We start from the raw sequence: 60,834 nt of genomic DNA, 5'->3' as shown, positions 1-60,834 counted from the left end.
ACATATAACCTTTTTATGTTTAACATATATCATACAAAAAATGTGTAACAACCATAAGTATTCATTTCAATGAATTTTCCACACTGAAAAGACCCTTGTAAGCACCACCAACATCAAGACAGAGAACATTTCTGGTACTCAGAGCGCTCCCCTCCACTCGCTCATCCTTCATTCTATTCACTACATCCTCAAGTGTAAACTGTATCCGTGCTTCTAATACTGTAGATTGCTTTTGACTGTTTTAAACTTTACAAAAATGGAATCATCCAGTATGTATTCTTTTGTCTTACTTCAGTTGTCCAATATTAAGTCTGTGAATACCATCCATACTATTTTATGTAGTTTAGATGTTTCATGCTCATTGGCACATATGTAGTAATTCATTGTATGAATGTACCACAATTTATCCATTCAACTATTGATGATGTGACTAGTTTCCAGTTTGGGGCTATTATGAATAATATTGCTGTGAACATTCTAGTAAGAGTCTTTTGGTAAACTTTTTTTTTTTTTTGAGGCAGGGTATTGCTTTGCCACCCAGGCTGGAGTGCAGTGGCACAATCACAGCTCATTACAACCTTGACTTTCTGTATTCAAGCGATCCTCCCACCTCAGCCTCTGGAGTAGCTGGAACCACAGGGGCATGACATCATGCCTGGCTAATTTTTTTAATGTTTTGTAGATATGGGGCCCTGCTATGTTGCCCAGACTGTTCTCAAGCTCCTGGGCTCAAGCAATCCTCTTGCCTCGGCCTCCCAAAGTGTTGGTATTACAGGTGTGAGCCCCTGAGCCTGGCCTGTATGTATCTTTACTGGGGACATTTTTACTTATACGTTTTTTTTTAAATGACTTTTGGGGTACAAGTAGTTTTTGGTTACAAGGATGAACTGTATACTGGTGAAGTCTGAGATTTTAGTGCACCAATCACCTGAGTAGTGCACGTCGTACCCAATATTTAGCTTTTTTTTTTTTTTTTGTCATTCAAAAACTTTAATGCTCAGTTTTCACAAACATAATCAAGTCTATCAAATTTCCAGATTTACAGCAAAATGTAGGAGCTAAAATTTAAAAAGTATGCATTCTTCATTCTTCAGTTTCTCCTGTACTTTTTTTGGTTTTGGCCTATCCTTCAAAACTGAGCACTGGGTATTTTTAACATAAGCCATTTCATATGTACAGTTTATGTTTCAGGAATAAACAAAATCCATGATTTTTCAGTAACTAATAGTGTATTTATAAAATGAAATGCTCTCTATCAAAATACACTCTTCACTGGGAAAAATAAATAAAATAGACATGGATCTACACAAAGTAAACATTAACTTTGGTAGATTTCAGTGTAGTTCATAACAAGCATATTTGCCCTTATTCCCCTAGAGCTGTTCAACTACCACGAATTTTTAAAATATTTAACTAAGATTTTATTATGTTGATATTTATTTCTCATTCCACGTCATCAGCCAAGCGCTGAGCACTTACAATTCTCTGACTAATCGTTGGGAGCTTAGTCAGAAGCATCTGGAACACTGGTGGTGGAAGAGTTTGCTGTAAGTAACTGCTGTGGCTGTCCACACACAGCAGTTGCATTCGTCGGATGGTGTACTTCCTTCTCATATTCATCTTGAGCTAGTAATTCTTCACCAAGTTGTATTTCTTCAAGGAAGAATTTCTGAACAGCTTCAGCATCTTTAAGGTCAGGTAACCTGGAAAGCCCAGCTGCCTCCTTGGCAAGCTTCTGTTTCTTTCTTTGTTCTCGAAGCCTGTTCTTAAAGTTGGGGTCACTTCGTCTTTTGCGTCGAAGTAGATGCAGTACCCGATAAAAAGGGTCCCACATACACCGGCGGCGATGGCACTGTTCCGACCCACCATCTTTGCAACGCGGAGCGTGAGCGATGGCTGCAGGGACAGCGAAGGAGCAGTGGGCCACAAACCCTCAGAGCGGAGGGCGCAGCTCACACCTGAAGCCCGCGGGCCAGAGACTCGGAAAGCCCAATCCGTAGTAATCCCTCACCCCCTCCCACCCTACCCCTTCTACGTCTCCAAAGTCCATGCCTTTTCATACCCATAGCTTAACTCTTATTTATAAGTAAGAACAAACAGTATTTGATTTTCCTTTCCTGAGTTACTTCACTTAGAATAATGGCCTCAAGCTTTATCCAAATTGCTGCAAAACACATTATTTCATTCTTTTCATGGCTGAGTAGTCTTCTATGGTGTATATACCACATTTTCTTTATCTGCTCATTGGTTGGTTGGCACTTAGGTTGGGTCCATATCTTTGCAATTGTGAATTGTGCTGCAATAAACATATGTATGAAGGTGTTTTTTGATATAATTACTTATTTTCCTTTGGGGAGATACCGAGTAGTGCGATTGCTGGATCAAATGGAGATACCCAGTAGTGTGATTGCTGGCAGATTTAGATTTAGATTTACTTTTATATTTTAGATTTAGAAATCTCCATTCTGTTTTCTGTACAGGTTGTACTAATTTACATTCCCACCAGCAGTGTATAAATGTTCCCTTTTCACCACATTCATGCTATCTGCTGTTTTTTGGCTTTTTCAAAATGACTATTCTGGCTGGGGTGAGGTGGTATCTCACTGTGGTTTTAATTGCATTTTTGTGATGATTAGTGATGTTGAGCATTTTTACACGTGTTTGTTGGCCATTCGTGTGTCTTCTTTTGAGAAATACGTCTTCATATCATTTACCTACTTTTTCATAAAGACCTTTGTTTCTAATTTGTTTGAGTTCCTTGTAATTAGTTCTTTGTTAGATGCATGGTTTGCAAATATTTCTCCCATTCTGTGGGTTGTCTGTTTGCCCTGATGATTATTTTTTCTGCTGTACACAAGCCTTTCAGTTTAATGAGGTCCCATTTATTTACTTTTGTTTGTGTTGCATTTGTTTTGGGGGTCTTAGTCATAAATTCTTTACCTAAGTCAATGTCCAGAAGAGTTTTTCCTGTATTTTCTTCTAGATTTTTTGTGGTTTCAGGTCTTAGATTTAAATCTTCAATCCATATTGAGTTGATTTTTGTGTAAGGTAAAAGATAGGGATCCAGTTTTTTTCTCCCACATGTGGCTATTCAGTTTTCTCAGCAACATTTATTAAATAGGATGTGATTTCCCCAATTTATGTTTTTGTATGCTTTGTTGAAGATCAGTGAGTTGTTAGTTAAAAAGAAAGAATAAAATGTAGGAGTCTTTTGAAGGAATCTTTAGAGTTTTCTGTATATGATCATATCATCATCAAACAGTGATAGTTTGACTTCCCCTTTTCCAATTTAGATGCCATTTATGTCTTCCTCTTGCCTGATTGCTCTGGTTAGGACTTCCAGTACTATGTTGAATAGAAGTGATGAAAGTGGGCATTCTTGTCTTGTTCCAGTTCTCAGGGGGAATGCTTTCAACTTTACCTCATTCTGTATGATGTTGGCTTTGGGTTTGTGATATATGGCTTTTATTGTTTTGAGGTATGTTCCTTCTATGCCTAGTTGGTTGTCAATGTTTTTGTTGTAAGACAATGCTGGATTTTGTCATGACATTGTTTTTGTCATGCTGGGTTTTACTGAATGCTCTTTCTACATCTATTAAGATAATCGTATGGTTTTGTTTTTAATTCTGCTTATGTGATTTATCATATTTATTGACTTGCATTTGTTAAACCATCACTGTATCTCTGGGACAAAACCCATTTGACATAATGTATTATCTTTTTGATTTGCTATTGGATTCTGTTTGCTAGTATTTTGTTGACTTTTGCATCTAGTTCATCAGGAATATTGATCTGTAGTTTTCTACAAGTATTACAGAGATTTCCTGAAGAGGCTCATTCTGAGGCTCACCTTGAAAGATCATCAGGGGTTAATGACAAGTATATTAAACCATTCTTGCAATTATAAAGAAATGTCTGAAATTGTGTAATTTTTTTTTCCAAGATGGAGCCTTGCTTTGTTATTCAGGCTGGAGTGCAGTGGCACTACCTAGGCTCATAGCAACCTCCGCCTTCTCTGGGTTCAAGCAATTTTCCTGCCTCAGCCTCCCAAGTAGCTGGGATTACAGGCACCCATGATGGCACCTGGCTAATTTTTGTATTTTTAGCAGAGATTGAGTTTCATCATGTTGGCCAGGCTGGTCTTGAACTCCTGACCTTGTGATCCACTCGCCTCAGCCTCCCGAAGTTCTGGGATTACAGGCATGAGCCACTGTGCCTGGCTGAAATTGAGTAATTTGTAAGAAAACAAGGTTTTGTTAGCTCATGGTTCTGCAGGTTGTACAGGAAGCATGGTGGCATCTACTTCTTCAGACGCCACAGAAAGTTCCAATCATGGTGGAAGGTGGAAGGTGGAAGGCACATGTACTTTGAAAGCAGGAGCAAGAGTTGGGGGAGGATGCCACAAGATCTGGTCACTTTCAAAGGACCAGATCTCATGTGAACTCAGAACGAGAGCTCACTTATTACTAAGGAGATGGCCCAAGCCTTCATGAGACATCAGCCCCCATGATCCAAACACCTCCCACCAGACTCCTCCTCCAACATTGGGGATTACATTTTAATGAGATTTGGGTGGGGACAAATATACAAACTATATCGATGAGTAAAGAACAAGAGTAAAGAATGGGGAAGGAGTGATGGAGAGAATGATCCAGGTACAGGAAAGCTTTCAGGCATGAATGTTCAGCACCTTTTCAGGGAACAACAAAAAGTTCTGTAATGGTTGGATTAAAGGGTGCATGGGGCTTTAAGGGTGGTGGACAGGAATGATGGACAGTGAGGCTGATGAGATGGGCAGGGTCTCATCAAGAGATACTCTCTAGGCTTAGCAAAGGACCTCTAACTTTATCTGGATACTTTTTTGGGGAGGCAGGATGTGGCATCAAAACCTGTGTGTAGACGACTTGCACTGATCCAAGGGAAGGGCACTGATGCTGAGCTCAAGCATTGCTTTGTTGTTCCCTGATGAGCTCTGTGGGCTTGGGAACAGCCACTTGACCTCTGTGTCTAGTAAAGGAAAGGAGCAGATCCAGGTCCTCTCCAGCTCTATCTATTCTCCTGTGAATTCTGGCATATCCTTTGACTTTTTTTCCTTCCAGAAAAGGTGGCCATTAAGATCCTGGACAAGACTAAGTTAGACCAGAAAACCCAGAGGCTGCTATCCCGTGAAATCTCCAGTATGGAAAAGCTGCACCATCCCAACATCATCCGCCTTTACGAAGTCGTGGAGACCCTATCCAAGCTGCACTTGGTGATGGAGTATGCAGGGGGTGGGGAGCTCTTCGGGAAAATTAGCACTGAGGGGAAGCTCTCTGAACCAGAAAGCAAGCTCATCTTCTCCCAGATTGTGTCTGCCGTGAAGCACATGGTGAGCAGGGGTAACAAGTAAGAACCTTGCTCCCATTCCACCCACACTGGGAGCACAGGGCTTTCGGTTACCAACCACTAGGTGTCCCAGAGGGCTTTTGTCCCGCAAAGCAGATAGTAGTCCCTCTGGAGAGCCAGAAGTCTGGCTGGGATACTCCTTGCCTGTGAAGCAACATCCAGGGATGTCCAGTTACATGGCAACCTCCTAGCTTCTAGCTTCTGCAGACATTGGCGGGAATCACTGGGAGCAGCTGATGAACATCACCCACTCCCTGGCATATCCATTTCTCCAACCTCATCTTCCACTATCTGGATAGCTGGCTCCTCACTGCTTCTTGGCTTTGCTTTCCTACTTTTGTCTAGGATGCCCTCGTATGACATCTCACTCACATTCTAAATCCTATCCATACTTCATGTCCAGCTCGGTTCTCTCTCTCTCTCTCTTTCTTTCTCTGTGTATGTGTGTGTGTTTGTATGTGTGTGAGAGAGAGGAAGAAAGAGAGAGGGGAAGGAGGGAGGGAGGGAGGGAGGGAGGGAGAGACAGGGAGAAATCAGTTACACTGATCTTTTGCCTTCAATAAGACCCCCTAGCTCTTACTACCTCTGTGCCCAGTAGATTAACACTTGGTCATGCCATTCTTTCTTTCTGTCTTTTTCTTTTTTTTTTTTCTTGAGACAGAATCTTGCTCTGTCATCCAGGATGGAGTGCAGTGGTGTGATATTGGCTCACTGCAACATCTACCTCCCTGGTTCAAGTGATTCTCCTGCCTCAGCCTCCCAAGTAGCTGGGATTAAAGGCATGCACCACCACACCTGGCTAATTTCATATTTTTAATGGAGATGGGGTTTCACCATGTTGGCCAGGCTGGTCTTGAACTCCTGATCTCAGGTGATCCACCCGCCTCAGCCTCCTGAAATGCTGCAATTACAGGTGTGAGCCACTGCACCCAGCCAGTTGTCTCATTCTTATTTTAGTTCTTTGTTTATTTCTTCAGATAAATCTGGACTCCTAAATCACACTCCATAGTTCCCCCAAGCACTGGCTGTTTTGCTGCCTCCCTATTTTGGGCCATATTCTTGGGCACACAGGAGGAACTTGACTTGCAGACCTGACCACCAAAACTTTTGGTCAACCACTCTTCTTACTCGGATCCCAGGGTCTGTCAGAAAAAAAACTTAGTTGAATGAGTCTGTCAGAAAAAAGACACTTGTCTGTTAGTTGAGAGGCTGTTTCTAATTCACTTCTCAGCTTTCATGGTTGTGGGAGCAAGAGTTGGGATCGGTGAGCCACAGTAAATCCCATTACATGCCAGACACTGAAAAAGTCAAAGAAAATAGCCCATGATGGGAATATGGCAAAAGAGGGAGATAAGGGAGTCAAAGAATTTGCTACGGAATTTGTGACCAGAGGACTCAACACAGGAGTAGGGAAGGAGAGAAAGAAGAAAAGGAAGTGAGCCAGAGAGAAGAACTTGACTGTAGTGGTAGTGGGTGTTTCAGACCTGTGGTTTATGACCAGTCATCATTTAAGTGGCTCTGGGCTGTGGTGAGCTTTCCCAGGGCCAGAGAATAAGCCAGACCCATACTAAGTAATAAAGCAGATGGGCGAAGAGTCGTCCACATTCTACTTGGAAAATAAGCTGGTGGGAGAACAGAAGAGAATCTAGCAATAGAGGGACAGACATTAGTCTTCAGCAGCTCTATGCCCTGCCATTTCTCCAACTCTCTGGTTTCTGCAGGCAGGAAGTGTGTTTCATAGCCATAGACCCACATCTTATTGAGTTTGTTTATATGCCAAGACAGTGCTGAGCACTGATCTCATCATATATAGTTGGCATCTTGTATAGTTCTCACCATAGCCTTATTTTACTAAGAAGGAAACTGACACAGGACCCAACTGGTATAGTTGAACCTAGAATTGACCAGACTGTCCGGTCCAAAGCCTGGATTCTTACCTAGGAGGGCCGTCAGGAAAGATGACAAACACAAAGCCATTTTCCAAGAGCCCTTGGGACTGAACAGGTGAAGGGTCCTCTGAAGATTGTATGGATTCAGAATGCAAGGATGGAGCATCTGCGCACAATCCACAGTGTGATCTGTGGCTAGATCTTTGCCAAATGCAACCGCCTCCCCTCTGCTGAATTCTATAAAGATAAAGGAGTCCACCCCAAAAAGCATAGCTGGAAAGTCAGGGGAGGGCTCCAGGCCTTCCCAGTCTTGACCCCAATCAAACCATCCATCAGCCAGAAAAACCCATATATTACCTCAACAACTAAGGATTACTGCTTCATCTTATTTCAGAATGTGTAGTTTCACAAGATCTGGGTCTCATTTCTGGTGTTAATTTCTGAGTCCACATGTGTGGAACAGATTCCAACCCTTACCACATAGAATAGGAACTTTGGCCTATTTGGCGAGGTGCGGGCATTACATTGGGCTGAAGGTTATGGCAGGGTTTACCATCATGACTTCAGTTGATCCTCACTGAATTTCTGATGTTCTACCATCATTATCTCACTGTTTCAGAGCAACTGATACATTTTTAATTTGGCAATTTACTGTAAAAATGACTTTTCTCTGTCTTCTTCCACAGCATGAAAACCAAATTATTCATAGAGATCTGAAGGCAGAAAATGTATTCTATACCAGTAATACTTGTGTGAAGGTGGGCGATTTTGGATTCAGCACAGTAAGTAAAAAAGGTGAAATGCTCAACACTTTCTGTGGGTCTCCTCCCTACGCTGCGCCTGAACTCTTCCGGGACGAGCACTACATTGGCGTTTACGTGGATATCTGGGCCTTGGGGGTGCTTTTGTACTTCATGGTGACTGGCACCATGCCATTTCGGGCAGAAACTGTGGCCAAACTAAAAAAGAGCATCCTGGAAGGCGCATACGGTGTACCGCCGCACGTGTCAGAGCCCTGCCACCGACTCATCCGAGGAGTCCTTCAGCAGATCCCCACGGAGAGGTACGGGATTGACTGCATAATGAATGATGAATGGATGCAAGGGGTGCCATACCCTACACCTTTGGAACCTTTCCAACTGGATCCCAAACATTTGTCGGAAACCAGCACTCTCAAGGAAGAAGAAAATGAGGTCAAAAGCACTTTAGAACATTTGGGCATTACAGAAGAGCACATTCGAAATAACCAAGGGAGAGACGCTCGCAGCTCAATCACAGGGGTCTACAGAATCATTTTGCATAGAGTCCAAAGGAAGAAGGCTTTGGAAAGTGTCCCTGTCATGATGCTACCAGACCCTAAAGAAAGAGACCTCAAAAAAGGGTCCCGTGTCTACAGAGGGATAAGACATACATCCAAATTTTGCTCGATTTTATAAATTACACCAGACTACTGGTAATTAACCGAGACCATTGTTGCTGCTTTTAAATTTTTTTCAAGGACAACTTGAGTGGAGACATTTTTGTAACTTTTAAATAAATTTAAATTTGAGATATGCATTTTTTTTTCCTCCAAAAAGTCTATTAGCTCAGATTCTGGCTTGATTTGGGATCTTGTTTTATTATCAAATTTCAGCATTCATTCATTTAATCAAGAAATATTTATCCAGTGCCTTCTGTGTGCCAGGCACTGTTTAAGGTGCTAGGGAAACAGCAAGGCCTGAAATAGGCAAGGTCCCTCCTCTCATATGCAGGACATTCTAGTCCAGGACAAAGGTACTAACAACTACATTTTTTAAAAAAGAAAAAGATCAGTGATAAATGCTATGTATATAATTCAAAAAGGGTGATCTGATATTAGAGGCTTGCTACTTTGGATTAGTCATTAAGGAAGGCCACTTTGAGTACATATCAGTTTGAGATCTGAATGAAAAGCAGGAGTGACTCTTGCAAAATACCAGAGCATTCCAGGTAGTTGGGGGTTTCAGACTCAGTTCCCCGCAAAACAGAGCCTAAGACAAAGGCTTCCATGTAGAGTAGCTTATTTGGGAAGTGATCCCAGAGCACAGGAGTGAAGGACTGGGGAAACATGGAAAGCTAATATGCAGACACATTAGCAAGTTGGACAGTGCTACAGTTTCCGGTGCTCAGTTTTGCAGGATCCTCAATGAAGCCTGATGAAACACATCTCAGGTGTCTGCCCTGGGTATGAAAGGGGAAAGCATTTGACCATAAGCGCTTGCTCACTACTGATCAAGGGTAGCCCTGAGTGTCATCTACCCTGCAGGTCCGGATTGGGCTGTGTGAGTGCCAAGTGCTTCCCTTGCCTTTGTGTCGGAGAAGTCTTGGAGCAGGAGGGAGGAGGTACACCACCAGTATGATGCCTCCTTTTTTCGCCTGGTTGTCCACTGGCATGGGGAGCCCAAAGTGACCATGTGACACTTGTAGATTCCAGTTCACTGGAACCCTTATCAAGTCCCCTGATAAAAGCATTTCTGATCCCCTGGGAACCAAAAGTTTTAGCCTAGACTGTAGAAAAAAATAATAGCCATTAATCAAGTGAGCCACTGATTGCGATGGTGACAGAAGTCAATCTACTTCCACTTCGTGGTTTCCAGACCTGTGTGTTTTAATGATAGGGACATATATCAGTCCTTATTAAAGCACATTACCAAATCCTGGAGGACAGCACCCCAACCCTGCAGGCTGCTGTCTCATCTCTAGTGTCTTAGCTGAGCTATTCTATTGTTCTGCTTATGCTGGCTGCTTCTGGTGTTGAGGTATATGGTAAGATGAGGGGATCTTGTGGTCATGTGCTCATTGCACCACCTCCTTTATCAAAAAAGTCGTCCTTGAGGCAATGCTTGAGATATCGTGACAGTGAATCAGGTATTCTCTATGTCTTAGTGTGCTTGTATAGAAAGACACATTGCAGGCAGAAAAGGCAAACCCATACCCTGAGATGTCAATTCCAATAAGGATAAATCACTCCTGGGCCCATCCGAATTCATGACTCCATGGATCTGGTAATGCCTAGCTCATCCATTAACAGCTCTGTTTGCTTAGTCCTCAGTATCTCGTAATCAGATTCTCAGCCTCCACTGGGGCCCAGTACACATCAGGCATCTGAATGGTTTTCTGTTGCAAGAAGCATGGCGTTACTCCAGGATCCTACAGAGCTGTGCTGTTACCTCCTATTGGGACTTGCCAGAGGCTCCACACAATATTTTTATTTTATTGATTGATTGATTTATTGAGACAGAGTCTCACTCTGTTGCCAGGCTAGAGTGCAATGGTATGATCGCGGCTCACTGCAACTTCTGCCTCCTGGGTTCAAGCAATTCTCCTGCCTCAGCCTCCCGAGTAGCTGGAACTACAGGCATACACCACCATGCCCAGCTAGTTTTTGTATTTTTAGTAGGATGGGGTTTCACCATGTTGGCCAGGATGGTCTCAATCTCTTGACCTCATGACCTGCCCGCCTTGGACTCCCAAAGTGCTGGGATTACAGGTGTGAGCCACCACGCCTGGCCCCCACATGATATTTTTAACTGCCGCATACACGGCCTGAGTAGCAACTTGCTCAAAAGCCTAAAATTACTGTAATCTTTCTTTTATGGGATCCACTTGAAACTGGCAGCCCTGATAAATGGTTTGGAGAAATACACCAAATACAACAGTCCAAAGTCCAGAGGGACCTACTAAATCCTATGCCTCCATCTTAGCATTAAGAGGTGGACGGTGCAAGAAATTGTTCCTTACTATAGAAGAAACATCTAAGCATGTCCCCACTATTTGGTCTTCTAAACTCTTCATTAATGTGGCATGCCCTTGATTCTTCACGGAGTCTATCATTCACACTCTGGCACATGTAAGTCTTACTAGGGCATTTGTAATACTTGCCACTTCCTGATAGCCAATCCACCTAGCATGCTGTCACAGTATAGTAGGACAGCATGATGTCCTATAGATTGTCGAAATGATCAAGGTCCTTTTGGATTATACTGTGATATAGAGAAGGAGATTTAAGATTGTTTTGGGGCAATAGAATAAGTGAGAATTGCTGTCCATCCCAGAAGAATGTGAACTGCTTTTGGTCCTCCTTTCTGATGGAAATTGAGAAGAATGAAGTTGCCAAATCAACAGTTGCATATCAAATACCAGGGGCTTCCAATAAAGATACCGCATCCAACATGGCAGCTCCAAGTGAGACTAGCAGTAGTCCACCATCATTCTCCATTATCCATCTGCTCTTCTTCAGGAGTCTGATGGTAACTTAAACAAGATTATAATGGAGCCCATTACCCTTGCATCCCTAAAATTTTTTGATGGTGACACTGATGGCTGCCATTCCACATGTGGATTACTCATGATTTATTAACATGGCCAGGGAGAGGTTTCCATGTGGCTCTTCCTCCTATAATGGCTGTTACTTCACAGGTCTAAGACCTCCACAGGCGTCGAAGTATATTGATCCCAAATATATTCTTAGCAATTGGGAAAATAATTCCAAGGTGGGACCTATTATGTGATAGACTTTGGCCAGAACTCCCCATCTACATACAAATCCATAATGGCATCCAGTTCTGAAAAGTTCTGGGTATGTACATCATATATGCATGTGAAAGCAAGGCCTCTCCTCAAGACCCGTCCTCCTTTTCATCATGCACTAGGTCTGTAAATTGACTTAGATCTGGAAGCTGATGAAGAGACCGTGATTTTCCCATTGTGACAGGCTACCTTAGCTTTATGCTCACCAGTTTTCCTTGTTTTTCCTTTTTTTTTTTTTTTTGGTCATACAAGTCAAGTAACACACTAGTCAGCTGTCTCCCAAAACACCATGATTTATTAATCATTGTCACAAAGCCCTGCAGATCAAGGGAGCCTGACTGATTTCCACCCCAGCCTTACTGTCTATTATACTGTGTCCACCTTGTCTCTGACATTTAAGTAATAATACATGATCTCTACCGTTCTAGTCTCATCATCCCCACTAATGATATCATGCTCAATTCCATGGCAGCATTTCCTACCACCAACCCCTGCCTGTAGTGGGCAGCCACCACTGAGCTTTTCTTAGGTGCTGCTACAACCCTAACCAGTGCATTCCTTTAAAAAAATTTCTTTTTTCTATTGATACACAATTGTACATATTTGTGGGGTACATGTAATTTTTGATACATGTATAAAAGGTATGATTATCAAATCAGAGTATTTAAGATACCACATAACCTCAAGCATTTATCATTTTTTGGCATTAGGAACACAACTTTTCCAGCTATTTTGAAATATACAGTAAGTTATTGTTAACTATAGTCACCTGCTGTGCTATCAAACAGTATAACCGATTTCTTCTAACTGTATGTTTATACCCATTAACCAATCTGTGGTGTTTTTTTGTTTTGTTTTGTTTGTTTTTTTGAGATGGAGTTTCAGTCTTGTTGCCCAGGCTGCAGTGCAATGGCGTGATCTTGGCTCACTGCAACCTCCGCCTCCTGGGTTCAAGTGGTTCTCCTGTCTCAGCCTCCTGAGTAGCTGGGATTACAGGTGCCCACCACCACGCCCAGCTAATTTTTGTATTTTTAGTAGAGACGAGGTTTCACCATGTTGGCCAGGCTGGTCTTGGACTTCTGACCTCAGGTGATCCACCTGCCTCGGCCTCCCAAAGTGGTGGGATTACAGGCGTGAGCCACCGTGCCCAGACACCAACCTGTCTTCGTCCTCCACCCGACACCGTTCTCAGCTTACTAAGCACTATTCTACTCTCTACCACCATGAGATCAACTTTTTAGCTTTGTCCTTCTATGCCTGATTTCACTTAGTCTAATGGCCTCCAGTCCCATCCATGATGCTGCAAATGACATGATTTCATTCTTTTTTATGGCTGAATATTCCACTGTGTTTATATGTTTTCTTTATCCATCCATCTGTCGATGGACACTTAATGTTGGTCCCATCTGCTATGTGAATAGTGCTGCAACACACATGGGAGTACAGGTATTGCTTGGATATACTGACTTTCTTTCCTTTGTATAAATACTAGTAGGTGGATTGCTGAATCCTAAGGTGGTTGTATTTTTAGTTTTTTGAGAAATTTCTATACTTTTCTCCCATAATGGCTGTACTAATTTGCATTCCCACCAACTGTATATAAGAATTCCCTTTTCTCCAGAAAAATACAAAAAGAAAACAAAAAAATTCCCTTTTCTCTGCATTCTCACCAGCATTTATTTTTTGATAACAGTCATTCTAACTTGGGGTAAGAGGATATCTCATTGTGGTTTTGATTTGCATTTCCCTGATAAATTAGTGATGTTGAACATTTTTCCACTTGGCTATTTGTATGTCTTCCTTTGAGAAATGTCTTTTCAGATCCTTTTCCCACTTTTTAATGGGATTTTTTTTTTTTCTGTTGAGTTCCCTGTGTATTCTGGATATTAGTCTCTTGGTGGATGAACAGTTTGCAAACCAGTGCATCTTATATTCCGTTAGTGAAGGCAATGTCTTCCTGAGGAATGTCGTCAGACGGTTGTTCAGTCACACTTAATGAATCCATTCTAACATTCATACCTCCTGGAACTTTCCAACCCTTTCTTCAATACTCTACCAAAGCAGTTCCACCATCTTCACCTCATTTACTGTGTGCCATAATCACATACAAGCCTCGGCAGCCATCCCGACAGAATATTATGACCAAATTTAGGTGGTGTTCACTTCTACGTCATGGGTAAATGTTCCTATAGCAATCTTTCTTATCCCTCCTTATATTCTTCCCTCAACTTCCACCTCTGGCCTAACACCCTCAAGATCATTCACACACATTTTTCCCTGGTTCCTGACAGTATATATCAGGTTCTGCATCCACACTATTTTCCCCCAGACAGGAGGTTGTATTTCTCTACTCAGGCTCTATTGAGAAGTCACCTTGGTTCTTGGTTTGGAGAATAATAAGGGTTTTGGAAGAGAATGTGGAGATGAAAATCTGCCTCACCAGAAGCCTTTGCAGGGCCTTCAGGCAAGGAAGCATGAGCTGCTTCTGCCAGCCCCACATCAGGAAAATCCAGATTTGTAATATTTTCAGCCTCATCCACTGTATTACTAACTTAGGTCTCAGTGTCTCATTCTCTTCTTATCAAACCTAAACTTTCATAAAAATTGTCAAGACTTAGTATTTTCCAACCTTACAACTAGATCCTGGGCCTATTTCAGGTAGTTTCCTCTCCACTGCAGGAGATAAGGTTCTCCGTCAACCTTGCTTTAAATTGACAGTTGGCTGACTTGAGTCTTATTTTTTTGTTTTCCAGGCTTCCAAAGCAGTAATAAAAGTTAACCAAGTCCACAATCATTATCACTGTCCCTATACTGTGCCACAGGTACTACAGAATCCAATGCTTCGTCTTCTACCTGCACCTACAGATGAGTGTCAGTAGTGACTGTGCTGCTCCTGCATGCTACAGGCTATCACCACTCTGCTTACCAACACTGCACCAGGGTTCTCCTGATGTCATCACAAATTATCACAAACTTAGTGGCTTAAAACAATACAAATGTATTATCTCACAGCTCTGTGAGATAGAAGTCTGACATGAGTCTCCATGGAGTAAAATCAAAGTGTTTCCAGGACTGTGCTCCTTTCAGGAGGCTCCAGGGGAAGAATCCATTTCCTTGCCTTGTTCACTTTCTAGAGACTGCCTGCATTCCTTAGCTCATGGTCATTTTCCTTCATCTTCAAAGCCAGCAACATTGCATTTCTTTGACCAACCTTCTGTAGTCACTCTCCCTTGACCACCAGCCAAGAAAGTTTCTATACTTTTAAAGACCCACATAAGGTTGGGCCTACATAGACAATCCAGGATAATCTCCCCATCTTGAGATTCTTAACCTTAATCACATCTGCTTCTGACATTTAAGGTAACATATTCAAATTTCAGGAACGGAAAAATTTAGTATAGATTTGGAGGGGGGGGCTTCATTCTGCAATGAGGTTTTTGTCATTTGGTGAGTGAACCAGCTCCAATCTCCCATTCTGAGTGTCTGCTTTCTAGGGCCATTCTGGATACGAATGGTTTTAGTTTGGATTCCCCAAAAAACAGGGCCTGAGAAAAAGCTTAAATAAAGTAATTTATTTAGGAAATGATCCCAGGATGCAAAAGAGATGCATAGGAGTGAAACAAAAGAGGAAAGCCAATATAAGGATGTTATTGCCAAACCCACCACAGAAATCTCCTCCTCTTTTGAGGAGACTTACGAAATGCATTTCAGAACTGTCTGCCCAGGGAATGAAAGGAGTAATCAGTTACCTACCAGCAACTTTCCACCTAGGTTAAGGATGGCCCCATGGGCACCTAACTCCCCTGGACTTCTGGGTTGTGAAATTGTGAGTACCAAGCAAGTTCTGCAGACATTCCACAGAAGGGAGGATGAAGTGAAAGGTATATAGCTAGAATCCAAAGAGAGGTACTATCATATTCTCTGAGAACCTGGTCAAAGAATTCATGGAATTAGTTGCCACAGCAGTGACTAGAGTAGAAGGCAGGACAGAGAAGATCTGAAGTGGGGCCCAAAGTTTATGATGCATAGATCAAAGGCTTTAAGGCCACAATAAACTTAGCATGCTTGAAGAATGCAAGAGAAGGGAGGGTGAGTGAAGATATATTAAGCCTTGGTGAGTATGGTACTGAGTTGAAGCAGCAGAGATCAGATCCCATAGGAGTCTGCAAGGCTGAATAAGGAATATGACACAGAGTGAAAAGTGTTTACTACTGAATAAAGTAGTCCAGGAAAGGCATTCTTTTTATTATTAAAAGATAAAGCACCCATATATAAACCATCTGAGGATTTCTAGTCATAATCTTCGGCATCAAATTATTGCCTTTATAAGAGATAATTTGGGGAGATTAAAAAAAAAAAATCACAGATCAACTATTTTCTCCCACCACCAGTAAAGAAAAAAACGAGAAACCTATGACTTAAGAGCAGTTGCTAGAAATTTTAAAGAAAGAGTTTTTTTTTTTTTTTTTTGAGACAGTTTCACTCTTGTCACCCAGGCTGCAGTGCAATGGCTCGATCTCAGCTCACTGTAACCTTCGCCTCACAGGTTCAAGTGATTCTCCTACCTCAGCCTCCTAAGTAGCTGGGATTGCAGGCGCGCGCCACCATGCCCAGCTAATGTTTGTATTTTTAGTAGAGATGGGGTTTCACCATGTTGGGCAGGCTGGTGTTGAACTCCTGACCTCAGGTGATCCACCTGCCTCGGCCGCCCAAAGCGCTGGGATTATAGGCATGAGCCACTGTGCCCAGCCAGTGTTAACTTTCGTGTCAAGATTACACAGCTTTAAATTATTTAAAGATCTTGTTACCCTTGCTCTACTGACTTCCACTGCAGTGTTTCTTTCAGGACACTCCAAGGAGCAGACAAGATAAAGTGTTTCAACGGTGTCACAAGAGGACAGAAAGTAGCTGTTTGCCTCTGTTTGAGTCAAGCGTCAATCTCACACTTACTCATTAGTATCCATAAAAACTTAGGACAAAAAGTTAAGTACACAAAGAGAGGAAACATACATTCCATAGAGGGAGAAGGACTGAACTCTTAAAGTCATACTAAATAGTATCCTAGAATTTGCAGGCAGAAGTGACCTTAGAAAACACTAGCCTGTAAATGACCCAGACTAAGTTTCAAAGCCAGACAAGACATGATGATAAAATATGAGCTGATCAGTATCAGAAAATATATATATTTGGCTTATTTCCTAATTCATAGAACCCTAAGAGTTGATCGTGCTCTTAGAGATCATCTAATCTAAAATTACTGCCAATTCTCTCTATAAAACCCCTGGGGATCACCAGCAACATGGGACTTTCAGGCTGGAGGCTTTAGCTGGTACTGGGCAGTTCTATGTTCACCATAAAATTTGCTTTTCTTTGATTGTGAGCCCTTAGTCTTTGTTTTTGTTTTTAAAGGTAAACAGTAACTTATTTCATAAATATTTATAGCAAAGCTTATACATGCTTGGCACCCAATTTGAGAGTTAATTTCTTTGTTTCAAGTGTAAGAATAATTATCAGTGTAAATTCCTCCATTCTAGATGAACAGCCCCTTAAAGACAAGACCATATATCTTGTGCATTTTTAAATTTCTGGCTTAAACAGAGTGCCTTGCCTATATTAGGATTTCAAATGTTTATGAAATGAGAAATGAATGGAATGAGTGAATGAACTGAAATTAATGCCCATATTTTAAAATAGAATATTAGCTGATTTCTTGCCTAAGTTGTTAGTTTAAGAGTGAAAAAGAATACTCAAGTATCTGAAATATTTCTCTAAAACTTTATTTCAAAGTTATTCACCTCACCGTTAATAAGGTGTATGATTAATGCTCTGTGCCAGTATTGGCGGGCCTGCCCATTGCCGGCAATGGACTTTGAGAAAACCCATTTCCTGGCACCCAAAAGTTAAATTACTCTTTTCAAAACATACTGATCTCCCCAACACTTGCAAAAGTATTGCATGCACCATTTCCCCACCATTCTTTAAATCAGAACTTACATTATTAATCTACATCAGTGAATGTTAAAATGAAGTCATTTTAACAAATTATGACTGTACAAATCAAAATACTACTAGTTCATATTAGACAAGAGTATCTTACAAACACTACATTACATATTACCTTGCAATTGGAAACATTACTTTTCATATTTGTGTATGTTTATTTTAGATAACTGAAACTTCACAGAATTTAACAGCAAATAAAGTTTTAAAAATTTAGTTCTGTACATTAGCTCCAACTATCTCTATTTTACAATCTATAAGGCTCATGTCATAGTTCAGCACCAAAAATCTACACAAAACTGTTTATCCAATCTTCTTATCCATCCTGTGTGATAGTTTTTGTTTGTTGTTTTTTTTTTTAAGGTAAAAGTCCTACTTTCAGACCTTGAAGTGGAATCCCTCTAGTCAGACTACAAAACTTGAGTTGTACCTTCTTATTTTTATTGAACAAACAAAAAAAAAAAAAAAAAAAAAGAACTGTGTCACACCATTAATTTAGGTTGTCAGTCTATATGTTGAATTTATAACACTGAAGCATCAGAAGTAACCTAACAATGCCCTGCCCCTATTCTTCCCCTTCATTTAAAATTTTTAAAAAGGCAACTAGAAAAATGTTTCATTTATTCTTTAAAGTAAGGTGCAAAGAAGGATTACAACAACAAACTTCCTCATCCACACCTCCAATTACATCTCACTGTTTAGCATAATCTACCATGAACTGATTCAGGGGCACACCTAAAGCTATATTCACAGCTCCTTCATGTACCATGTTTGCTATACCAGAGGCCTGTTCAATGGCAGTGTCTCTCTGTTCAGAGGTCATTACAATAACTTTTGTCACTGCTGGCCTGGACTTAAACAACATTCCAGATTCCAGAGCCAGTGTTTTATTGTCCCAACTCTTTTCTTCTTCTTCAGGATTTATCAATTTTAGAAAAAGGGCAGGTTTGTCTTGCTATTTTCAAAGGGCTTGTGTATATCACATTTGAAGACCCCATTCCCCCAAGCTAGAAATGTTTTTCAAAAACCACAGGTACTTTCTGTAATCTTGTTGTTCAAAGTACAAAATTCTTACATGTTAAAAAAATTTTAATTGGAGATTAGTACCTCTGCTTTCTTCTGACAGAAGTACACGATTCATTATACCATGTTTAAAAATCAAACATCATGCATATGAATGGCCAGAGAGGTATGAAGTTTTACAGAGCCCTTAACATCATTCGAGTACATTTGGCATTGGCCAGACCACAACAGGAAGCATGTCAGCAAACTGAGCAAAGAGACTTTCCAAAGTACACGATAGTCATCCAGGCTCCGTGTCAGTCACATAAAAATTTACGTAACATGTAATCCTTTAAAATTATGCCCAGATATTCCATTCCTCTAACCGTTCCCATACTCCCACCCCATCCCCACCCCCACCCTGAAGTCTTGCGCCTCACAGAATATCTTAATGTTCTCCATTACTAATGACAGCTACTTCAGGTTCTGCTGCTGTGGCAGGGAGTCTTGGCACTTTCTTGGCAGGGCTTGGAATATGCTAAAATGAAAGGAAAAAAGGTGTTGGCTCTTAGGATTCTTCGCCCCCTGCCCTGAGAATCATGGTACCAATTAAAGTTTCTGTAAAAAAAACTTAATAAAGGACAATTCTGGAGAAGTTTATACTAAATATATATTCTATATAACTTCTCATGAAGGGAACCAAGGAGAGAGGAAGCCTGCCACAGAAACCCACCACATATAGTATTTTACTTGTTACATCTTATATTTGCAACTCAAACGCTGGTGGTTTGACTTGCTACCTAATTTGTATAATAGCAAAAAGCAAGATTATGCATTTATCAAACTTGTAATAAGCAGATAAATAAGTAGTTTCAAGGCTATAAAGTCCTTAGTATATAACCTGGCTTCAACACTTACTAGCTATTATAATCCTGGACAAGTAATATAACTTCTTGGAGGCTCATCTCTAAAGGGAGGACAATATCATTTATAAACTTCAAGGAGGTTGTTGTAAGGATTAAATAAGAAAATGTAAGTAAAGTGCCTAGCATGTAATAGGAATTCAAATCATAGCTATGACTGTCACTCCTTGACAATGTGAGGACAGATTTTGATGAAGATCTGGGATGAGATGTGAAAGGATCCTTGTCTCTCTACTCCATCTCTCAACAAGACACATACTACAAATGAACCTTCTCTCTACATCAGTCTTCCTTTAAACCCTGGTATCATTAATAAAACCTTGTATTTACTGTATATTCTTAAAATACTAACAATTCAAATGCAAAGCATTTATACGATTGGAAATAGCACAGCCAGAATCTACTCCTAGAGCCCTTACTATGAATTACTCTGCTTTATTGACATTTAAGTTGCTAAATCCCAGTAGGTCTCCTAAACCCTAAGATACAGAGATGGGAACTCTTTTATTTACCTCAGTTGCTGTGTTTGAATGCACAAGTCCTACTCCTTCATCCAAAGTGTCATCATTTGGAGTGGGACGCCGAGCGTAAGTTCTTCTGTGCTTTTCATCCACCCTAACTAAGTACCACGTTCCTTCAAAGAGTGAATCTATTGAACCCTGGGGAATATAGTTGACTAAAGGAAAGGGAGAATATCTATAATTAGTTATAATATGCAACTCTTCTGGTAATAAAACTAAAGATAAGTTTCATATATTCCTACAATTTTCACTGACATCAGATTAGTACTCAGTAAAGTCTTGATATCCTTAACTTATATGTAGCATCCTTAATAATATCAGCCCACCAAATAAGCTTCTGGGTTAACTTAAAGACCATTTAATATTTTTACCCAAATGATGGGTGTCCTCTCTGAGCTTCATGTTGTCAGCAAAGACATCTGGTGCCACACAAGTTCTTGAATCAAGCCTTGATTTAAGATCACATAAACTTGCCGTTATTTTATCAAGAACAGACCCTAAAATAGGAAATAATTCCAATATTAAAAGATTTTTTTTAAAAAAAAAAGCATGTCCAAAAGAAGCCTAAGTAAAATGTTGCCAAATGAGACAAAACAACTTTTCATTTTTGTTAAAACTACTGGTACTGATTAGTTAAAAGATAAGATGGTACCTATTTGACAAACATCCTATGATCTCAGACTAGAGATCTATTATTGAGTATCTGCCAGTAGACAAGTTAAGAAACAGGGAGAATTTGAAACTGTAAATAACTTGTCTACAATTAATCCATAGTATAATTATTTTATTATTTGTTATAGAGTTGGGGTCTCACTACGTTGTCCAGGCTGGTCTTGAACATCTGGCCTCAAGCAATCCTCCTATCTAAGCCTCCTGAAGTGTTGAGATTATAGGTGTGAGCCATTGTACCTGGCCCATGGTATAATTTTAAAAAGTAATGTCAAGTTTTTATCAGTTTTTCTCTATATTTTTGCTCTTTCCTGCTCAGGGAAAGCACAAAAGCAGCCTTAAATATAGCCAAGACCATAAGCCTATAAAAATTAGATAACTTAGTCCTATCCTTTATTCAGATAAGGTAGATTTTTTTTTTTGGATAAGGTAGATTTTTAGGGTAGAAAGTAAAAACCTATCTAAAGAAGTAATGAAGACCAAAATATTGTAATGATCTATGGGACAGATCCAGGTGCTCACTTGAGAAGTCCGCTAAATCAACTTCCCCACAGTAGTTCTAAATACATTCTTTTTTTTTTTTTTTTTTTTTTTTTTTTAAAGACAGAGTCTTGCTCTGTTGCCTAGGCTGGAGTACAGTGGCATGATCTTGGTTCACCACAACCTCCCTCTCCCGGGTTCAAGTGATTCTCCTGCTTCCGCCTCCCAAGGAGCTGGGACTACAGGCCTGCACCACCTCATCCGACTAATTTTTTGTATTTTCAGTAGAGACGGGGTTTCACCATGTTGGCCAAACTGGTCTTGAACTCCTGACCTCTGGTGATCTGCCTGTGTTGGCCTCCTAAAGTGCTGGGATTATAGGTGTGAGCCACTGTGCCTGGCCTCAGTTCTCAATACATTCTTGTTGAAAGATTCAGCACCTACCTGGTGTAGCATCTTGTGTAACTTTAAGAGAGTAGAGAGTGGCAGCCAAACCAGAACCATAAGAAAACACTCCAATTCTCTTCCCTGCTAATTGCTGAGGTGAGTACCTATGTGGGGCGTAAAAATAGTTAAGAAGTTTAATTGATCCAAAGCTACAATGTGTGGCAAGCTATGCTAGTAGGAATAAAAATTCAGGCTGTAGGTTAAAGTAGAATCTAACTTAAAGATCTTAAGGATCTAACTCAAAGTGTTAATATTACAGTAGGGAATCTAACGTAGTTTTAATATTATAGCATGTGAGTTTTCATCCTGGGAATGACAGAGCTTGTGAAAGTTATGCCACAAAACAAGTTACTTTGTCAACCAGGGATTTATGGTTTAAGAATTAAAAAGAACATCAAAACAGAACCTGGGAAAGCCAGTATGAAATTAACATATACTTCTGGAAGAACTGTACATCTTTCAAGTCAATGGACAACAGCAGATTTGAGAGCCTCAAGATAAAATTTTCTGTGATCTACCACCAACATGCTTGACACCAGATTTGGTCTTAGAAATCTAACATCTCCCAAACAAGGGGAGTTAAGTAGCAGGCAAAATTTATACTTACTGTGCTAGAACAGATGCAAGGGAACCATATACTGAAGATGTGTACATATTTCCATTTTGATTTGATACAAGCAAAGATGCCTTTGTTTTCTGATTGAAGAGTTCAGAACTAGCCTTCATAAATGCCTTCTCCACATCTCTATCAAAGTAGGTGTCTTCTAATTTAACATCCCTGAAAGATTTATTTTACAGTTTTACGGTGTTCAAAGCCTATGTTTTTATAATACTAAACAGCAGGCCTAATTAGTATTCAAAGCTGTAAGTGTATATAATTGTTTTCCCATTTATTAAAGCCAAGTAGCAGCATTTTAATTGCTATGGAATTCATAACAGTTGTACATATATGGTTCTTTTTCTCAAATGTTTCAGAATTAAGACTACTTGATTTGAATAGGTTAATAGACCCACTTTAGTGGGTAGCTTTGTCACTGAATAGAATACTATTTCAATTCCATAATAATGTCTATTTAATTAGAAAAGTCATGGTATTATAAGAGCCAAGTCTTAAAAGTAAAGTATAATTTTATCAGATAGAGAAGGGACACACGAGACACAGGTAGAAACAGAATAAATTGAACATGCATAGCATGCTAGGGAGCCTAAAGTGAGAAAAACACAGGTGGAGTACAAAAGCCGACTTCAGCTGTGGCAGTGTGCAGGATGGAAAAGGGTATGGGGGCAGGGGCGCTGAGAGAGGCAAGGAGAGCAGTTAAGGGGCTGCTGTAGTGAATGTAGGCCCTTGTGCAGTTGTTTTATCGTGACAACATGAATGGAGCTGAAAGAAAGAAATCAGAACATATGAGTTGAAATGATTAAAGGTAATTAAAATCTGTGCAGGTAAGCTACCACCTGTCTGGACTCAAGAGTCTTCACTGATGAGACATATAGATTACACCAGACAATGTCTAAGATTCTTTTGACTCTCAATTTCTCAGGTCTGTACAAATAATAGCTTAACAGATATTAAAAATACTCTAGTATAGAAGGGAAAAACTCATAATAGCTCTTCTTACCCAAAGGCTTCCAGGCCACTATAGATAGTATTCTTATCTCTATTTTGGTCATTAAGGAAGTCATTCAGCAACATCCGAGCTAGAGATTTCTGAACCAGCTTACAATATGGTGAGTGAAAGATCATGAAGCCAAAATCATTCAAGGTAAAATCTTTATCATTTCCCTCTGAAAGATAAGTCCAAGGAAACTATGAAATTCATATAAGCCATGAAATTTTAAAGTTTGACTTCAGAATAAGGTGAGGAAATTAGAAAAGGAAATTAGAAAATTTGACTTTAGAATATGGCTAGTTTAAACAGCAACCACAAATACACTATATAATGAAATCTCTCTATACCTTAAAATGCACATTTAAAAAGACATTCAAAGATGAAACAATATATACTACTATGTCACTAATTTTCAAATTTAAGTCATACACATTAGCAGATTATGTAATCAATTTAGTGGGTCAGGACTAGTATTTCTTTTTTTAAAAAGAGTATTTAAAAAAAACGAAACAGAGTAGAAAAACATCAAACTGCATAGCCTGCAGCATGGGTAAGTAATATCATGCCATTTTTGTTTCAGTCTGGCATACATATACAATGTTAACATGTACTTCTTTACTGTGGGTCCTAATAAAAAAGTTAGAAAATCCCTGTTCTGATAACACATACTGCAAGAATGCTTCTTATCCAGAGTCACTAAATTCACTGACATTTCTTATTGAATATGATTTTTAACCCTTTCTCACAACCTCTAAAAAGCAAAGTTGGGCTATAGAAAAAGTGTGCTTTATGTAATAATGTGTTATGATAGCATTAACTCAAATACTGTACTTTCAGTGCCTCATCAACATTTCCAGATTAATGATGACAGTAAAAAAGCAAATACAAATTCACTGGTCAAGTGCAAAGAGATTATGGTTGGGGAAGATCACTTCAGTAATTTATTTTCATTAGTTTTCCCTAAATCACAGCTGTACACCAAAGCCTTGTTAAAATATCTCTCTCAAAAGATGAACAAAATTCAAGTTACCTGCTTTCACTACACTTTGATTTTCTTACAATGGGTAAATTGACTTAGGTATTTTTGCAGAGATATACCTCATTTCCAAAGTTTACCTCTTTAAGTAAACTACACTTTCCCAGAAACTACGGGAAAATGCTGTTTCGTGAATGAGGAATTAATGGTAAAAGGACACTAAATGAAGAATGCCCACAAAGTAGCTGCTCACCAAAGATAACTAGTACATTACACTGCTCTCAACAGATACCAAAACCAAGGAAAATGGGCAAAACTCACCTTTCTGCCATTGGGCACGGATCTTTTTGCAGTAGACAGAATAGCAACGGTCTAGTGCACTGAGGTAGCACTGTATGGAGAGCTTTCCATCTACTATAGGATATTCAGATAGCATATCAGGCTTGTAAAAATCATAGGCATGTTGCATATGTGTCCCACGAAGTCCTATTAGAACCAAAAAGGAAGATATCTATATATTTCTGCCTATTGATGTCTGTATGTTAGTAAGTATACTGCATTATCTAAGGACCTTCCTTAATTATCTGATCAATTCTCACCACTTACAGAAAAGAAATCACAAAATGAAACCAATATGTGAAATGATATATAACAGTATTCATGGACAGCCCTAAGACTCCTTTGTATACAACTTTCTATGCCAGTTTCATAAGTCTAACTAACAAAGATCACAGTTACTCTACTACACTGAAGACAAATTAAACTTGCCAGTAATTATGAACAAGTTACTATTTATCACTTAAACCCTACATTAACCCTCTTTCCTGTGAAGTGGGGATGACACCATCTACCTCATACAATTGCTGTAAAGATTAAATATGGGCCAGGCGCAGTAGCTCACACCAGTAATTCCAGCACTTTGGGAGGCTGAGGTGGGTGGATCATCTGATGTCAGGAGTTCAAGACCAGCCTGGCTAACATGGTGAAACCCCATTTCTACTAAAAATACAAATAACTACCCAGGCATGGTGGCACGCGCCTGTAATCCCAGCTACTTGGGAGGCTGAGGATGTAGAGCTGAGATTGCACCATTGCACTCCAGCTTGGGCAACAAGAGCGAAATTCCATCTCAAGAAGAGAAGAAGATTAAATATGATAACATACACAAAGCTCTTAGCAGGCGGTAGTACCTGCATTTAATGAACACTCAGTAAGTGACAGCTCCTATTTCTATTTTCAAATTTCTTAGCATATTGTGCTAATAATTTTTTAAAAACCCCACTTTTTCCAAGCACTTACCTCGTTCAAAAATTAAAGGTGCATTTGGCCCAATTAGCAGAGCTACTGCTCCAACTCCACCTGTAGGTCTAGCATTTCCTGTGGCGTATACAGCAATATCTCCCGCAACTACCAGGGCATACCGTCCTGAAAAATATTTTTTGTTATTTCACAAGAAGGTAGTCAACACTATAATCATACATGGAAATTGATATGTTATATTTTCCCCAGAATATGCTTTTCTCATCTTTGATAAGGAAAGAAAATGCTCTAAATTTTTAAAAAATTCATCTGCCAAGGCTCCGTCATCCATCTGACTACATCTGACTACATTTTGAATAGACTATACATTTGTCCTACAAGATAACCAATTCACAATTCAGATAATGACAGACAGGTATAATATCTTTCTCAATTTATCCGACAAGTATAAGTAACAAAAGTTCACATATTGCATTAATTAAAGTGTCATTTGGGTCTATTCAACCTCAGAAAAAAAATTTGGAGGCAGGGGGAATAGGCGTGTAACATACCATCCCAAGAGCTGGACTCTATCCAGTTAACGGCATTGAAGACAGCAGCTGTGCCTCCATAGCATGCATTAGTTGTATCGATTCCTTCTATATCTGTATTCCCAGACTCTTCAAACAGCTGCATCAAATTAGTCTTCACTGACTTTGATTTGTCGATGATTGTCTCTGTTCCAACTTCTAGCCGCCCAATGCAATCATAGGAAAGGTTATTTCTCTCCATAAGATTCTGAACCACAGTCATGCAAAGAGAGTTGATATCTTCTCTATCTGTGCAGAAGCCCATCTTGGCCTGGCCCAAGCCAATGGTATACTTGCCAGCATCTACACCATCATATTTTTCCAACTCTGCTTGATCAACATATTGAGAAGGAAAATAGATCTCAAGGGCAACAATTCCCACGTCTTTTGGCCAGCAAGCTTCTGCATTCAAAGGAAGCGACCCAGGCATGGTGAAAGAGCTTTAGAAAGGAAAAACAGAATGACATTGTTTTAGGTTATAAGTTGCTGGTTTTCAAGTTTGAAATTGAGAAATAAATATTAAGAGTTTAGCAATCATTTGAAATATCAGTTTAGTTTAAGTTTAGTATTTAGGGCAGTCAACTGTATATATGTGAAGTAGCATTTATTGTATGAATGGAATATTATCATTTAAAATTATAGCCTTTTAGAAAGGCTTCCATTTTATTCAAAATTGGGCATCTCTAGATTTAAAACATGATTATTAGAAGTAAACAACACTCAAATAAGATTTTCTATATTGTAAAGAACTATAAAATAAAATACAATGACATTTTGAAATATGGCTGACAAATCAGAATTACCTGACCAGCCAAAAGTTTAAATAAATCTGTCATTTATTCATCATAAACCAGCCCCTCTTTTTAAAAAACTGACTAAAAAGTTGTATCTAGACTTACTTAGCAATAGTAACGAAAATACTCAAGACCATTGCTGGGCACTTAACCTATCAGAGCTTCAGCTTCTTTAACAGGTTGTATCAGTCAGGAAAAGAAAAATTACTCTAGATATTTCAAACAAAGGGGAGTTCAATACAGGGAAATGGTTAACAAACTTGTTGGCTGGCCTGGAAGAACCAAGGGGGAAAGGTGGTTATTCAGATCCCATGAGCCTACACTCCTGCTAAAGCTGCTACAGTACTAGCATTTCTTGCTGCTGAGCTGGAATCCAGAGACCCAAAGTCCCACTGCTGCTGCCGCCACTGACAAGAACAAGAGATACCTTCTTCCCACCTTCTAATCTTTCTTGAGTACTTCCATCAGCCTTCTAACCAGAACCCAGATAGCATAAGAACCAACGAACTGTAGTTGCCAGGCTTTGAAGAGTCGCACAGTTCCTCAGTTTTAGAGAAAGAATCCCAAAACCTAAAAGTCTACAACTCAATTTCCTTTTTAGGTATCACATAATTGGATGGTGCTACTTAGGTGGCAGAATTTCATTGACCCAAAGGTCTTGGTTTATGAGTTACCTGGGCCAAACTGATTTATGAACATTCTGTATCACTTGTCAACCCACCACATTTAATTTGATACCTAAAAATGAAAGTCAATTCCTATATTTATGTCATTTGTCCTCCGCCACTCTGCAACTAAAGGTCTTAATGGGCCAGGTGCAGTGGACACACCTGTAATCCTAGCACTTTTGGAGGTCAGGCAGGAGGATCACTTGGGCCCAGGAGTTCAAGACCTGCGTAGGCAACATAGAAAGACCCCACCTCTTAAAAGAAAAAAAAAAATTTTTTTTTTTTTTTTAAGATAGAGTTTCACCCTTGTTGCCCTGTCTGGAGTGCAATGGCGCAATCTCAGCTCACAGCAACTTCTGCCTCCTGGATTCAAGCAATTCTCCTGACTCAGCCTTCAGAGTACTGTAGTTGGGATTACAGGCATGTGCCACCATACCCAGCTCATTTTGTATTTTTAGTAGAGACAAGATTGGTCAGGGTGGTCTTGAACTCCCAACCTCAGCTGATCCGCCCGCCTCGGCCTCCCAAAGTGCTGAGATTACAGGCATGAGCCACTGCACCCAGCCAAAAATTTTTTTAAAAAATGAGCTGAGCATAGTGGTTCATGCCTGTAGTCCCAGCTACCAGGGAGTCTGAGGCAGGAGGATCACTTGAGCCCAGGAGTACAAGGCTGTAGTGAGCTGTGATTGCACCACTGCACTCCAGCCTGGGTGATAGTGAGACTGTGTCTGTAGAAAAGAAAAAAGCCTTAAGGGATACTAGCTGTATCTTCCTTCTAAACAGAAGAATCTTTTTTTTTTTTTTTTTCATTCATCCAAACAATGCCAAAGTTATATGCTAAACATTTGGGATGTTTAATGGGAGACACTTCCTTATCCTCTCAAATACTCACTATTTTATGGGATGAGAGAAAAAACACATGATAATAAACAAGTAACAACACTGAGAGCCACATTATATTACCACCTAACCCAGCCTGGTGGTAGGGCAAGGAGTGTAAAGGAAAGCATCCCGGTTACCGGGGCCTGACTTGAGCCCCACAAATGGATAGGAGTAACCAGTAAAGCACTGAAGAAACAGAGGGTAGTAGATTTTCAACGGAGTGAACAGCATGAAGAAAGACAGATTACAAGGAATGGTAAAAAGCTTTACTTGTTTATTGGAATGAAAAATGAGCCCGTGAGTGGGGCAAATAATAGGTTAGGAGAAGCAGGTAAGGGTTAGGTCATGAAGGTTTTGGTATGCCGATGCAGGAGGCTTCAAATTTATCACGAAGATGGTAAGAAGCCATCCGAGAGTTTAAAAAAGGAATAATATGGTGATACTAGTTGTCAGGTCAGTGTTTTTCCAACTCCAGAATCAAATTAGTGGATGGCAAGCACACATTTTAAAAAATGAAACAGAAAAGAATACACGATATAAGATTGCACGGCACAGGGTAAATGTAAGGATTTTTCTTGAATCAACCTTTTGTTTTAATTATTCATACATATATAAAGTATACCTAAGTTGTAATACCAAGCATATTTTTTACTGGGGGCCACAGTCAAAAAGTTTGACAGCCACTGTTTCATTATCACTAATGCTGTTTTACAGTCACTGGTACTGTGAATGGATGAATTAGGTAGCTGACATGGCAGTCCAGATAAGACATGGGTCATGAACTACAGCAATTACTTCCTACATGTGGAATGAAGAGGAAGAGCTTCCAAAAACATGGAAGAAGCAAAAGAACTGGCAGAGACTGTAATTGACTAGGTGTTAGGGAAAGAAGGAAACACATAGAATGACTTCCAGATTTTTATCCTCAAGTGTTTTATGACTTGACAAGCACACTGTCAGATACAATAAGTGAACAGAGACCGTCTCTACTTTGCTCTACCCCTACTTCTTCCACACAAACCCTGTTTCCTTTATGTCATTTTCCCTGGTAAGTGGAGTTCAGCCAAACCAGCACTCAGAACCACCACCGAGGAAGTGAAGAGATCAGGCCCAGACAAGCTGCCTTTGTTCCTGTCATTTTACCAATACCTACATACGTTTTTCCAGTTAGGTCCACCTATCTACTTCCTTCCTATATGGGATTTAAGACATGATTCTTAACTTTTGTGTGTACAATCTATAGCAGAAAACAAAGAGAACTACACCAAAGTCAACAATCAAGGATAAATGCTAAATACTACCCATCTTTCTCCATCTCACAACTACTTACCTACATAACCTCTCCTCTACTCTTTACTCTCAAATTATTATGTTCTTTATCCAAAAACATTAAGTGCTTTCTTCAGCAATCCACTTTGTGCTTCTGTTTATTGAAATCCTTTATAGCACTACATCATATAGGTCACATATTACCCATGAAAACTTTCTAAATTTCCTTTTGCGTTTCTTGCCTATCTTTCTACATCATCATACTTTGTCAATGAAAAGTCACTTTTTTGGGTAACATTTCAGAAATTGGGATTCCTCTTACACTTGCTGTCAGACAGAAGCCAATTATGATGCTGTCACTGCTTACACATGGGAAAATAACAAAAATTGCCAGCATCAACATTTGCAGATGACAGTCAACATCCTGAAAAAAAATTCCCAGAAATACTACTGGAGCACTCTTTTAACCTCCTAGGAACCAAATGGACTGGGAAGGGAATAGACGGTGGTGAATCCCTAAGCAGGAGTCAAAGTAGGTTGGCTTTGCATAGTTGCAAAGCTGAAGGCCAGCACCAAAACCTTCCCATTCTTATTTGGACTCTTGAAAGGAATGCTACATCATCAATTCTCTTGGTGGTACGGAGGATGTTTTATGGAAAATTACAAGTATTACAAACAATTCAGAAGGTAGACTCTAAGTATGTGGAATTTAGCAATTCCTTATGTGTTTTTTCCACTTGTATTTTCCATCTTATTGAATGTGCAAGTGACACATGACAAAAATCTATGTCTAACTCTAAAAGAGCTCTTTAAAAAATTCTAAGTAATCAAAAAAGCACTGTATCTTAATTTAACTGACAATGAAGCATCTTAAATTTATTACATCCTAGATTCTTTAGAAAGTATGAATTACAGCATTCAGTGTTTCAACTATGTTACTTCCCAAATATCTGCCTGTGTTATGGACTGAATGTCTGTGTCCTCCGACCAAATTCATGTTGAAGCCCTAACTCTCAATGTGATGGCATTTGGAGATGGGGTCTTTGGAAAATAATTAGGTTTAGTCATGAGGGTGGGGCCCTCATGATGGGATTAGTGCCCTTAGAAGAAGATACCACAAGAGCTTGCTCACATTCTCGCACTTTCTCTGTGTCATGTGAGGACATAGCCACCTGCAATCCAGAAGAGACTTCATCAGGAACCAACCATGCTGGTACCCTGACTTCCAGACTCAAGACCTATGAGAACATAAATGTTTGTTGTTTAAACCACCCAGTCTATGGTATTTTGATGTGGCACCTAAGCAGATTAGTCTGGTCAGCTCAACTAAGTGCAAGTTCCATAAGGTCTCCTCATGTCTTAGACTACTGTATGACCCATTTTACCAGGCACAGTATATATACCGCTGCTAGTCAGTTCCACAACGGAGAGAAAAGCCCCTAAACACAACAATCTACTTCCCGATTATATCCTCTTAACTCCTAAATTACTGGCCATATTTCTGTACTCAATACAGGAAAAACAATGTCATCACCAACATTCAGGGACAGGAGCATAAAGAAAGACTAAGGGAGGCTCATTTTTGTTAAAACCTAAAGCTGGGAAGGATAAAGATAAGGCTCTCTTGCATTCCTACTCCCCTCATCTTCAACCCCTTTCCTGTATCTCCAACTCAAATGGAAGACTACTGCTTTTCTGGATATGAGGCACTTGAAATGCTCTACTAATCCATCCTCACTCTGAGCCTCAACAAACTCTCCCCATCAATTTTTTTATAAAGTTGGTGCCCACTTTGCTGAAGTTGAAATGAAAATATAAAAGGGCTGTCCAATATACCACTAGGCATGGATTCTAAGTTTATAGTAAAATAAGATACTAGATAGTCCACAAGAGATCTACAACTACTGTTAACAGAAAAAGGCTAGTCCATAGGCTTATCAGCTCCTACATATGATCTCTCAAGTCACCAAAGTAGGAGTAACCACCTTCCCAGACTTTCCCACAAGGCTACCCTTCAGATTCTTTTTAACTCTTCAAACTGTTCTAAGCATGCTGAAGACAATATGGTCTTCCTTGCCTAGTTCAGGGGCTTTTAACACTATTGGAAATAAAATGAACAGGTATATGTCTTTCTGAAGGTATAAATCAGTTTGCAATATACTTGTGCTCACTAATAAATTTAGTTTAGTAGCAACTAAATTTAAGAGCATCACGTAGCAACACTGGCAACATATTTAATCATCTTTATAATGCTTGTACAATTCTCTATATAAAGCCATAATGCAAGGCTTCAATTTCAGAATTAATCCGTATTTGTCACTCTGACCAGCTCCGATAAACTTTTTTTATAGCACTTCTAAAATAAGGTACAACTCTATCACTCCTAAATATCCTATGTTAAATACATGACTTGTTCCATTTGAAAACAAACAAAAAATGTAGGTTAACTAAAATCCACATACATCAAATAGAAAGCAAATTCCAATTCTGACCTTGGTGGAGGAAAAAAAAAAACATTTTTACATTGTCCAACTCAATATTACTCATCCTCTGAGGGTTTCTGACAGCCAATTTGTTTTCCATTATGTTCTTTGTAAAAAGCCATCTAATCTTAAATATTGAGCCTTTGGTTCAAATTGAGAAACAGAGTGATTAAGTAGACAGGAAAATTAATACAGAGAAGTAATTGCTTTCATGACATTTAGAAGAACACAAAGTTAATAGAGTTTCTGGTCTCAAATGTTACTTTTTTTTTCTTTTTTTGAGTTGGAGGTTTGTTCTTGTTGCCCAGGCTGGAATGCAATGGTGGGAGCTCGGATCATTGCTACCTCTGTCACTGGGTTCAAGCGATTCTCCTGCCTCAGACTCCCAAGTAGCTGGGATTACAGGTGTGTGCCACCATGCCCAGCTGATTTTGTATTTTTAATAGAGATGGGGTTTCACCATGTCGGTTAGGCTGGTCTCGAACTCCTGACCTCAAGTGATCCCAAAGCACTGGTATTACAAGTGTGAGCCACTGCGCCTGGCAATGTTACCTTTGACTCTCCTATTAAGCATGTGCTCTTACATTGTCCTTTAAAATGCTCTCTGAAATAGGCTAGATATAAGAAAAAAAGACTAAAGGTCTGAGGTGTTCACATTATGGTATTCATTCTTTATCCTGTCAGAGAACAGAATATTCTGGTTAATTCACTATTTTAAGAATAAAGAGATAAATAAATCACCAAAACTTTCTAAGTAGAATACAATTTAAAAAACCTGATGATTAAAAAAATTACATGTGTTTTTAATTTTTTACAGATAATGCATTTTATTATTTTTCAGAGTACTCTATGCAAAATAAGTCTAAGGAGAATAATGAAGATTCTGTATATAATAAAATATATACATTTTATTTTTAAATTCCATCCTTAAAAAAGGAGAGAAAAGGCAACTTTTACCAGAGAACTTTGTAAACCTTTCAAGTCTTCCAACAAAGTAGTACTAACAGAGGACTCAAGTCTTAAATAAATCTCACTAAAGTGAGGATCACGCCCTCTGGTGGACAAAAGAAACTCCATACCCTACTTCGAGAGTCAGTAAAGCAAGGTAAGGAAGCCTTGTTAATGTTCTTTGAATGCTTCCTGCCTAGAACACAAAAAGGACCAATATAATTAATCTGAGAATAAATCTGGAAATGAAAGAGAATTAGAAAGGGGAAAAATGGGGAGGGAAACTAGGTGAGGATACTGGTGCAAGGGAAATCCTAACCTAGCTCCTCAATGGCTATGTTGGGGAAGGACTTCAGCATCACTCCCTCCTAATTGAGCTCTGCCTCTGCTCTCCTCTGTCATAGGCCAACAGTTATCTTTCCAAACTGCATGTCTAACCATTGTCAAGATGCTGCAGGTTGAGCATTCCTAATGCAAAAATGCAAAATCTGAAATGCTCCAAAATCTGAAACTCTCTGAACACCACACCAACATGATGCTCAAAGGAAATGCTCTTTGGAGCATTTTGGATTTTGGATTTTCAGATTAAGGGTGGTCAACTGGTATGTTTTCTTAAATATTTCAAGATTCGGAAAAATCCAAAATCTTTAACACTGCTGGTCCCAAGCATTTCAGATAAGAGAAACTCAATTTATATTTCATATTCTGCCAAGCTTCCCCTCTACTGTTTAGGCTTAGCCTCTCTCTATTAAACAAGGAGTTTGCAGAGCAGGAATCGTGCTTTGTTCATTTTGTGTCCGTGGTACCCAGCCCACTAATTGGCATATGGTAGATGCTAATGTTGAATAAATGAAATTGCATTAGACTTCTAATCTAAATCATAATCTTGAAATATAAAAAAAAAAAAAGCAGTATCATTAAGAGAAGCACTCGCTGGCAATATGAGAAAGCAATGGCTGCAAATAATTAGATTACTAGTTGAAACACATTTGCAATTACTGTCCATTCTCACATAATTTTCAGTGGTGCAATCTCGGCTCACTGCAACCTCTGACTCCTGGGTTCAAGTGATTCTCTTGCCTCAGCCTCGGGAGCAGCTGGGATTACAGGCACCAGCTACCACGTCTGGCTACTTTTTTTGTATTTTTAGTAGAGATGTGGTTTTGCCATGTTGGCCAGGCTGGTCTCAAACTCCTGACCTCAGGTGATCTGCTCGCCCTGGCCTCCCAAAGTGCTGGGATTACAGGCATGAGCCACTGTGCCCGGCCCATTCTCATGCAATTTTAAACATTCATCCACAGCCCAGATAAATATCTTTTGAGGCTGTAATTTTAAAAGCACTATTGGCAGACATGCTTACTGGTGATTGTTTCTGATTAAGTAGTTCATAGTTACATTTTATTACATGTACTTTTTCTCTTATGAGTGAACACTAATTTCTAAAATTCATTTCTAGATTTTAAACATTCGTCTAATAAACACAAAATTAGTCTCCTGAAGCATATGGCATTAACAAAATTTTAAAGATAAGGTAGAACCCTAAAAGGGCCTTTAAGAATATAGGGCACAAACAAACAGTTATTGCTCTAGGATAACAAATTTCCTCCTTCCATTAGAGAGGAACACTTTCCTTAAGCAGCATGACAGGATGCCATACCTGTGTGAAGGACAGAGAACTGCAGTCTCCAGGTCTGTCACTGTTTCCTCCTTCGGGCACTAGGAATTTCAAATAAGACTTCTTTTAAAGTTATAAATCATTACCCAAATTCAAATACTAATGAGTCCAATTCAAAGTGAGTTAAAATAAGCAATTCCTTATCCAATTACATTATGCAGAACAGAATTTGACATTTGCTTAGAAAAAAAATCATACCTGAAGCTTATAGGACATTTCCCCCCTTACTTTATTAGCCCTAATAGTGGTAGGTTCAGTCCTGGTAATAAACGAATATAAGAAGCCCACTATTGTATGAAAAGAAACCAAAAAAACCTCAAGGAAATAAGAAGCCCATGTCACCAATTCAGGTTTTAAACCAAAGTTTTCAAGAATTGGGGGAAAGGAATATAAACAAGTTGTAATGAGTTAGCAAATTTCTAGAGTAAAGAGATCTATGCATTCAAGAGTCGGCATTGCACTTAAGAGATTGTGGCTTTGGCAGCAATTTTGGGCCTCAGTTTCCTCATCTATAAAATGAAGCTAATATATTTGCCCTCCCCAGATCATTGTGAAGGATTGCTGAGATGATAAAATATGTGAAAGCACTTTGTAACATAAAGCACCAATACATTGACTATTACCTTAGTTCTTATAAGTGTTTTTCAAAGAAAATAAAGGTATTTTTTCCAGCAAGACCTAATCATTTTCACTTATTTTCAACACTGCCACTTTCACCCTCCCAACCTTTTAGAAAGTTATTTCCCCCTTAGTGCTTATGTCAAAAAAATCAAGCATTTAGACAAAGGAGCATTAAACATTATCATGTAAATTAAGTAGAAATAATTTGCAAAGGTGACTGGAACATATTCTTCAGTCCATCTGTTTTCAAAGACTGATTGTTACTTGAGACAATAGCTTCTATGTTTAACACAGCATATACCATTTCCTCTGCTCTCTAATTATTGGCAAATTTAGCATCTGTCCTTAACGGATTCACGGGGGACTACATTCAGATGTTATTAATATTTAGTAAAGCTTTACTATTTTATTTACATAATTTCATAATTTAAGAGCTCTTCACAGCCCTGGCACCTCTTACTTCATTAACTAAGTTTACTACCCACCTATCCCTCCCAAAAAGAAATAAATCTTGGGCCCGGCACAGTGGCTCACGCCTGTAATCCCAGCACTTTGGGAGGCCGAGGTGGGCGGATCATGAGGTCAAGAGATTGAGACCATCCTGGCCAACAGGGTGAAACCCCGTCTCTACTAAAAATACAAAAATTAGCCGGGCACGGTGGCACACGCCTGTAGTCCCAGCTACTCGGGAGGCTGAGGCAGGAGAATTGCTTGAACCCCAGAGGCGGAGGCTGCAGTGAGCCTAGATCGTGCCACTGTACTCCAGCCTAGCACCTGGCGACTGAGCAAGGCTGTTTAAAAAAAAAAAAATAATCTTGAGTTTTATAGGCAAAGATGACTATAATATTCCAAAAAGCTCTCTAATTATAGCACAATACATATTTTGAGAAAATAACCTATATTTTGTTGTTCATTATCTCAAATTATGCTTCTGTCCTCTGCAAATTATGCAGACCACAGAGACCAGTTCTTATTGGTGGAAAAACATGATTCCTTCTCCATGTTAAGACTATTTAAATAACAATATTTCTTCTTGATGTTCATGTATGTATATGCATTTGACACTACCCGTGTCAAAGAAATTTCCCTTGAACTGCCTATATTCTCTCAATTTTTTTTTTTTTTTTTCTTTTTGAGACAGGGTCTCCCTCTGTTACCCAGGCTGGAATGCAGTGGCATGGTCACTGCTCACTGTAACCTCGACCTTCCAGGCTCAAGTGATCCTCCTGCCTCAGTGCCCCCAAGTAGCTGGGACTACAGGCACATGCCATTATACACAGCTGATTTTTTATTTTTTGTAGAGATGGGGTTTTTGCCATGTTGCCCAGGCTGGTCTCCAACTCCTGGGCTAAAGCAATCCATCCACTTTGGCCTCCCAAAGTGCTGGGATTATAGGCATGAGCCATCTTGTCTGAGCCCCTCTTTTTATTTTGATTACTTGAATTGGAAAGGGAGGTTGGTTAGGAGAGACACAGAAAGCAAAGAAGAAATAAATAGAAGGTTCAGAAAGGACTGCTGTGTCACTTAAAGATAACATGATCCGAGTCCATATTATCACTTGTGAAAGAGACTCTCAGGAGAAAGAAGTCTGGAGACCAGGAAAAGAAATGAAGGCAGTAAATGGCAATTTGAGGAGGAACCAATCAGAGTGGGTTTAGGTTTTCTGCAGTCTTCTGCAGTTCTAGGGGATTGGGGGTGAGGCGGGTTTCTCTATTCTGACTAAACCAGTATTGCCAAAGTCTCAACCATATCACAAGCTTATTTCTAACAGGTCTTTTCAAAATAAGTGATAGAAGGAATCAACAAGGGTCGGGAAGCAGTTAATGAATGGTAAGTAGCTGGGCAGGTTACCACAAAGCAGGTTTGCAGACTCCTAGGATGCAATATAGGCATTTTAAGTTTGGCAAAGACTAAAACACAAGAATGATAAGACTGCCTAGGGCAAATCAGGTTTATGCAATGATGGTTTCTTCCGGAGTTAACTCAGAGCTCTGAATACTTTCTTCTGGCTCCCTCCTTAGCCTTGATTCAAACAAGTGGCTGGAGAAGTTCATTAAATATAAGCAGTTACCTGTTAGTCTTTCTCACTATTACAGGAGATAAATCTAGGAAATTAAGAATAAGTTGGCAACCTTTCTTCCTTAGGAGTAAGCAAGTAAAAACTATTGTTAAGAAAGACTTGCCCAAACCTGTATACTCTGGTATAGTTCTCCAAGTAAAATGCATGGACATCCCTGCCTCCTCCCAGAGTTACTGGTCTATCAGATATTCTACTCATCTTCAAGGCCCTGTTCTAAGTCACCTCTTTCTGGAAGGTTTCCAAGATAATTCACACAGAAAATAAGTTTTCTAATCAGGGACCTGCCTGTCTATACAAGTAGGTCATTCACATCCAAGTCTACATAGCCTACTCTCTATGGAAAACTAGTTATGGGCAGTCTTCTTATCCATACAGGATTCCTACACTTCTATTGGGAGAGGGGCTATATTTTGATTTTTTGAAATCCCTTTAAGACCTTGAAGTAAAGGGTACTCAATTGCCATATTTTTCAGTGGCTGAATTTAGAGTTATAACTACTAGAGGACAAATCTTTTAGATTTAATACTTGTAGCAGCCCTCAATAGTAAGTGCTTTCTGCTATTACTTTTTATATTTATTTTTTAAATTTAGCTACCCTATAGGCAGTGTGTCCAGGGTAGCCTGCTATCACTTTTGAGATGAGCTGCAGCACCACAGTGGCCAGGAGTTTAAAGAAATTGGCTCTCTACTGCTACTGTTCAAGGCAAATGGTAGGTTCCAAATGTTCCCAGATCCCAAGCTGAAAAATGTAAGAAGGCCAAACAGAATCAGAAGAAATAAATTTGTTGGTCTTACAATCATTTCCATATGCACCCACACACAACCACAAACTCTGCAAAGATGAAGACAAGACTTCAAGCTTTGAAAGATTAGCCTCTCCTCTACTGATACAACTACACTCAGTTGACAGAAATTATGAACATCAACACACACCATGCATTAGGGTGAAGAGATTAAGAATCGAGACCTAGCCAGGTGAGGTGGCTCACACCTGTAATCCCAGCACTTTGGGAGGCCAAATCAGACGGATCATTTGAGGTCAGGAGATGGAGACCAGTCTGACCAACATGGTGATACCCCATCTATACTAAAAACACAAAAAAATTAGTTGGGCATGGTGTCACATGCCTGTAGTGCCACCTACTGGGGAGGTTGAGGCAGGAGAATCACTTGAACCTGGCAGGCGGAGGTTGTAGTGAGCTGAGATCACGCTGCTACACTCCAGCCTGAGCAACAGGGCGAGACTGTCAAAAAAAAAAAAAAAAAAAAAAAAAAGAATCTAGTCCTATTATTAAGACTGAGGACATGTGTCTCAGCCTTTTAAATCTATACCACCTTCTTGAAAAAGATAAAAATATCACATATCCTTCTATGATATTTGGTTCTACAGTAATCCAACATAAAATTATAAGACTATATTCCTTTCTAAATGAAATTAGAGATTCTGATATGAAGCAAAACAAATTTCTCCAACACATCTCCTCATACCCAATTCCACTGGATTATGGAAAACCTAACCAGGTTTTAAATTATTCTAGAGGACCGAGGAAACCCATGTTACAACAGTATCTGGGGTTTTTGCATCTCCTCTGAGAAAAGCTATCTAAAATCTAAGTCAAAAATCTCAAAATCAACCCACAGTTAAAAGAAACAAGATGTAAAAACAATCTGAAGGAATATTTAAGAAGAAAAACAAAATTAAAGCAAGGCCCAAATGATGTGGCCTACAACTCCCAACATAAAATATCCTTTTACCCTTCCCTCCCCCAGCATAGGACATGCCTTCTAAGTGCTGGGGTTACTGATTATACTAGAATTGAGCTGAACTAAACTAGAATTGAATAAACGGCAAACTTACACACTCAGGTGAGAAATATCTACAAACGTAGACATAAAGCAAGCCTTTCTCTCTTCCCATAAGGTATGCTATCCCTGCCCCCTTCTCCACACAAAAATAACTGAAATTTAAAAATAAGTTTAAACAACACAAGCTCTTTAGGTGTCTCAAGTGAAAAGAACCACTGACAGGGATAATGTTAAGGACTTTCAGCTGCCTCTCATCTAATAGTATCTGTGCAATAAAGTCCAAAACCCATCTCAGAAGGAAAAAGCTGTTAACTCTAGAAGCACTTCTATTTGTCTTAATTTTGTTGTTTATCTTGTCATTGTTTTTCATGATTCATGCCTGAAACAGAACAAATGTTAGTTAGCAGCAGCCAGAACACATCATCCTACTGCAGCAGGTCGGCAAGAGCATCCTCGGGAGGGTGGGGGTGCTGCAGCAGAGGTAAGCAGTGAAAGCAGCTAGTGATGCATTAAAGCTAAGGGCATAGGGACAAGCATGACAAACAGGAACAACCTCACATAATCTGTTCCCCAGATCCCTCCTCCAGAATGGATCAGAAAAATCATCTCTCTACTGCTGGTCAAGACCAGACGCGCGTTTTCAGACTCCATATACTTGCTTTGAAATATCCTTAGCTTAACTCAAAACCTATTTGTGTGAGGACTCTGTGAGTTCCTGTCCAGTACATTATATCACCTAAGGCTGGTCCCGAAGCTATTAGCGAGAGGGAGGTACGGGATTTCAGAACGCCAAGGAAGCCTAAATTTAAAAACGCAGACATAAAAAAAATATGGAGGCAGGAAGGCTGGAGCCAGTGATCTATGAGATCTGAAGCAAGTACAGACTAAGCCCCGGTACTCTGCCAGGTCTAAATCACGGTTGTGAACGCTTTTTTTTTGCACCTGAGCTGAGGAAGAAAAGTAATGCTACCCACTTCCCTTCTTTCCATTAACTCTATATGTGGCAGCAGGACACACCCCCTGCCAACCTACCAGCCTCCGCCTAAGAAGATCTTACCCATCCTTTGGCATCCACCCTTAACTAAGGCTCTGGAAACGCCCTGGCAGCCCAAATCTTCCATCTCCCTCCTGACACCCCTCACTCCCCTCTTTGCGGTCACAGCTGCCTCTCTGGCACCTGCAACTCCTATGTCGTTAGAACACCTCGCCCTCACCTCTCGCATTCTCCCCTCCGCGACTCGCCTGTGTCCTCGGCCCTTCTCAGAACCGTCACGGTCGGCCTCAGGTCCCTGGCGAGGGAGCCCCCGCCCGGCCCCGCTCACAGTGCCCCATCCTCCCTGGCAAGGTCCACGCCTCCGGTCTGACCCAGAGCCCGAGCTCCTTCGGGCCTAGTCAAGGACACCGCCTCCGTCTGGTCCACATCCCGCCCGCGGCGCCTCCGCAGCCCAGCTCTCCTCCCACGCGCGGGACACTCACCAAACGTGACCGAGCGGCAGCAGAGGAAAAGGAGCGAGCCGCGAAAGGACAGTCCCCAGCACCTCCCCTCCGCTACCAGCTTTATAGCCGCCAACCCACCGGACTCCGGCACCGCCGGTAGTCGCTGGGAGGCGGGACAGTGGCTCCAGCAGCCAATCGTGGCCGGTAGAGTTGCCCGGCAGCGCCCGCCCTCCAGTCTGGCTTCTACCAATCACAAGGAAATTAGAGGCGGTGACTCGCTGGGATTTTCCCTCGTGGCGGGAAGGGCGGGGGAAAGGGGTGGGGACAAAGTATCAGGGCCGAGGAAGTGGTGTGAGACACTGACGTGTGGTGGCACGAGAGCCCACCTGCCAATGACGGAGCAGCGAGAGACGGCGAGAGCCAACAGGAGCGGAGTGAGAGGTTCTCCGACCAATTCGAGCTAGGTGAGAGGAGATGGGGGCCAATGGGGACTCCGCGTCCCACCACTGGAGAGATGGTTAAGTGTGGGAGGTGAGTTGGTCCCTGCTTGGGAGGCTGTCAGGTTGCGTAGCAACCAGAGCTAGGGTTCTCTTAAAGATTTCGGAAATACTGTACTTGATTTGAATTCAATCTTAACGTTTTCTAGCAAAGTGTGCCTAGATTACAAATTGGAGCAGAATACTTCATCCAGAACTTGTATATGTGTAAATATTTTAAATACCCAATTTGTAAATACTCAAATATTGTCTCCTTTATTTAAAACTACCTTGGCTTTAACAACAACAACAAATAAAAAAATAAATAAATAAAAAAAGAAGAAGAAAGAAAAAACTGCTCTTGAAACAATGCTTTCTAACGAAACCTAAAACATGATAGTTTCAGGACTAGGTATCAGTGAGGAGGGTGCAGAGCCTTGCCTGTGAAGGGAAGTTGATACTGAATTCAAGGATTTTTGCCAGGCCATGCACTCTAAGGAAAGGGACTGCATTTGGCCCTTTCCCCACTATATCTTCTGAGATTGTTATGTGGTAGGTGCCAAATAAAAGGCTGTGGAAAGAAGGAAGGGGCCGCATAGTTGTCTGCATAGTAAATCAATCAGACAAGGACTGCCTAACTCCTCAAGAAAACAGAGAGGAGCAATTCAAGCTAGAGGAAATCACTGAAACACTATTTGGGGGAATCCAAATGAGGACATTTGTGGCTTTGCAATAAACTCTGCCTCTTTCTGGTCAGAGAGAGAGAGGAGCTATAATACTTTGCTTTGGTGGGGGACCATGAGTGAAGTTCAGAGTTGCTTGTGTCTCTCCCCAACTCACTTTCATTAACAGGAATGCTATTGATAAAGGGTCATTGGTAATTCTGTGATTCACACAATTATTGTTATGGGAGTTTTTTTTTTAACCACTATAGATGCTAACTTAGTAAGACACATTCTGAGTAGCAAAGTGGCAAAATGTATTGGAAATGGAACCACTGTGAAGTGGTGGCATAAGGGGAAGAGGACCATTCAGTAATGATTACCATTCCACAGTATTGCCCATGACATTCATTCTGTAATGCATGTCATTTCATACCTATACAAAGTAACTAGATGATAAACCGAAAGAGAGAGACATTGCCTGATTGTGATCAACAGCAATTTGGGGTAGGGTAAGAGATTAAAATTCTTGGCATACTGGAATATGCTGAAAGGCAGTAAGGACAAACCCAAGAAAGAAGGTAAGTTTTGTCCTTAGAAAGGAATCGCAAATATTTCCAACTCCAGGAGTACACAATAGGAAATAATTAGCCAGATGGTCATGAGAATGACCATCTTATACAACTGGAAATTTTCACAAGGTACAGAATGTCTTTTTGATCCAATTAATCTTCAGTTAAGCAAAGTGAGCATGGTTATTGCTTACTGGGAAGCCAAGCAATGGAGAACGAAATGGGTTAGTAATTAGATATAGAAGATCTCAACTGAATTTTTTAAAAAGTCACTGGATTCTATGAAATATTAGTATATAATAGATTTAACAGGCTACACAAATGTCAGCTATGGTCCATGCAATTTAGGGCAAAGTATGCATATATTTATTATACAAGGGACTGCTAGTGTTTTGAGCCATGATTTCACACAATCACAGTGAAGCCAATGTCATACTTGAATGTGCATTTTGAGACATGTTAAAATATGTGTTTTATGTATTGTTTCTAAATTTAATGCCAAATATATTATTGGTCAAGCACTGTAGATGCTATACTTCAAAGGTAAAGTAAAATGTGTTGTACTGCCCCACTTTGAAAGAAAAACAAAACCTACTTAAGAGGCAGGAAGATATTATAATGATAACTTTTAGTATTATAAATTCTTCTGTTGAACATTCACTTTTTACCTACTCTATGGAGGGCTTATGTGTGACCTCTGCTGTCCAATAAGGTAAGAACTAGCTACATGTAGCTATTGAGCACTTGAAAGGTGGCTAGCCCAAAGTGAGATGTGCTGTCAATGTAAAATACACACCAGATTTTAAAGACTTGATAAAAAAATTATCTTGTTAATAATTTTTATATTGATTACATGTTATAATGGTAATATTTGAGCTATACTGAGTTAAATATTTTGTTAAAATTAAATTTATCTGTTTCTTGTGAGTTTTTTTAATATGGCTATTAGAAAATGTGAAATTTTACATGTAGCTCACGTTTGTGGCTCCTTTTGGTGCTAGAAAATAGGATTGGGTAATTGGAAGATATAGACTGTCCTCAGAGTGCATAAAGAGTGGAGGAGAGGGAAGGAGAGGAAAAAAATTATAGTAAGGGGCTGGGTTTCAAACTACAACTCAAAAGCAAAAAGTAAAAAGGCACCAATCTTTATTTTTTTGTAAGGAATCTATACTTACAGCCTTTACCTCACTGGATAATGGGAAGGAGGGGGTGGTGTGGGAAGATTCTCAAATTTGCAAATTAAAGGTATTTCCGTTTTTCTGGTTTAAACAGCCTTATTTTGCCTAAATAAGGCTTAAAATTTAACTCCCCGTCAGGGCTGTTTCTCCTCCAGCCTTCTACTTGGCAGGATGGCATCTGGGTTTTTTTTGTTTTCAGATGGAGTCTCCCTCTGTCACCAGGCTGGAGTGCAGTGGCGTGATCTCAACTCACTGCAACCTCAGCCTCCTGGGTTCAAGCAATTTTCCTGCCTCAGCCTCTCAGGTAGCTGGGACTACAGGCGCATACCACCATGCCCAGTTAATTTTTGTATTTTTAGTAGAAACGAGGTTTCCATGTTGTCCAGGATGGTCTTGATCTCTTGACCTCATGATCTGCCCACCTCGGCCTCCCAAAGTGCTAGTATTGCAGGTGTGAGCCACCGCGTCGACATTGGGGTTTTATGGAACTTACTGGATTGATGTTATATCAGAAGTGGGGGCTTGGCCCTACATGTAAGTTTTTGTACTGGCTCTCTGCTGACCAGGCCCCTGTTTGGCTTTCTCTATGCTGTACAATCCTAAGACTCACCACAGCTTTCATTTGATGCTCTCATCTGCCCTATTACAGCCGTCAGCTACTGGCTCACTGGGCCCCCTTTGCAGCAAAATTTTTCAATCCTGCCAACCAGAATTTCAGCTGTCTCCTGACAATTAGCAATTACAATATAGTTCAGGTGCTGTGCAAAGAAACATGCCCAAAGGATAATGGAGTTCAAAGATGTATCTAATTCAGTGTGGTGGTAAAGAAAGCCTTCCCTGAGCAGATTTGTAAATCTTTATTGAACATTACAGTGTGCCAGGCACTGTTCTAGGTTCAGAGACTATCTGTGGTGAAAAAGACACAATTTCTGATCCAGCGAAGCTTAGTGATGGAAGACAGAACATTATGTAAGAAAAATAATAAATGAGCTGAGGTTTCTTCAGGTAGTGATGACCCTATGAATAAAACAATGCAGCTAATGACATAGCAGTTGACTGTAGGGTCGGTATGTGCACGAGGTGGTTAGGAAAGATCTCTCTGAAATAGCAACACTTAAGCTGAGACTTGAAGGATGAGAAGCAGCCAGCCTGTGAAGCTCTGGGAGCAGAATGATGCAAGAGGAGGGAACAGCAAGGATAAAGTCCCTGAGACAGGAACAGGCTTGGACTGTTTGAAGAAAAGGAAACAAAGATCCATGTGTCAGAGCTGAGTTTTTAAGGACTAACAGGAGTTATCTGGGTTGTGGACAAAAGGGCAGGAAGAAGAGGACAGGGACGGAAAGTCATTTTAGAGAAGGGGATCCGTACACTGCACCAAGTGGAAACTGAAACTTTAATCAAGAGTAATAAAGTGGCCAAGCACAATGGCTTATGCTTGTAATCCCAGCAGTTTCGGAGACTGAGGTGGGAGGACCACTTTCACTGGATACCAGAAGTTTGAGACCAGCCTGGCATGTGAGACCCCATTTCTTTAAAAAAAGAAAAAAAAGAAAAAGAAAGAAAGAAAAAGAGTAATAAAGTTGAAGCTGTGGTAACAGTGTAATCTCCCTTGTCCTAGAGTAGGTCGTAATTTTTTTTTTCTGTACCATTGGGAAATAAAGGAATGAGTTCAATGGAGTGTTCTTCCCTCACTAGGATCCTACGTTCCTTAGTTACCTGTTAACTTGTAAATATTTGAATAATAGCTACCATTTTATTGAGCATCTACTATTTTGTAGGTGTTGTAATAGGTGTTTTAGGAATATTATCCTACCCACCAACCTCCAAGTAGATATCATTCCCAGTTTACAATTCAAGAACTGAGCCTTAGAGAGCTTAAGTAATTTGCCCACAGTAAATGGCAAAGCTGGGGTTCAAACCCAGGTCTGTGCCAAAACTCATGCTCTTTTCACTATTCTATGTACCATAAAAAGCACAGTTGTGTCCAGAGATTAGAAAGGCAAGATGGGTAGGTTGGTCTGAGAGGCCTCAGAGGACGGAACTCATTTGTTTGAGGAAGTGAACATGCTCAAGGATTTAGTGCTTGCCTTTGTGGGGTCAGAAACAAACTCATATCAACCAAGCTTATGATGCTTATTATGATTTGATCAGAATGCCAATTTCAAATATGATTACCTGGAAAAGTATAGACAAATAAAATATGTAATCAAGAATGTAGAGTGTTGATTCACAAACAGGTTTTAAAAAGCACTTTTTAAAGATATTCTTGACACATGCAGGTATGTTCTAAGATTAATAACATGTTCCTGTATATGGGAAAAAGTGCAGGGGTTCTAACTGGTGGTTTCCAGCTAGCAAACTAAATGCTGCTATGCAAAAATCATTTAAAAATACTAAGTTTTATATCCCAACCTAACCTTGCTCTTAAAATGAGAGTCACAAACTGTAGCAAATATTAAGATAAATGATAACTAAGGGGCAACATACCAAGAACTGTCGACACTGTTACCAAAGCTGAATACTAAAGAAAAAGTGGAGGAAAAAATGGAAAGTTTGGTTGCCATTTTGAATATTGGCTTGAGGTTCAGTTTCTGAGCTGAGAGGAGGATTCTAAATCATTGCACCACATATTGAATACTTATAGTTTAAAATGGTAGTAAAGGCCGGGTGTGGTGGATCACACCTCTAATCCCAGCAGTTTGGGAGGCCGAGGCGGGTGGATCATTTGAGGTCAGGAGTTCGAGACCAGCCTGACCAACATGGTGAAACCCCATCTCTGATAAAAATACAAAAATTAGCCAGGCGTGGTGGTGCATGCCTGTAGTCCCAGCTACTTGGGAGGCAGAGGATGCAGTGAGCTGAGATTGCACCTCTGCACTTCAGGCTGGGTGACAGAGCAAGACTGTCTAAAAAAAAAAAAAAAAATAGTAAAATATATGTATAGTAAATATGAAAACTTTAATATTTCTTGATTTTAGATGTTTGTTTCTTGGTTCTCCTAGTTTAAATGAAGAAAAACATTTATTGCTGTATTAACTTTTAGTTTTGAGGACTTTAATTCTTTAAAAGTAGAACTTTGTGTTTCATCTCTGTGTTGAACATAAGTGCTACAGAATACAAAATTGTGGGTTTAGGCATGACCTGTTTTTCTTTGTTTTTGTTTTTGTTTTTTCAGAGGGAGTCTTGCTCTATCGGCCAGGCTGGAGTGCAGTGGCAGGATCTCAGCTCACTGCAACCTCTGCCTCTTGGGTTCAAGAGATTCTCTTGCCTCGGTCTCCTGAGTAGCTGGGATTACAAGCACCTGCCATCTTACCCAGCTAATTTTTTTTTTTTTTGTAGAGACGGGGTTTCCCCATGTTGGCCAGGCTGGTCTCAAATGCCTGACCTCAAGTGATCTGCCCCCTTTGGCCTCCCAAAGTGCTAGGATTACAGGCTGAGCCACTGCACCTGGCTGGCATGACCTGTTTTAGTCTGTGCAAACGTGGCTACTTGCACTAAAGTGACAAATAGTTGTAGTGCGCCTTTGCTTTTTTTTTCTCTTGACTTCTTAGTATGTGGATCTCTTTTCTACATTCAGAGAATTCCCTGTGAACATTTCTTGATGTCTTCCTTCCACAATAAGAAGATGGGAGCAACAGATAATCGCTTTCCCAGATCACCTAACAGTTGGAAAGAAAGCATATGACCTGGGTTCAGCCAGTCAGATGCATCTAAGTGGGACTTTTAATCTGAAGCTAGTGTTGGAAAGAAGCAAGGCAAGTGGATAGTTCTTTCTGACAATGGCTGCCATGGCTGCACTGTCTGTTCTCTAGGGGCAAAGGCCAAGACACTCCCAGCAGCACCAGCTCTCCTGCACCATGGGCTCCGTCTCTGAGCTCACCTGCATCTACTCAGCACCCATTCTGCATGATGAGGTGACCATCATGGAAGATAAGATGAATGCCACCATTAAAGTAGCTGGTGTAAATGTTGAACCTTTCTGGCCTGGCTTGTTTGCAGAGGCCCTGGACAATGTCAACATCAAGAGCCTCATATGTGATGGAGAGGCCGGTGGACCTGCTCCAGCACCTGGTGCTGCACCAACAGGAGGTCCTGCTCCCTCCACCACTGCAGCGCAAGCTGAAGAGAAGGAAGTGGAACCAAAGAAAGAAGAATCCGAGGAGTCTGATGATGCATGGGCTTTGGTCTTTTTGGACTAAACCTCTTTTGTAACATGTTTGATAAATAGCCAGACTCTTAAAACACACACACACACACACACACACACACACACACACACACACACACATAACTTGTTATTTCATAACCCATATAGGCACTGGGAGATTACAAACATGGAATTTTAACTGATATGTGTTATAATCCAACTATGCCTGTGTCTTTTTTTAATCCATCCTTGTGAAATCCAGAAAAGTAATATGAAAATGACATGGACCTTGTTGAAGGGGGTGCCACATGGAGAACATCATTGTCAATACTCCTGGCCTCTCCATACCCACTTACTCCCTCCTCCTCCAAGAGGAAAGACTGATTTACCCATTTAAGGATTGGAAGAAGAAACCAGGAAGTTGTGGCCCAACTGGTTCCCCTCCCTCTTGGGAGCCACCTCCAGCCTGCATGAACTCTGTGCCCTTACCATGTAGTAAGCTTGCAGTACCAGCCCTGCCCTTCTGAAAGAGGCCTGTCCTGGTACACCCTTGCCTGTGCCTGGGAGGGTGAGTCTGCAATTCAGAGGTTCAGCCTTAGGAAGCCCACTAATACTGTACACACCAGGACCATGTCCTTTACCTTGACGCTTAGCAGTAATATAGGCAAACTTTAGTCTTACTCAGCAATCGTTTGAGAACTTGACCGGGAGAAGAGGACAGTTTTTAAATGTAGCCCTGGCAGACTCAAACAGATTTATGCGAAGTATTTCCATTTGTACTTTCAATGTAAAATTATAAGGCTGGGTGCTGTGGCTCGTGCGTGTAATCCCAGCACTTTGGGAGGCTGAGGCGGGTGGATTGCTTGAGGGCAGGAGTTCAAGACCAGCCTGGCCAACATGGTGAAACCTCTTCTCTACTAAAAATACAAAAAATTAGCCAGGCATGGTGGGCATGCACCTGTAGTCCCAGCTATTGGGAGGCTGAGGTAGGAGAATCGCTTGAATCGGGAGGAGGAAGGTTCAAGATTGCACCACTGCCCTCCAGCCAAGGTGACAGAGAGAGACTCTGTCTCAAAACAGAAAACAAAAATAAAAACAAACAAACAAAAAAACCAAAGTAAAATACTAAAAGTTTGATATCTATCTAGTTTGCTATTTTTTTTCCTTCTTGTCTCATTCTGAATCCAATCAGGAAAGAGGAAACACAGTAATTTAAATAGGAAAGGTTTAATATAAACAATTATGCATTAAATGATGAGATTGGTGTACCTGGATTGACTAGTCAAGAGAAAATTCTAAATACAGGAATAGCAGATAAAAAGGAGCAGCCACTATCCCTAGGTCCCTTAGGTGAGATGGAGCATCCAAGGAAAAGCCCCTGCATTGGGCTGACAGCCAGGCTTTGTTGGAGAGAGCTTGGCTGTGGCTCACGGAACGGCACAGAAGTCCCTATGGTGGCATGTCCTCTGGAATTTGTTGGAAATTTATCCTCCAGGGTGCTGGGTAAAATTGTTGGGACTCACCAGAGGCATTTGGCTACAAAGCTGCTCAAGACTGGGGGCTGGTGTTGGAAACGGGAGTGCTGCTGGCCTCTGGGGTCTACTGCCTCATCCCACACCCCACACACTCAACTCTTGCAGGAGCCTGCTGAGAGGGGCACAGGGAATCACAAAGCACAACCCCTTTTTGCCTCTTGCAATGTCTTTCTAGAATCCCTCCACTGACAAAGCTTAACATCATGCCAGCTGGCAAAGGAAAAATCTTTGAAGGTCCCAGAACTGTTTTCACAGGGCAGGCAAATTCACAGTGAATTTGGAGCTGAGAGGAAACAAACTCATAGCCAATACTCCTGGATATTGATTTGGCTATATTTTATGGTAATATTAAGTTAATTGTATCTTCTGACACTCTTATCCACTTTTGAAAATTCAGGGTAATCCAGCACTAAAGTAGTGGATGTCTGTGCTTACTCAAAGGCCTCTTCTGAGAATCTGGAGTTGATTTTTGTATTTTCTGTTGTTCCCATAAGGAATATTGAGAGCTTTTTTTCTTTTCCAATAGCTGGTTATGTACTCAGACGATATTGAAAAGTTCTGCTAGATTTTTCAATCACTCTTTTATTTCCTTCCCAAGAAAATCTTGCTCCTGTTGTTTCTTCTCTTAGACTTTCTATTTTTATGGATGTGTGATTTTTTACACAATCTATTTCTACCATTTCAGTTAAATTTTCACAAGGGAGCAAATGTCAAAGTATATTCAATTCATATTTTTACTTGGAAGTCTCTGTCCTGCTTTTAGGTGGTTTGTCTGCTAAAGGAGGTAGCCCATCCACTCTCATCCTCAGACGCTGTTATCAGTCCATGCTGCCCTCAACTTCATAGAGCATATGTCACATTCTTAGGGGTCCCATTGAAGCCCCATCTCATTTGAGGTAAGGAAATCAAAGCATACCTTTCTTCAAAGAAACTTTCCTCACTATATTGTGTGAGCCCTCCTTTTTTCAATTCGTTCAGGGTTCAATCAGAGAAACTGAACCAACAGGAGATATATAGTAGAAGATTTACTACAAGCAATTGACTTACACAATTGTGGGGACTGGCCACGCAGATCTGGAAGGCAAGCCATCAGAAACAGCAAGCTGGAGCTTCGAGCAGCAGCTGCAGCAGCACGTGAAATTGCTTTTTCTTCAGGGAAGTCTCAGCTTTGCTTTTTAAGCTTTTCAACAGGTTAAAACCAGCCCATCCAGATTATCGAGATAATGTCTCTAATGTCAACTGCTATGGACTTTATGTCTACCAAATGCCTTCTCAGCAACACCAAATTAGTGTTTGATTGAATAACTGGGAACTGTAGAGTAGCCTAGACAAGTTGACCCTAAAACTGACCATCACACCCTTATTATGGGTTGGGTGTTTTCAGAATTGTGAATCCAAACCAGTGCTTGAGTATTTCCTTTGAAAATCTGCATCTCCAGCATTTCTTACAGCAACAAATAATATTTTTCCAAAAAGCGACCCAGAAGTTGGAAGAAGCTCTTCACAAATATGGCAGTGTTTAATGACTGGACATTGGATTGTGACTTTTTTCATTTCAAGGATAATTTCTACAGCAGAATGAAAACTGCTATCAAAGAGCTATTGCTAACTATCAGTAGTGATACAAGGATGGTTTTGTGTTCAACTGAAACCCAGCTGAATTTATAATTATGTAGGAAATAAACAGCTAATATGGTTATATAATAGAAACAGTATCAAACATTGTAACTGAATTATGTATGCCTACATTACCATTGTTAACTTTTAGAATAATGATTATACTATTTGCCTATTGCTTTTTGAAGTATGGGTATTTTAGTGTACATTTTATAGATCTCAAAACCCATGAAATGTCTCAAAGAACCTGGCTGGATAAAAGCCTGCTGTGGATGCCTTTTTACTCTCATAGATTGGGATGACCTAAATTTAACCTATTCTCTGTTTATAAACTCCAACTAGAGCAGCTATGTGACTTTGTGCCTTTAGACATTTCTCCTGGTCCCTTCCTGACCTTTTTAAAGTAAGCCACAGCTTTTCTGATTGAAAGAGTGAAAGGCCAGTGCATATAATGACAAACTGATGATAACCTCGTATTGGCAGTAGTGGGTGGGGTGGGATGGGGTGGAAGGATCAGCTGCCATAAATTTGCACAGCAAGTATTATCTCCTGATAAGATGCTGGTGAATGCAGGGAAATGCGACTCATTGTTCACCTTTGGATATAAAGTCTATTACGGAAGAAATGGTGCCATTATTCCCTTAGATGCAACAGTAGCATAGCCTCTTCACCCAGGCGTCCCAATAGCTTGGCATGACGATTTCAGCAAACATGTCTCACAACATGAGAAGGAGGAGTCTAAGTCAGGAATAAAAGTATGGAATCACTGACAACACACACTCAGCTTCAGTTCTTAGAAGGGTTTTGTTTTTGTTTTTAGCTTGAAGATTTTCTTTTAATATTCAGTTTTTTTAAAAAAATGGATCTACACTGTTAACTGATTGAGACTTCACTGTGATTCACTCATTTACTTAAAAACTTTTCAGGGATGTCTGTAAATTTCAGTGTTATATGTCATGAAAAGTGGTGTTGACTGATCTAAGGATGAACCAGAAATAATTTTTGCTATACCAAATACTGAAGGAAAAAAGATAATTGATTTATGCTGTGTTTTTTTTTTAAAGCATTGATAAGTCCTTCAGGATATTTAACTTTACATTTATTTTAAATATATTCTTTTATTATTATAAGGGTAATACAGATGGCTGATAAATACCAAAAATATTCAAAAGCAGCTTAATGTAAAAAACATAAAGAGATTCTGGCTTGTGCCACAATCTCAATGTTTTCATAATTGCTGAGCTAACTAATGTGACTGAGTTTACAGATTTAAAAAGTGTCACTGTTAAAGTATCTACTGTTTTTATGAAGTCAAACTTATACTGCCTCAGAAATCTCTGGGTACTGAAATGGTAACACGGAAGTGAAGAGATTTGAAATATCAGTAAGTCACAAAGATTAAAGAAAAGGATCAGTTTGTAGGTACTTATAAAAAGAAAGTGTTAATGAAATAATACGCAACAGCACATTTACTCTCTAAAAAGTAGTTTCATATGGGTATCAGATTATCATAATTTTGATATTTGGTCAAAATTTCGTACGTTAGGTTACTTAGAGCCAGGTTTAACATCATAAACATTATGTGGCTTTGTCTTTAAAATAGATATGTGGAACTGTAACCAAATATATTGTTCTCTAAAACTTGTTGATTGTCATATAAATAAAACCCATATGTATATCTAAATGTTAATTTTCCAGAAGTTTGGAAATTATAACGATAGCATTTAAGTTTGAGTCTGTATTGGACAAATAAGCACCATGCTTTTCAAATGACTTAAAGATTACTTTTATTTGCCTCTTAAAAAAAAAAAAGAAAATCCATATCTCATTCTGACACTCACTTTGGAACTTTATACCTATCATATTGCGTTAATTTCCATATGTACCCTCTTGGTGATCAGCATAAGACAGCATTTCAGACTAATGGGCCTCCTGTTGTAGAGTTTCCTGAAGTTCCTAGCTTACCCTCTTCTTGCTCCATTACTCACTGCTCAGGACATCTCTTGACCTTCCTTGTTCTTAAACTGGCTGCAAGTTCTACAGTTATGGCTTAACCCCTATGCATGTCTCATACCTCTTGGCTCACACATTTAACCATTCTTTTGGTGATGCTTACGTTGTACTGTCAGCCCCACATTCACATAGACCACTTTGGATTTCCCAATGTGTTCCCACCCCATTCAACATGGGGTTTCACCATGTTGGCCAGGCTGGTATTGAACTCCTGACTTCAGGTGATCCACCTGCCTCGGCCTCCCAAAGTGCTGGGATTACAGCACTGGGTAAAGGGTGGCTCTACCTTCTCACCATTCTGAACTGGAGAACACCAAGCCAGGTAAAGTCCCACATCTTCTCTGCCAGTGGCACAAACCAGGCATTTCTCATTACTTAGGGAATTAAGTACCAAAGCTAGAGTCATCCAAAGTCTTTTGTCCATAGTATTCTGGCCTATTCTTGCAGAATTTTCTTACCAAACCAAATTATTTGCTCTTTCTTAACTTCAATCTCTGTATTCCCACATTTCTGACTTGGTTTTTGCTCTTCCTCTGTCTAGAATGCCTGGCCACCCCGTCTCTACCCACCAAAGTCTCACCCATCCTTCAAAACCCACTACAAATGATATTCTGCCCATGAAACCTTTCTTGATATCTTTGGCTGGATGTCACATTGCCTTTCTCACCACCTTATACCTCTTATGGCACATAGATAACTCTTGCTTACATTATAGTTATTTCATATACTGGTATTATTTCCCTCCCATCCCTAGACTGGAAATTCCTTGGGGACAGGTGCTATTCTTGCTCATGTTTCTATTGTCTTCAGCATCTAGCACAATGCCTTGACCAAAGTAGATGCTGAAATATTTTCTGAAATAAAGGTAATTGATCTGGTAATTATTTCCCTAAAAATTACATGTGATAAACTGCACATATGATCTCTAAAGCAGGACCATGGTTTAATCTTACCTTTTTTAAGGTTTACCTTTTTAACCTTACCTTTTCTGGCTCTCATCTTCTTCATCTTTAAAATGAGACATTTTCCAAGTACTTGCTACATTCTTAAGTTCTATGATTTTCAGTACCTAAAATAGGAATATCCCTTGTTTTCACAGTTTCAAAGTAATTTTACTCTGAGGAAGAGACATGGTATTTTACCCAATTGTTTGATTGCTGAGATGATAGTAGGTGGGCCTGTTGGGACTGCCCTACTCTACCCTGCCCTGTCTTGCCTTGCCTGGGGAAGCTTGCCTACAAGGATGATTATAGGTGACATGTGAACAAATGAAGGGAAGGAAGATAATTAAAGGGACTGAGCATGGTAGCTCATGCTTGTAATCCCAGTGCTTTGGGAGGCTGAGGCAAGTGGATTGCCTGGGGCCAGGAGTTCAAGACCAGCCTGGGAAACATGGTGAAATGCTGTATCTGCTAAAATACAAAAATTTTTAAAAATATAAAAATTAAAAATAAAAATACAAAAATTAGCCAGGCATGGTGGCATGTGCTATGGTCCTCACTAGGATCACCTGAGCCTAGGAGGCGGAGGTTGCAGTGAGCCATGATCATGCCACTGTACTCCAGCCTGGCTGACAGAGCCAGACCCTGTCTAAAAAAAAAAAAGAATTGAAGGTACTTTCTTGAAAAGAATTGGTGAACTGGAATTTCTAGGCCTTGAAGAAAGAGAGGGAGAATGTATCAATGAGTGAAATCAAAACAAAATAGACTTCTGGGGGGATGTGAGAATTGGATTAAGAAAGGTACTCTTCTGATTTTTTAAAATAAACTTTTAATTTTAGAGTAGTTCTAGGTTTACAGAAAAATTGTGACTGTTATACAGAGTTCCCACACACTCCACACCCAGTTTCCTCTGTCGTTAATATCTCATATATGGTACATTTGTCGTGACTAATGAACCAATATTGACGCATTATCATTAGCTAAATTCTATGCTTTATTCAGATTTCCTCTGTTTTTACCCAGCTTTTTCTTTTTGTTCAAGATCCCATCCAGGATAACATATAACACTACATTGTTATGTCACCTTAGGCTGTGGCAATTTCTCAGACTTTCTTTGTATTTGATGACCTTGGCAGTTTTGAGAAATGCTAGTCAACTATTTTGTAGAACGTTCCTCAATTGGGGTTTGTCTAATGTTTCTCTCATGGTAAGACTGGGGTCATAGGTTTTCTGGAGGAAGAGGACAGAGGTTAAAATGCCATTCTCATTAAATCATACCAAGGTTACATACTATCAACATGACTTATTGCGGTTGATATTAACCTTGATCATCTGTCTGAGGCAATGTTTACCAGGCTTTTTCACTATAAAGTTACTCTTTTTCCTCTTTCTACACTGTGCGCTTTAAAAGAGAATCACTATGCTCAGCCCATCCTTATAGGGCAGTATACCTCCGACTCATTTATTTATTTAGAGACAGGGGTCTTGCTCTGTCACCCAGGTGGCAGTGCAACAGTATGATCAAGGCTTACTGCAGCCCTGAACTCCCAGGCTCAAGTGATCCTCCTGCCTCAGCCCCACCCTTCCCCCCAATACCCCACGTAGCTGGGTCTACAGGTACGTGCTACCACACCCAGCTATTTTTCTTTTTTTTGAAATGGAGTCTTTGTTGCCCAGGCTGGAGTGCAGTGACATGATCTCGGCTCACTACAACCTCTGCCTCCCGGGCTCAAGTGATTCTCCTGCCTCAGCCTCCTCAGCTTCCCAAGTAGCTGGGATTACAGGCATCTGTCTACCACACCCGGCTAATTTTTTGCATTTTTAGTAGAGATGGGTTTTCACCATGTTGACCAGGCTGGTCTTGAACTCCTGACTTCAGGTGATCCACCCGCCTTGGCCTACCAAAGTGCTGGGATTACAGGCATGAACCCCTGTGCCTGGCTTATTTTATTCTTTTTAGAGATAAATCTCTAAAAATCAAGGAAATTCATGTGGATCATTAATAGCTGAGATAGTGACAGGCTGCGATTACAGGTGTGAGCCACCATGCCCAGCTGACTTTATGTTGTAATATCCCCTAGATTTATCTTGTTTTTCTCATAATCTCATTGTCACTCTGGCCCTATCACCTCTCCTTCTCTCTTCCATTCTGGGATGTAGCAGGATTTTTCCTGTGACAGATGAATTCCTACAAAAAAAGCATACATTTCTCTCTACATCCCTTCTATAGAAATATAACATTAGTCATCTGCTACTATAAAACAAACCACCCTGAAGCTCAATGATTTATAACAGCAATCATTTATTTGCCCACCTCTGTAGGTTAGCTAGGAGTCAGCTGATTCAGAGTGAGTTCAGCCAAATGCCTCTGTTCAACATATGGGCCTGGCCAGTTTAGATCTGTGCTGGGGTGTTTTCATTCTAGGACCCAAAATGGAGGGAGTTGCTACCCCGTGTGGAGAGTTCTTATGGCAGTGACAGAGTGCAAGACGGCAAGCACCACTGCGCAAACACTCTTCAAGCGCCGTTGCATCACATCTGCTAACATGCCAAAGTCAGTCATGAAGTCAAGTCCAAAGTCAAGGCTAGAAGAAACACACTGTTTTTGTTGGAGGAACTGCAAAGTCACATGGCAAAGGGTGTGCATACAGGGAAGGACAAGGAATTGGGGCCAATGATTCAGTATACAACAGACTGCAGTAATAGGCTCCAATTTCAGTGCAGGGAAGAACCAGGAGAGTGAAGCCAGTGAGGAAAGCATAACAGTTGTCACTGATCTTCCGCCATGGAATTGGGGAAGTAGGCTTGGTAGAAAGTGAAGCAGAAGGGGAAAACAACAAAAGCAAAAACATGATGAAGCTCCCAAATTCTCCTTATTTCAAAAAGCTGTGGCTATACTTTGTCTTTTACTCCTGTGTTCATTCTCTTACTCTCTCCCCCCAGGTCTCTGATGTTCCTGACCAAAGGGGAAAAAAAAAAAAAAAAAAAAAGGTAAGGGGAGTGTAGGCTACAACATTTTCTCAAACTTCTCCCAAATCCAATCCAAATCAATGTAACAGAAGCTAATTTCATGCTGTAAAAAAAATAACTCATGTGGCTGCAAGACAGGGGCATGTTATTTTGATGCTCAATTAAGGTATCTTATAATGCCACCAACCTAATTGTCAAAAATTTCCTTTCTTCAGTGTGACACTCCCACCTCCACCCAGGGCCCACGGGTAGTTCCCCAACTGTGCTAAGGGGCAGTCCTTGTTTCTGCTGTCCTGTCACTACCCCAGCTATTAAGGACCCACAGAAACTTGCTGCTTTTAGAGGCACAGAGGTCTTCTGTTCTATTAGCGACAGCCCCCAATGTCACCACTCAGGCCTTGTGAAGATACAGCTCTCCTCTCAGCAATTCATTCTGAAGCACAATACAGGCCCTTCCCCAGCTTCCGCAGCATGCCTGAGGCAAAGCTGTAGTATTTAATAGGTGCTTAAGTGTGTCAAAAGACAAATTACAAAAAATTTAGTTGAAATAATTGGCTTTTGTTTGCAATTCTAGAATCAGGCAACACCTCATCATATAAAGTAGAATGAGTGTTGCCATGACATGAACAGAGGAAATTGGTTTTATAGACAGAAAATGTCATAAAAAAGCAAAAACAGAGAACAAAAAGCAGATTGGTCATTTTCAAAATTACTTTCCTTGTAAAGGTTAAAGCAGAGGGGACTTCCTTATGTCAGCTAAAACTGGCCTATTTGAAGATTTGGCTATCTTTCTTCTAGCTTGTTGGAAGGTCAGATAAACAACTTAGTTTCCATTTGGTGGTGTGAAACTTCAGCACAAGTAACTTCATTTTGGTTTAATGTGTTGGACCTAGTATAGGAGATCAGTCCAAACCATTGGTCTCCACTAAATTTTATCCAGCAAATGCTAGGAGTTAGTTATTCACCAAAACAGAATAGTTACTGAGCAGCTTTTATGTCAAGCAGTGTGCCTTATATTAAATCCTCAAAACCTTTTAAGCCAATTTTAAAAATCTCTATTTACAGATAAACACACCAATGCTCATTACAAGGATTTCCATCAAGGTCTGTCTGACCAAAATAGTCCCATACTTTTTTGACTAATATCATTTTTGCAAAGTTTAGACAGCAAGAGAGGACTAGCATAACTGATTCTGTCTTGCTTCTAGGGCTCACAGGCTGGCTGTCCTCCCTCATTCCTGGGCAAAGGCCAAGCTAACCATAGGAGGAATTTATAGTTTAACTTTAAAGCCAGAAGAATAATAACCCCTTCCTAAAACGGATCCCCTCTTTGTTTAAGGACTGAAACCACATTTGTAAGACTAATGAAAGATCATGAGATTAGGATTATGAAAGGGGCCTGAATTCTGCTAAAATATAGGTATAGCTAAATGATAACCAGCCATTTGTTCCATAGATTGTTTTTCTATAATACCTTACTGGTCAGAAGTCATGTGGCCAGAGGTCACAAGATTTGTGACTTCCTCAATTGTTCCTCTACATAACATCACTATTTTAAGACCTAAGACTGGTCTTTTGAAATTTTTTCAGACTTTTGCATCCTGGCAACTGAGTGACCCCGCCACCAGACCCCCTCAATCAGTCCCATGGCCCCCACCTAGAGGTAGATTCAATACATGAGGACCATTTTTCACATCCCTATGACTTCATCCCCAGCTAATCAGCAGCACTCATGTCCCTAGTCCCCTGCCCACCAAATTGTCCATAAAAACCAAGGACTCAGGGTTCTCATGATGGCTGTTTTGAGTAATAATGAATTCCTGCCGTCTCACCCGGCTGGCCTTGTGTAAATTAAATCCTTTACTGCAATAATGCTGTCTCAGTGAATTGGTTTATCTAATTCACTGACAAACAAAAAAAACCTATTGGACATTTACACTACCAGGTATTGCTGCACAAATGAAAACTCAAATGTCTACATTAGCTTTAAGAAATAATATTCTCAGGCCGGGAGTAGTAGCTCATGCCTGTAATCCTAATCCCAGCACATTGGGAGACTGAGGAGAGTGGATCACGGGGCCAGGAGTTCAAGACCAGTCTGGCCAAGATAGTGAAACCTGTCTCTACTAAAAATTACAAAAAAAAATTAGCTGGACGCAGTGGCATGCACCTGTAATCCCAGCTACTCGGGAGGCTGAGGCAGGAGAATCACTTGAACCCAGGAGGTGGAGGTTGCAGTAAGCCCAGATTGCACCACTGCACTCCAGTGTCTCTCTGGGTGACAGAGTGAGACTCTATCTCAAAAAAAAAAAAAAAGAGAAATAATATTCTTGTTTGGTCCCTGGACCCATGTAGAAAAATAAAATAATAATAATAATATTAATATTCATTTTTATCACATGATTTTTTTGAGAAAATTTTTTTTAAATTTTAGGTTCAAGTGCAGGTTTGTTATATAAGTAAACTTGTGTCATGCGGTTTGTTGTACAGATTATTTTGTCACCCAGGTACTAAGCCTCATACACAATAATTGTTTTATCTGTTCCTTTCCTTCTATCCCCCCTCCACCCTCAGGTAGGCCCCCATGTCTGTTGTTTCCTTCTTTGTGTCTATGCGTTTTCATCATTTAGCTCCTACTTATAAATGAGAACATATGGTATTTAGTTTTCAATCCCTTCCTATATGGTATTAGTTTGCTAATTAGGTATGTGGTATTTGTTTGCTAAAGATAATGGCCTCCAGCTTCATCCATGTTCCTGCAAAGGACATGATCTTTTTTTAATGGCTGCATAGCATTCCATGGTGTATATGTACTAAATGCAAAATGATTTGTATTTTTCTAATGATTAGTGCTATTGAGCTTTTATTCATATGTGTATTGGCCACATGTATGTTTTCTTTTGAAAAGTGTCTGTTCCTGTCCTTTGCCCACTTTTAAATGTTTTTTTTTTTTGTAAATTTGTTTAGATTTCTTATAGATTCTAGATATGAGAACTTTTCTTCCTTCAACTTTTACTTTTTCAGGGTACATGTGCAGTATGTGCAGGTTTGTTACATAAGTGAACATGTGCTATGGTATTTTGATGCACAGATCATCCCATCACCTAAGTATTAAGCCCAGCATCCATTAGCTATTCTTCTTGATGCTCTCCCACCCCCATACCTCCTGACAGGACCCAGTGTGTGTTGTTCCTCCCCCTGTGCTCTCATCATTCAGCTCCCACTTATAAGTAAGAACATGCAGTGTTTTCGTTTTCTGTTCCTGATTAGTTTGCTGAGAATAGTGGCATCCAACTCCATCTATGTCCCTGCAAAGGACATGATCTCATTCCTTTTTAGGCTGCATGGTATTCCATAGTATATATGTACCACATCTTCTTTATCCAGTCTATCAATGATAGTCATTTAGGTTGATTCCATGTCTTTGATATTGTGAATGGGGCTGCAATGAACATACACATGTATGTATCTTTATAACAGAATGACTTATATTCCTTTGGGTATATACCCAGTAATGGGATCACTGGGTCAAATGGTATTTCTGCCTCTAGGTCTTTGAGGAATCACCACACTGTCTTCTACAATGGTTTAACTAATTTACACCCATTAGCAGTATAAAAGTGTTTCTTTTTCTACACAACCTCGCCAGCATCTGTTGTTTTTTTCACTTTTTAATAATAGCCATTCTGACTGCTGTGAGATGGTATTTCACTGTGGTTTTGATTTGCATTTCAATACGAGACCTTTGTCAGATACATAGTTTGCAAATATTTTCTCCCGT

At 40.1% G+C, this 60,834-nt stretch overlaps 2 protein-coding genes and 2 pseudogenes across 5 annotated transcripts in view; 2 read left to right on the top strand and 2 right to left on the bottom strand.

The window, feature by feature from the left end:
• Positions 1-8,850, top strand: part of NIM1K (NIM1 serine/threonine protein kinase) — a 76,769-nt gene extending 67,919 nt beyond the window's left edge. Inside the window, exons 3-4 of the mRNA XM_032281459.1 lie at positions 5,100-5,368; positions 7,961-8,850. Of these exons, the coding sequence (XP_032137350.1) occupies positions 5,100-5,368; positions 7,961-8,710 (1,019 nt within the window). The 3' untranslated portion in view covers positions 8,711-8,850. The remainder of the gene's footprint in view (positions 1-5,099; positions 5,369-7,960) is intronic.
• LOC116553870 lies at positions 1,056-1,985 on the bottom strand (annotated as a pseudogene).
• Positions 8,851-17,578: 8,728 nt separating the features above from the next.
• On the bottom strand, positions 17,579-41,133 carry HMGCS1 (3-hydroxy-3-methylglutaryl-CoA synthase 1). 4 transcript variants are annotated; one of them, XM_032281438.1, is made up of 11 exons: positions 40,748-40,968; positions 34,981-35,039; positions 26,262-26,719; positions 25,750-25,875; positions 24,772-24,936; positions 23,484-23,649; positions 22,472-22,642; positions 21,862-21,968; positions 20,640-20,765; positions 20,260-20,423; positions 17,579-19,362 (listed from the first exon to the last, which is right to left on the bottom strand). In XM_032281438.1, exons 3-11 carry the CDS (start codon positions 26,707-26,709, stop codon positions 19,273-19,275), a joined length of 1,563 nt encoding a protein of 520 aa, XP_032137329.1. In that variant the 5' UTR covers positions 26,710-26,719; positions 34,981-35,039; positions 40,748-40,968; the 3' UTR covers positions 17,579-19,272. The 4 variants fall into 4 exon arrangements, with proteins under 4 accessions (XP_032137329.1, XP_032137318.1, XP_032137337.1 ...); XM_032281419.1 differs by lacking the exon at positions 40,748-40,968 and adding an exon at positions 40,982-41,124 and having other exon boundaries at positions 18,894-19,362; XM_032281427.1 differs by lacking the exons at positions 34,981-35,039; positions 40,748-40,968 and adding an exon at positions 40,982-41,133.
• Positions 41,134-47,243: 6,110 nt separating this feature from the next.
• LOC116564440 lies at positions 47,244-48,829 on the top strand (annotated as a pseudogene).
• Positions 48,830-60,834: the final 12,005 nt, after the last annotated feature.

The sequence above is a fragment of the Sapajus apella genome, unplaced genomic scaffold (genome assembly GCF_009761245.1).
Source record: "Sapajus apella isolate SASKATOON/1434 unplaced genomic scaffold, GSC_monkey_1.0 scaffold1, whole genome shotgun sequence".
In the NCBI taxonomy this organism is placed as follows: Eukaryota; Metazoa; Chordata; class Mammalia; order Primates; family Cebidae; genus Sapajus; species Sapajus apella.
The sequence above is the reverse complement of the archived record's forward strand: the minus strand, read 5'-3'. Positions and strand labels throughout refer to the sequence as shown.

Bases quoted from the DNA above. Each gene is read 5' to 3' on its own strand.
- HMGCS1 (XM_032281427.1), bottom strand. From the start codon at position 26,709: ATGCCTGGGTCGCTTCCTTTGAATGCAGAAGCTTGCTGGCCAAAAGAC. The intron at 25,876-26,261 runs GTATGTTACACG...AATATTTTTCAG, and splicing joins AGAGTCCAGCTCTTGGGATG to GACGGTATGCCCTGGTAGTT. The intron at 20,766-21,861 runs GTAGGTGCTGAA...TTCCTATTTTAG, and splicing joins TACACAAGATGCTACACCAG to GGTCTGTTCTTGATAAAATA.